The sequence below is a fragment of the Kryptolebias marmoratus genome, linkage group LG15 (genome assembly GCF_001649575.2).
Source record: "Kryptolebias marmoratus isolate JLee-2015 linkage group LG15, ASM164957v2, whole genome shotgun sequence".
Taxonomy (NCBI): domain Eukaryota; kingdom Metazoa; phylum Chordata; class Actinopteri; order Cyprinodontiformes; family Rivulidae; genus Kryptolebias; species Kryptolebias marmoratus.
In genome coordinates this window covers 22,639,220-22,706,125 of record NC_051444.1, presented here as the reverse complement: position 1 = coordinate 22,706,125, position 66,906 = coordinate 22,639,220, and the positions used below count along the sequence as shown (strand labels likewise).

At 38.6% G+C, this 66,906-nt stretch overlaps 5 protein-coding genes across 9 annotated transcripts; 3 read left to right on the top strand and 2 right to left on the bottom strand.

The window, feature by feature from the left end:
- Nucleotides 1-6,428: 6,428 nt before the first annotated feature.
- Nucleotides 6,429-11,310, bottom strand: tmem208 (transmembrane protein 208). The gene is made up of 6 exons (XM_017419552.3): nucleotides 11,113-11,310; nucleotides 9,648-9,743; nucleotides 8,541-8,600; nucleotides 8,312-8,448; nucleotides 7,159-7,243; nucleotides 6,429-7,050 (listed from the first exon to the last, which is right to left on the bottom strand). The coding sequence occupies exons 1-6, from the start codon at nucleotides 11,116-11,118 to the stop codon at nucleotides 6,913-6,915; spliced, it is 522 nt and encodes a 173-aa protein (XP_017275041.1). The 5' UTR covers nucleotides 11,119-11,310; the 3' UTR covers nucleotides 6,429-6,912.
- Nucleotides 11,311-12,483: 1,173 nt separating this feature from the next.
- On the top strand, nucleotides 12,484-19,265 carry slc39a1 (solute carrier family 39 member 1). Its single transcript, XM_017419545.3, has 4 exons — nucleotides 12,484-12,741; nucleotides 14,134-14,264; nucleotides 14,612-14,929; nucleotides 17,582-19,265. Exons 1-4 carry the CDS (start codon nucleotides 12,630-12,632, stop codon nucleotides 17,936-17,938), a joined length of 918 nt encoding a protein of 305 aa, XP_017275034.1. The 5' UTR covers nucleotides 12,484-12,629; the 3' UTR covers nucleotides 17,939-19,265.
- Nucleotides 19,266-21,077: 1,812 nt separating this feature from the next.
- On the top strand, nucleotides 21,078-27,021 carry rlbp1a (retinaldehyde binding protein 1a). 2 transcript variants are annotated; one of them, XM_017419544.2, is made up of 9 exons: nucleotides 21,078-21,245; nucleotides 21,568-21,707; nucleotides 23,032-23,070; nucleotides 23,429-23,557; nucleotides 23,672-23,876; nucleotides 24,801-24,979; nucleotides 25,682-25,840; nucleotides 25,918-26,028; nucleotides 26,117-27,021. In XM_017419544.2, exons 3-9 carry the CDS (start codon nucleotides 23,062-23,064, stop codon nucleotides 26,261-26,263), a joined length of 939 nt encoding a protein of 312 aa, XP_017275033.1. In that variant the 5' UTR covers nucleotides 21,078-21,245; nucleotides 21,568-21,707; nucleotides 23,032-23,061; the 3' UTR covers nucleotides 26,264-27,021. The 2 variants fall into 2 exon arrangements, with proteins under 2 accessions (XP_017275033.1, XP_037835948.1); XM_037980020.1 differs by having other exon boundaries at nucleotides 21,078-21,707.
- Nucleotides 27,022-30,267: 3,246 nt separating this feature from the next.
- Nucleotides 30,268-31,461, top strand: gjd6 (gap junction protein delta 6). The gene is made up of 2 exons (XM_025006684.1): nucleotides 30,268-30,593; nucleotides 30,654-31,461. Exons 1-2 carry the CDS (start codon nucleotides 30,268-30,270, stop codon nucleotides 31,459-31,461), a joined length of 1,134 nt encoding a protein of 377 aa, XP_024862452.1.
- Nucleotides 31,462-39,439: 7,978 nt separating this feature from the next.
- Nucleotides 39,440-58,586, bottom strand: LOC108237905 (zinc finger protein basonuclin-1). 4 transcript variants are annotated; one of them, XM_017419632.3, is made up of 5 exons: nucleotides 58,192-58,586; nucleotides 50,419-50,521; nucleotides 47,401-47,636; nucleotides 42,989-45,063; nucleotides 39,440-41,688 (listed from the first exon to the last, which is right to left on the bottom strand). In XM_017419632.3, exons 1-5 carry the CDS (start codon nucleotides 58,204-58,206, stop codon nucleotides 40,887-40,889), a joined length of 3,231 nt encoding a protein of 1,076 aa, XP_017275121.1. In that variant the 5' UTR covers nucleotides 58,207-58,586; the 3' UTR covers nucleotides 39,440-40,886. The 4 variants fall into 4 exon arrangements, with proteins under 4 accessions (XP_017275121.1, XP_017275122.1, XP_037835749.1 ...); XM_017419633.3 differs by having other exon boundaries at nucleotides 47,401-47,472; XM_037979821.1 differs by lacking the exon at nucleotides 58,192-58,586 and adding an exon at nucleotides 55,862-57,627.
- Between the last annotated feature and the right edge of the window lie 8,320 nt (nucleotides 58,587-66,906).

Below are 66,906 nucleotides of genomic sequence, written 5' to 3'. Positions count from 1 at the left end.
GGGGGGGGGGGGGGGGCGGCAGAAGCCATTCTAACTTTGGGTCAGTTTTTTTTTTTTTTTAACAGAAATTAAAGTTTCAGTACATCTTATTCGTAGAATTAGGTTATTAATTAACAACTTCTTCTGAAGATTTGAGTTACAGCTCCTTAATTTTGTCACGAAGTTGTGCTGTTGCAGTGAAGGATTACATGAAGGCTCCACATTATTGTCAGCATCATTAACAGCTCTACAGACTGAACCTGAATCACTGTCTGGATGCTTAAACTCAGCGTTTCAGATAGAAAACTGAATCTTATTGGCTGTTTGTTGTGTTGTTGCCTCATGTTGATTGTTTTGATTTTTTTTGTTGTTGTTGTTGTTATTAATAGGAAACATGAAATGCCATGCAACACAGACACCCACACACACATTCCTACTTGTTCATGTACTACAGTCCATCCAAAAAATGGGGTTTTACATTTCCCTGTTTAATCCAGCTGCTGGAGATTAATCAGAATAAATATCTCTTGATTTTTCTTGTATCCTGATGTACTTAGAATAGAAACAGCCTTTCTTGTCCCGCAAGAGGAAATTCATGCCTTACAAGGCACGCTGTTGACTGGTATCTTTTCTTGTCAACAAGTTTATATAAACCTGTTTTTGGAAAAACACAAAACATGTTTGTTTACATATACTTTAAGGGGGTTTCCTCATCAGCTGCATCACGCCGTATTCTTCTGCCTTGTTTGTCTTCTTCTACTTTTAATAATGACGGCGTTGTGGTGCAAAACGCAAACAATAAGGCCAAAAGCACGGCAGCCTTTCAGAAAACTCCTAAATATTTCAGGAAAAACAGAAACAACCAAACATTAACAATTCAGAAATGATGACAGTTACTTTAAAAAGAAAGTAGTTGTGTATTTGCATTCTCAAAGATGTTGTATATTCACAAAAAAACAAACAAATACATTAAGTTTCTGGTTTAGTTAGTAAGGTTTTTCAAAATGTAGTAAGGTTTGTTTTATTCTGTTGCTGTTTTTTGGTTTAGTGTCATTTTTATTCTGTTTTATGTTGTGTTTTAAATGCTCATGTTGTACTTTTAAAGAAAGTACTTATTTTCTTTTGCACTGCATTGTATTTAATTCAGTTTCCAAGTTTTCTGAAATGTTGCGTTTTGTGAAAAGTTGTTTCATCGTTTAGATTCATTCTTATAATCTTTTGCTGTCTTGCAGTATTTTCTGTCTTGGGAACTCTGTAATAAAACTGTCAAAACCACAATAATACATTTTAAATGTTTGAAAAATAGGTCTGAAACTGGTTCGACAAACATTTAAGTTTTATAGTCTGATGTGAGATCTGTTGATCTGACAGCAAACATAAAAACTGTATCTGCACCATTAACATTAACACAAATAATTATAACACCTTGTTGCTTTCTGACTCTCAGATTTTTGTAATTTTTTAGTTTTTTAAATATATGCAAAATGCATAAAGACATTGTTGCATCACTGTGCATGTAAAGAAACCATGCATCTAATCCTTATCCTCATAAAAGTGGGTCTAAACTGGGTGAGAGCCAGCGCTGTGTGACATGATATTTGTGCATTTGTTTACTTTCACAGCATTGTAGTTTGTTTAGACTTCAATGGGGGGAACAGAATCTAAGAAAACGTGGAAGGAAACGGGTTGAAAACAAAGGAAAAGGAAGGGAACCCACTGTGATGGAGACCGTCCGTCACTGATCCTGGATCAGCCCGAGTCGAGCAGACAGTGGCGCCACTGCCTCAAATTTAATGCCTGCGGTCGCTCACGGAGCGCCTTTTCTTTTTTTTATTTAGTGGGACGAAATTAAAAAAAGAAAGAAAAATGAATGGAAAGACAACTGGAATGAAATCAGTTAGCTGGCGTCTCCATGGAAACACGACTGACGAGTGGATGAGACTGAAAGCAGGAGAGCTGGTGATGATTTCCTGCATTTATTGGAAAGACGTAGAGATAAGAGGCAGCGTGAAACGAAGAGAAGATAAACAAATGAGTTAAATAATAGAGAGTTTGATTTACAAAAAAAAGCTTTGGCCTGTTGGCATCTAAATCAAGGCAACCAGAGTGTTTTTTCAGATTGTTCTCATCAGAAAAAAAGAATGGGCCACACTTATATAACACCTTTTTTACCTTACAATGTTTCTCACTCATCTGTTCACTCACACCCATTGCTTTCTGATATATACTTTACATTACAGCACTTTTATGCTTTCACTAAATGGAGCTGTGAGTTTATCAGAGCAGTGGGACATTCAATGTCTTGCCCAAGGGCACGTCGGCACGCAGGGCCTGGGGAATCAAACCCCCGACCCTATAATTAGAGGAAGACCACCCTAACTCCCCTCCACCAGGTTTAGTCAGAGAGAAGACTCCTACTTGTTAGCTGCATTACACATCAGTAAACAAACTACTTACCACTAAAATAAATATATTTTCTGGAAATAGATAATATCATCATGTTAATGAACAAAGGTAACGTTTAGGAAATATGTGACTTTTAAAAACAGGTTTTTTTAATCATTTTTGTGAACTGTTTAAACAATGGGAGAGAATACATTTTCCCTCTTCTGGTTTTTCTTAAGCGTCAGTTGTTCTGTAATGCCAAATGAACAAGATGTTACTTCTTTAAAGTTTATTTTATTTTTAATTCCTTTTTCACAACTACATGTTTCTGCTTCTTTCACTTAGGGCTGATCATCGTGGTTTTAATAAGAGTTTAAACTCTTGCAAAGCCCCTTTTACGGTTGTTTTTTTTTATTTCAGTCACCTTGTTTACTGCCCAAATTCTCCACGAAGCAACAACTTGACGTTCAGCTGTGGACACTCAGAGGTTTGAAGCTCCGCACTCGGTGACTCTAAGGCCCGCTGGCTTTCTGCCATAGTTTGGAATCACCTTACATTAAAATGTGCTTCCTGGTCGCTCCACACGTCAATGATCTGCTGATCAAAGGATCCGAGGACTGAACTGTGAGGCGAAGAGCCGTTTAAACTTTTATTGATCTTATTTTTGCTGTTTGAGCTTCTGTTCTCACATACATTAGTCTCAGTTTGATTTATATTCCGGTTGAACACTCCTACAGTGTTTATATTTTTACTATCAGCTCGCAAATCACCTTCAAGGCACTTTAAATTGTATCGATTTACACAAAAGGTGTACTTCACAGGGGGAAAAAAAAGAGCTGGAACATGCTTTTTACAACTTGCACACATAATGACATTAATTTAGGAAATTTTATTATGTGTGCAAGTTATTACACAACGTAGGTGTGTGAATGTGTGTTTGATGAACACTGAATTATTCATGGGCAGTTAAGCTTCAAACAAGACAATCAGAAGGTGTGCATCTCATTTCACCAGACTGAGTAAAGAATATAGGCATAAAAAAACAAATGACTTCACTTTTTAAATGAAAGATAATTTCTTTTTGTCCTAAAATTACTTTTGTTTTAACCAATAATGAACTACAAACACAAAAAGGGTAAAAATTTGACAAGTCAGAGCACTTTTTTTGCGTCTTTTTTACTCTTTATAAATCTACATAAAAGAGAAATAAGCCAGTCTTGTTGAACAGCACGGATCATTGTTGAACCTTATGACCTTTGGAGATCAGATAATCTTTAAATGCCAGAAGTTTCTACCTGAGGCAGTAAAACACAAGGGATCGTTTTCAACGAGGTGTTTTACGCACCAACACTGAATCGATCACTAAGTAGGCTGCAGTTCAGTTCTTCAACATCTCGTCCTGATGAACTACTGTAAAAAGTCACTAAAATGTTGGGCAATGCTTTGATATGATACAGGGGTTTGTCTAAAACTCCAGACATGCGGTGTGGTTTTGTTGAGCTTGGTCTTCGGTGGTCGGGGTGGTGACAAACAGGAGCAGGTGACAGCCTGGCAGGGGACGAGACGAGACGTTTAACAGAGGTGACAATCCTGGAGAAGGGTGGAGCGTTTCCCACCGAGACGACCGCTCGAGATGTTTCCATCACCTCAGAGGCTGTTCCCTTGATTTCCCGCAGAATTTAACCTCAGCAGCTACCTGCCCGACCTTATCCAGAGCCTCCACCTTTAAATTTAGGGGACATGTTGTCATTTTATTAAAATCTCAAATGGAGGCAGGCTGCCACAAACAGAGACGGGTTTCGTCACAACAAGAGCTGTACAACAACAACAACACACACAGTCACACACGGGAGCCAAACGCAGCAGGAATTCTTGACAGCTTCCTTTTAAGACCACTGCCGGAGCAGTCGATGCTGCCAAGCCGGTGTCATCTTTGAACGAGATGATGATTCTGGAAATAGTGATACTTCACATGTTATTGGAGAAGGAAAGGAAGCAGAACATCAGCTGCTTGGATTTTGGCTCTAGGCTTGCCCTTTGAAAGAGCAATTCAAATAAAGAATTTGCATCGAGCACCGATGCTCCTTCACTGCAACCCAAAACGAGCGTTTGGGTGTGGCTTAGCTTAGTCAAAACAAGCCTGAAACAGAGTCCAGACGATAGACGTTAAGACCAGTACACCCACAGCTCTACCTCGGATTCTGTTTACACAGCGTTCAAGGGAAAACGCTCCGCTTTGCATGTAATTGCTTACGATTCTTTCTCGTGACTTCAAAGGCAGGGAGTGCTGCAGGTCAAAGGTTAAAGCCTCGACTGGTGCCCAAAATGCCCTCCAATTTCCTGTTTTGTCTGACTTTGCGCGTCCAAGGAGATCTGAAAAGCGAAGACTGAGCTCTGCTGGAGCTTCATCTCAGTCATCCTGACTTTTTGCTTTAAAAGTCAGATCACGTGACAGCAGCTAATATGTTAGCATTTATTTCACTCTCTCGTTATGTGTAAAAACATCTTCCCTAAACCAACAAAAAACAATTGTTTTTATTGGTTTTAACCGATGGCAGAACATTACTAAGACAGTTTTGTTTTTATGTCTTTAATCATTCATTAAATTCTGTTTGTATTTGTATGTAAAACTTGTCTTTCACTTTTTTGTTTTCTTGAATTGAAACTTTTTTATGATTGTTCTTAAATTTGTATTTATGCCGCCATCTTGACCAGGACTCCCAGGAAGAAGAGATGATTTAACCCAATAAGAACTTCCTATTAAAGGATAAATAATATGAATAAATAAAAGGATTTTCTTTGAAGATATACAATGTTGCACACTAAATATGTAAAACAGACTGCAGCTCCACCCCCTTATTTATGCATCTGGATGAACCCTGTTTTAGCACCTTTTTAACCAAGGACCTCGCCCTCTCACTCGCTTCCCTTCTCTTCATCTTAAACTGCAGTCAAGAGAGATTCTTGCAAGTTTAACATTATTTAAGGTGATCCTTCTCAACACTGTGGAAATGAATGCTCAGAGCACTTACATCCCAAACACCTACACATCCTTCAAGAGAGAAAACAACAAATATCTGTGACATTTGAGCAGAAACAGGGGCTACAGTTGATGTTGAGTTTCCATGAGTGCATTTCACATTTTCAGCACGATTTATATAGAAGGTCCTCGTCTATACATATTTAGGTGAACAAAGTGAAGTCGGCGTTCATTACTGCTGAGTGGCCATTTCATAAAATCCACGCAGATATCAAACAGAGGCAGATAAGTCTGTGAAATGCAGATTTTTTTTTTTTTTTACACTTAAGAATCTTGTGAATCTAAGTACAAAATAAAGAATTAACGGTGCTCGTATCGAACCTGTTGACACCTACTATCAATCTATAGTCAGCTCAGAAAATAATTTAAAACCATCTGAAAGCAGCAAAGGTGAACAAAGTAAAATCAGCTCGTTTAGAGAATCTCATTTCAGACTCATTAACCTGTTGTAAAAACATTTTTTAAGTCAACATTTGAGCTGTAAGTTTTTTTTTAAGAGGAATGCAGCCTGATTATTGTCTATAATGACCTGACTTCATATAAATGTAAAAACAAGTCTAATTAATAAAAAACCTGCCTACATGAAATAAAACTGTGGGACTGACTGAAGTTCCTGACTGAGTACACTTCTCCTCCAGTTGCTCTGCATACTTAAGTATGTACTTTCAGCCAAGTGTACCAAGCCACAAGCAAGTACTAGGTATCAGTACATTTATTTACTGGTAAGTACAAGTACTAGGTATCATGAAACACTATGTTTTCTGTGGAAACTGCAACCCCTCTAGGAGGAGCTTCAATCAATAACTAAACAGCAGCTGAACATTAGGTTGTTATTTCCTGCATAGATCAGCAGCTGATCTTTTGCTTATTAGTAATTATTGTTGTTTATTAGTTCCTATTTTTATGACCCATTATTTATGCAGAACAATGCCCAATCTCATGCATCAAACCACTTCACTGCTTAGGCTTAGAAAATGTGTTTTAAAACCTCCCTGAATGCTTTTCTATCATGAAAAACAGCCTCTTAAAGAATGATTTTTATTGCAAAATTGCTCCCATTGTCCTTATTAAAACTTTATCCAGGTAACTGATACAGAAACAGAGTTTTAGGGTTTAAAAAATAAAAGGGAAACAAGCAGCTAATGAGACTTCTTTTTAGAAAGTAAAATAAAACCTTGACAAAAAGTGGAAGTATCAGAGGAAGTACAGTTTGTAGTCGGTTTCAGGTTTGGGTGTTGGTGGGTAACTTAAAGGAAATGTGCTGTGGGCCAAAGGCAAAGCTGTTCAATCTCTTCCTGAAGACAGACGGTGTTTGGACGGTGTCGTTAAACAGGGAACAATTCAATTCATCATTTAGGGAAGAATCAGAAAAACAAACTTCCACAGAATCACATTTCAGCTGAGTTTAAATTAACAAAATGTCTTCCTGAACAACTTCAGAGTTCCTTGCTTTCTGTGCATTAATTAGATCCTGTGTATAAAAATACTGCTGGGTCTGCACCGCCGCATCAGAACCTCTTCATCTGTCTGCGCTCTTGTCTCCTCTGCTTCTTCTCGTTCACCTCTTCTGGCGCCGACGGGTTTTCTGCCATGAACCAGGGGCCCAGAAAGTTCACCCAGAGCAGGTGGAGGGCCCGGGCCGGAGCCTGGCACACACACAAACAAACAAACAAACAAATTATCAGGCATGAGGACAACATCAGAGATTAACAGACGGGTCATACGAAATAGACAACTTGTACAAAAGTTCTTACCAGCAGCCAGAGATACCAGAAATACGAGGAGACAGTGCTCAGCACTTGAACTATGGCAGTGAGCAGGATGACATCCTTCAAATGTCTACAAACAGAATGACAAGAAAGTTCATTTGACTGAAAAAAAACATGAGAGTAAAGGGTATGTGTTTAGATTCAGAAATTAGTACAATTTTTGCTTAAATTAGCAGCTGAGTTTTAGTGTCAGTGGGCTTTTATTTTTCTGTCTTTACATGCACTTCCTGTTCTTTTCCTGTCTTGTCTATTAAAGGCAAATGGCACAAATTTAAAATAAACCTGGTGCTTTGCAACTGAGTATTTATATTTTACATTATTTTCTTTTCTTTACAATATATTCCATATAAAATCTTAACATACTTAAAAAATAAGATAAAAGTCAGTTAAAGAATTATTTGTAGAAAGAAAAAACATGAAAATATTCAGAAGGTGTGAAAAAAATCATGAGCATCAAATTTAGACAATTTAAGAAACATTTAAGCTTCTATGCATCACCTATCATCAGAAGGTGGGCAACAATGTTTTAGCCCGTGTCTGTGTTGGTTTGCCTTTTGTGTTAGCAAAATATCTCTTGGAAAACTGGACAGATTTTACTGATCAACTTTTGGAGTCAGTCCAATTCAAGATGGCCACTGTAGTTTATCAACCTTAGCAAACACGAAAATCAAACAAAAACTGACTCTTTTCCCAGTCAGTTTGATGTGGTAGTAGCTGAGCACCATCACCAACACATACTCTGAGTGCTAACACACAGCGAGGGATCACACATTGTTATTTTCTGACCAAAACAGCTCCAACTCTCATTTCTCAACACAAGATGATCTCAGTTTAAACCTCTGGCATGAATGGCAGTGAGCGATATGCATTCCTTCAAGGACTTTTTTCTTTTTCAAATAAGGAAATGATTTTAGTAAATCTCTCAGAAACTGACTCATCTGTTTCTTGCCTTCTGTCATGCATTAGTTTGATAGACTAATAATCTGTTTTCTTCTGACTGTAACCTCACAGGAAGATCATTTCTGGTTCAGAACATTTCAAGCTGCTTCCCATCATCATGTGTTTCTACATTATTTGCTGGCCAAAGACAGGGCCTCTTCTCTCAACACATTTCTGTTGTACTTCGGTTGTTGCTTACTCTGCCATCCCCTGCTCCATGTTTAGATCTATCCCCCCGTCCAGGAGGCTTCCGTCCTCAGCAAACGCTGGCTTGGCCATAGCTGACATGGAGCGGTAACTCCCGACGTACACGGCGATGGCGAACAACAGCAGCAGCTGCAGACAACAGACAAAACGGGCGTAAAGCAAGAAAAGGCAGAACGCTGCAGAAATCTTCCACCAGATGTGAGGATGGCAAATACACTCACCCATGTCCAAAATGTAGAAGAACTGTAGAAGACCAAGAAATTCACAGCAGCGTATATTGCCTGTAAGAAAAACAGTTTTTCCTGCATGAAGATTAACAAAGAGCTGCAACAAGGAGTTAATTTATCATTCAGACAATTCAAAGTAAAAAATCTGCATGTTACAAACTTTCAAAAATCTCTACATTTTCAGTCATTTATTAAAGGAAAACATGTAAACTGTTATTTTGTGTTTATCTTTGCCTCAACAACAAAAACAAGACATTTAAATAATGTAGAAGGAGATTAAAATTATGTCTGCATTTGCTTTTTTCTTTGTCTTATTTGATTAAAGTAAAGTCCTTTCTAGATGTGTGTCTTTTTTTTTTTTTTAAAGTCAAATGTAAATTTGTTTCAAATCTCTGTCAGTGGTGGGGCATTTTAAAAAACCCATGAGCAAATCTGCATTGGTGTAATTAAGGATTCATGCAGTTTTTTTACAACAGTGCTATTCACATGGAGTTTTCTACTATAAATCACGCTTACCTAAAACTTTAAAATGCGTTATGCTGGGTGCTAAAACAAACGTGTTGGCTTTAAGGTTACTTTTCCCTCATCTGGAACAAAAGCTTCAGTTAATGTGTGTGTGTGTGTGTGTGGGGGGGGGACTACAAATATGAGGCAGTTCTGCCACAAAGTCATCTGTTAGGAGGCTAAAAATAAGGAAAGCGAGGAGGTACTTCATTAGACGGTCGGTGTGGCCCGGTCATAAGAAAAGCTCAAGTGTGATCTAAAAGAGTCACACAGTCTGCTCTCAGTTTGACCGATCCAGAGTATTGTTTGCAAGAAAAAAGCAAGAAATTATTCCCAAATCAAGATGTGCCAAACTAAAAAATACCTTCACTCAAATCAGAAAGCGCTGTAGGAAAACTCTGAAAACAGACGTTTGTAACGTGCAGATTTTTTTTTACTTTGTTCCCTAAAACATTATAATTTATTTCTGATATGATACACTGTCAGAACATAAATTGTTTCTGTTATCACAGAGTGAATTTGATCCACCGATCATTCATGGATCCATTTGTTCCTGAGCCAAAGTAAAATGAAAACACCCATGTGTGTCTTTCTTACGTTCGCTCCGAGGATGACTCTCGTGTAGAACTTGAGCGTCGCCTCGTTCTCCTCGTAGATCTGCTTCTTTCCCTTCGTGCCGACTTTACCTTTGGGCTTTCAAACGAAAAAACAGGAAGGAGAGTGAGAGACAGATCGGTTAATAACTTATCAAATCATTTAGGAGCCATTTGTAGGAAAAAACAATCACAAGATTTCAAACTGTGACTTTCTTTCTTTTTCTTTTTTTAGGAAAGCAACACTTCTTAAAAATTCAACAAGAACAGAAAATTCTTCTTCCTGTGAATCCATTTTGCTGCATCGGATGTGCTGATGAGTTTTCTATTATGGGATTAGATTGCTTTCCTTTAAAACACAATTTTTACTACTATAATTAATTAAAGGGAAAATTATAGTACCAGCAATGAAAAAAACATGGTTCTTATTTCTATGATGCGAACTGTGACAGCCAGAACTTGTATTAACATTTGAATCATTTCTAGTCTCTAAAAAAAAACCAAAGCTGTAATTTCACATTTTTTAAATGAGATTACTTCCTTTAGCTGTATGCAGTAATTATGTCATGAAGTTTCCTGAATGAATAACGGATGAGTATCTGTGTGGTACACCTGCTGCTCTGCAGCAGACGGGAGGAGGCTGCAGAGAGTAGCAGCGCTGCACAGAAAATCACCAACCACCCTCTCCCCACCCCAGATGACATCTCGGTCCTCACTGGAGCGAGGAATGATGACAACGATGGTTCCCACCTGATGTACCATTTGTTTGACCGGTTGCCCCCCTGAAGGCACAACAGGTGCTTTAATAGCTTAACTTACTAGAGAACAGTTTCTTCCCTGGACCATAATTACGCTGAACGCAAACATGCACCAACTCCGGGTCTCACTGTAATTTTTTATTATTATTATCATTTATTTACTGGTAGGCATCAAGACTGCATTGTTGAACTGCAGTAGCTCAATCTAGAGGTGATAAATGCATGGACAAGTGTTTCAAGGTCTTCTAGAGGAATAAACGAATAAAAGTTAACTTTTCTGGCATGTGTCGACACAACTCTGGTTCTTTCCATGATCTGTGTACTTTGCATCGTTGGTGTTAAGTGATTTACAAATAATGTCATTGAAATAGGTCAGCTACAAAGAGTGAACTAAAAATACATATAAAAGTGTAAATGCTTTAGAAACTTTAGAAAAGCATTCCTGGAAATAATTTAAAAAGTTTGGACATTGTGGCACCTTGGAGGCAAAACAGAAATAAAGGGGTGACTGAAAACTTTTGCACAGTCAGTTTTATCTGTACTTGATCCTATGTTTAAATTAATTACAAATAAAACTATGCTTGATGGTACATCTGCTTAAAGTACTTGCTGTTGTACAGGCGAAAAGAGCTGCAAAAACTTCATGCTGTGAGTAAATGAAGCAGGTTGATGAAATAAATGAGTGTTTCTGCTGCTGTCACTCTTCCTCACCGCCATTCGCTCCGTGTCCCGCTGCTGATTCTCTCCTCCACTCTGTCTGCTTCGTCCTCGGATCCACCGCCGCTTCTCGTTCTTATTCTTTTATTTATTATTAATACTCAAACCCAGATACCCCCTGTCGTGTCATTCTCTCTTTAAACACATCAGCATTCCGGGCGATTCAGGGGAGGGAACATTTCCGGCGCATAAATGTGTCGTCACAAGTGGCGACAACGGAGGCTATGAAAACTTGGAGAAATGGTGCCGCCTGCCGGTCAAGTGTTGTATTTCAAGTCAGGCCTACAAAATAAAAATCAGAGGTGAGCTTTGAACGTTTTTGCAGCATGAACGGTTTTACAACTGTGTGAGAAGTAGTAACGTAAATATTCAGGTGTTTGTAAGACAAAAATAAAACAATAAAGGGAGAGATGAACAAACAAACAAACAGTTTGTATCAGTTTATAGGAACAAACTGAAGCTCTAAAGGTACATAGATATTATCCACATGTTACAGAGGGATATATTTGGGGCCTTCTGATTGATATTATAGAAGATGATATCTATAAATTATTTCTATGTTATAGTGAAGCAATGGGTTAAAGAAGTTACTGGAGTTGAAGCTATGAAAAATGTGAACAAATTAATGCATTTTGAGCAGATGGTTTAAGGATCGTGAATAAAATGTTTTGTCTGAGACAACAAGACTACTAAGAAGGAGGGACTGTAGACTCAGTGAATATTTTGACAAAGACCAGTAATTATAAAACATTTAAATAAGAGATTAGCTATAATAACAACAGCAACAATAATAATAGTAATAATACTATTTTTAAAATTTACTTTTATTTAGACATGTAGTCTCATTTATAAGAGAAACCTCTAAATAATATTTTTATTTCACATCTGAAATAAATTTTAGTTGTAGTATGTCATGTATCTAATGAGCATTTGTTTTTTGGACTTAGGTATGAGGCCAAATACTACTATGCCTATATGCAGAAATTATATTATCACTAGATAGACAAACCAAATCTACTTTATTTATAGAGCACATTTAAAACAACTGTTTACTGTTTATATTTCTGTGTTTCTTTTTATTTCATTGTTTTAATCTTGTTTTATGTTTGATGGTTTGCGTAAATTGTGAAGCACTTTGGTCAACGACTGCTATACAAATAAATTTGACACTGACAGCTAGAGTTGAAGTGCTGTACAATAAAAACACAAAACAATTAAAACAATTATTTTTGACTCATAACAGTGAATACTTAACTCAGTATTAACATTTTGGTTGTAAGATCCTGATGCCCTCCTTTTCTGAAACGCTTTTCTTTTGTTGTTATTGTTTGACCCTTTTCGGCCGCCGTAGCGGGAGCAGCGAATAAAAACATTACTTCGATGAGTTTTGGTTTCAGTGCTGCTCATTACCGCCTGCTTCTCTCCGTGTACCAACAGTCTCCATAGTTGGTCCAGTGTTTGTGTAGTTAGTCTACAGACCGGCACTCTTTACCTGACAGGTTATATCTAAAATGGATCACCTGCTTCAGGTGAAAATCGGCGTTTTGATCGGTTTGCTGCTCCTAACTCTCCTGTTTGGGTTTATCCCAGCTCGGTTAAAATGGTTCAGAGACATTGGGACAGGTTGGTACTGACTATTCACCTATGTAACAGGCAAATAAGTACTTTTATTACCTGTTTTGTTTGTGTGTAATATGATTATACGAGTTAAGTGTTTAGTCTTAAAGTGGAGGCATTTTAAACTCAGTCAAAGAAACAAAGTACTATTTTATCGTAATTAGATTAGTTGTTGCTTTACAACAATAATGCCGATGAACAGCAGGTAGGATCATTAATAATTTTGTGCTGTTCTATTTTCTTCATACAGTATTTCTGTACGCAAATAGGCAAGCAAGACTTAAATTGCTAGAAGTTTGACTCAAGTTTGGTGTAGGAGGGCTCCGCCTGAATTAAGCGAATTTACAGCATTTTGATGACATTTTATCCTACAGAGTATTCACGTGAATCACATGTTGTGTGTCCGATAATGTTTTTTAAAGCAATTAACTACTCCTGATCTTATCCCACTGTTCCTGATAAACCATCATGATATGTTCCTGGAGACTGAAGGGGAGATAAAAACGTGGTCAATAATACAATGGCATTGTTTTAAACTTTAATTAGTTGTCAAACAGTATCTTGATCGAAGCTTATTTTTGAAGTTTAGTGTTAACATCTTCATGTGTCTAACCAAAGTTCGGCATTATGTAAAAAGACTCCCACTTCATTAATAATAATAATAATAGTTGTAACAAATATAAGGGTTTAGTTATTAATGATGGTGGTCCGCCCTCCTGTCAGACTGGCAGGAGTCACCTGATGGGGTTGAAGCCTGAAGCTCAGACGCCGTCACATGATTACATTTAATTTGAGCTTTAAAAACAATGAGTGGTCAATTCTGACCTTCTTACATAGAAGTGAAAGTACAGTCTTCATTGCATCCGCGTTTGTTACTCTAACCTTTGTGCAGTAAAGTAGTAATCACACAATGCACCAAAAAGACCTTCTATTTAGGAAAATGTCTTGTCAGAGATGAACCACTAGCTCTTTGATTTCATACTAGTTTGATCAAGTTTAAGCTACTGTATATTTAAAATACTCTGAATCTTGATTGTGTTTGTCTTTCCAAGTCCATGCAAAATGAAAAAAACAACAATAGAACAACACTGTAAAAAGCGGGTACTAAAACCGTTAAGTGCAAGCTGTGTGTGAGCTAAATAGATCTAATACTAACAGACATCAAAATAATTTGTTATAGATTTGAATTATTCTGGGTCATGTTGGCATAAAAAAAGCATCCAATCCCTCAGCTACAAATACAAAAAAATGACACACATCAAACAGTTTTCACCACATTTTTTTTGTCAACACTTTTTTCTTCTCTTCACGAATCGATCAACTCAAAGCAAATAATTCAGGTTTGCGTGTGTTCGAGCTCATCCTGAAAATGAAGCGATGTTTTCTTTCCGTCCGCAGAATTCCATCACCAAGTGTTGAGTTTCATCAGCTGCTTTGCCGGCGGGGTTTTCCTGGCAGCGTGTTTGCTCGACATCATTCCAGATTATCTGTCGGACATCAGCGCCGAGCTCAGTTCTCAGACGGTGCAGGTACGACAAAAAACTCATCAGCGCTCATTTTTTTATAATCGCTGTTAATTTAGTCTTGAAATATTCACTAAATATGATTATTTCATCCAGCCTACACTCCAGATCTCTAAGATGTTAGGTCAGAATATGAAGAAAACTCAGTTCAGTTTTATAAAATGAAAGAAGCAGTGAATATTCATGTCACATAATTTATTTTTTGTAGTGGCAGACTCTTATAGAAACTGTAATCTTCAAAATGAAAACAAATATTGTTGTAGTTGTCTTTTGCTTTATTTTTTGGTTATCTGTCTCAGTAATGTCTGACTACATCAAACTGGATCTGAAATCTCGGTATTTGTCCCAAACAGTCCAGCTTTCCACTGCCTGAGTTCATCATGGCCGCTGGCTTCTTCATGGTCCTCATTCTGGAGAAGATCGTCCTGAACTGCCGGGAAATCCGAGGGTCCCACGACGAGAGGGCGCCGCTTCTGACAGAAAGCCGAAATGGTCACGTGCAGCACGGCCACGGGGCGGTGAGGGGCCCCGATCTGGAGAGCAGTGGGCACCACGTCCACGTTGACTTCCAGGCCCACTCGCCCTTTCGCTCCTTCATTCTCTTCCTCTCGCTCTCGCTCCACTCGGTGTTTGAGGGCCTCGCCATCGGCCTGCAGAGCACCGACTCCAAGGTGAGAAGGCGCTTCGGCTGACGTTGGCGCTGCTTTGAGCTTTCGTTGTTTTCCCTCCGTTTGCCACGCCTGCGTTTTAAAACTTTCTCTCTCACTTTATATAACCTTTGCTCCAACGTAGCGTTGTGAATACATTTAGAGGAAGCTTTCAGTTCAGAGCTTCAGAACAGATTGAGAGGAAATGAGTCACGCTGTCACATGATCCAGATCTGCTGATCAGATGGCAGCCTCAACGGTGCCAGGCAAATATAAGTTTGGCCTCAGGCACGTCCACCTTAATGTCTCTGTGTGTGAGCTGCTTTGCATAATAGGTCCGCTTTAAACATGTTGGAAACATTCAAATTACTGTCACAAAAAACCTGCAGACATTTAAATGATCATTTAGGAACTAATATTTATTCTCTCATCCCTTTAGCATCTTGGGTTACATTTTCAAGCCAGCACTAAGTGCATATTTGTTGGATAATTAATAAAAAACTCTAAAGGCAAGATATCAAGAAAAAAAATCATTAAACTGAAGGAAAAATGATCCGTAATGCAGAATAATGAAACAAGTAATCTGTTGAGTGTACCGTGCCATGGAAGGGTTTTATAAAGTTGATGAAAAAGGAGCTGTTACCTCTACAACATGTTGTTAACGGTTTGCTTGATGTGAAAAAACAGCAACAAGTTGTCTCATTTCTGAAAGCCTTGAGAAGTGTTGATCAAGACCATTTCAAAGGGGTACAAGAAAGTCTGGGTCAATGGAAGCAAAGTTTAAAAAATTTAGGTGCGGAATTAAACTTTAAATAGTACTTTAAATACAAAAACAAAATCCATATTTACTTTTTTTTTTTACACTCTGACCTCATTTAGGATAAAAACGTTCTGAGTTTAGAGTAAAAAGACAAATGTACATGATGTGGATAAGTACAAATAGCAGCACAAGTACAAGTTGCACATCTGTGAACGCTCCAGTAATCTATTTAAGTTCAGCCTAACACACGCTGTCTAACAGATAACTTCTTGTTTCTCAGCAAGATGATGAAAAATCATATTCTGCATGTATAACTCAGTAATTGTCAAGGACAGTACACACACACACACACAAACACACACACACACAAACAGTAAGTGAAATTGTAGCACTTCTACCGTTTCTTAAATGGGACCTATTATGCTTCCTTGAAAAAGTCAGGATAGGTCTGTGGGCTGTACAAACCCTGTTCATTACATTAAATACACTAAATCATTCTCAGATGTTGAGATTTCACCTGATCAGTTCTTTTTGAGCTGATTTCAGAAAGAGCAGTTTTAGGGCTACGGCACTATTATGCAAATAAGCTGCTGTTGGCCACGCCCCCCAACTCAGTGTCCTGTCAATAAACATAAAAACTCTCTGAAGGATTAAATGCTGCGGATCTGACGTACATTTATATCGTTATTAATTCAAACTCTGAGGATTCTTTCTTTGGGACAGGGGCACTTAGCGGTTCTGAACCAATATTTGTCGAGTCGGACAGCAGCAGTCAGCGGTCCAAAACCCGACTGGTAGCGGGTCAGGACACCGGCAATCAGCAGGTCCAAATTCGAAAAGTGTCCAGACAACTGCCTGGTAAAGATCAGCTTTATTTTTTTTTTTACAACTTTTCTTCTCTTTTATTAACATAGTTCTAATGTTAGCTTAGACAAACCTGCCGTGACTTTAACAGAGACGTGTTTCTGGGACAGCTAAGCTGTTCAAATTACAACTTTCTTTGGCGATATCATGGAGACATTGGCATCAAAAATAAAATGAAGCCACGCAGCTCTGTTCTCCGTGACTGGGAGAACATGCACATGTTTTATATTGCAGCCGACAACAGAACATTTTCCTTTTCCAGCAGACATTGTTCAGCAGTAAAACCAGCAGAACTAACGCGATGGTCTTCTTGTAATGAAGTGGGTGGAGCTCCACTTGGGTTGCTAGGTGAGGAGCTGGGCTCGGCTTGGGGTTGCTAACGGGGATTATGACGCAACAATCCCGAGCTTTTTGAAACAGGTCGTTTTGCAGACACCAGAAAAAATTGTCAAAAAACAGCTGGGTGTTTTTTTTTTTTTTGCACTTGGATTGTTTCTAGAAGCAGTTGATGCCCAAATGAAAGTACAAAAACATGCAAAAAGCCTCCTTTAAACATGTTGGAAACATTTAATTCAGAATGGGCATACAACACACAGAAAGGTCTCAGTTCCAGATGTTAAAATGTTCCCTTTTTTGTTCTGGTCTACTAAACATACGGTTTAAGTAGTTAAGTCCACGTTTAGTTTTCCGTATTTATAGACTTTCAGCCTTTCTGTAAACCGTGTAAGGAGACCCAGTTTGTGACATAATAGCAGCTGAAAATGGGAGTTTTCTCCTCCTGCGTTGACCAAATATCTCATCTTGCTACAAAGTAGAATGTAATCGGTAAAACGTCAGCAGTGTTGAGCGTGGTTAAATGCGTGAAAAAGCAGCTGCTGTTGACTTTGAATATCATCAGTATGATGTTGATTAAATGTTCAGTGTCTCCCTGAGGCTTCATGCTGCCTCACAGACTGTACAACCCTGTTAATGTGGGCGACTCGTGTCGAACAGCCAGGTTTTTATGGCATTGTTGAATCCTCTCAGCATGTTTCTTAAACTGTCTCTGGCAGGTGTTGGAGATCTGCGCTGCCATTCTCATCCACAAGAGCATCATAGTGTTCAGCCTGTCACTGAAGCTGGTCCAGAGTGCCGTCCCCTCAGCGTGGATCACTGCGTACCTTTTCATATTCGCCCTGATGTCGCCGATAGGCATCGCCATCGGCATCAGCGTGATGGAGGCCCAGCTGTCAGCCGGAGCTCTGATTCAGGCCGTCCTGGAGGGGCTCGCCGCCGGAACGTTCATTTACATCACCTTCATGGAGATCCTCCCGCACGAGCTCAACTCTGCCGGGAACCAGCTCCTCAAGGTGATCTTCATCCTGGTGGGCTTCAGCATCATGGCGGGACTCATGTTCTTTTTGGGCTGAGGCGTCGTGTGCCGCAGGAAAGAGTGGGCTACGTTGCTCTTTCCGGACAAAATCAAATTCTTAAATCAAAGAAGTGGGGTCACCGCTGCACTGTTGCATCTACACTCTGGACGTTCTTGATGTCAAAGGGAGTTTGACGTCAGCTTTGTGTTGCACATACTCTATAAAAATGTTCTGACTACAGATGGCTTTCACACACGTATTCTTTGCATGTGAGTCACGAAGGTTTGTCAAAGAGAAACACAGGGGTAAGTTTATCACTGACCTTACTTTTTGAAACATGATTTGGTTCCGAAAACCAAATCGCTTTATTATCTTTAACAAGCAAAAGACTGGAAGCAAAAGACGATATTAGCGGTCCTAAATCTCATACGTTTATGTGTTTCTGTGAGGCAAAGGAGACATTTTCAGCTCTTTGGTCCTTAAAAAATAAACTTGCACTCCTTGCTTATGTCGAATGCAACATTAGTGTTTGCACATGTTTGTTAATAGTTAGTCTGCTGCTTTGGGATTATTCAGTAAGATTGATATTTTGCTACTTTTGGCTCATTTTAAACTTGGTTTCTAAAGCTAAGCTGTTTTTTTTTCTTACTTGGAAAGTGGTAGTTATGTTTGTCCAGTTAAAAACCTCCAATGTAAAGTGTTTCTTTACATCTTTCCCTGTTTCAGTGAACAAACAAACAAGTTTTACGTTTCAACAAGGTGAGAGGTAACACAAGGAGCATTCCTGCAAAGTTAAACCTTTTATTCTACCTGCATCAGCCGAGCTATAGTTTAAGATATGATCTACCACCTACTTTGTTTCCATGATCAACGTTTGTAAAGACACTGAAAACGTTAAACATATTTGTGAGTCACAGACTTCCTGAGGCTGTAAACGCAGCTACAGCAGTAGAACTGTTCCACTTTCTGTTTTAGTTTGTCATGTGACGATCAGATCACTCCATCATCGCAGCCTGAAGGAAGGAAAAACAGAAATGTATGATGAATCAGCAAAAAGGTTAGCTGTAATTCAAAACTTCAGTCATGAAAGACTTTATTCAGATTTTTTTTATTTATTTATTACACAGTACTGATGGTAACGTCCACAGCTTTTGCTTCTGTCTTGTTTTTTGTTTTTTTTGTCTCACATGTCTTATTTTCTAAAGCCTAAAAAAATCTGAGAACAAAAGCTGTCTTTCTGCTTGTACAACTGACTTTTTGCCTTATGATCATCTCATTTGGGAGGTAAATTATTTTATATTCGACCCATTATCAATGTAAAAAGATTAACTCACCAAAAATTGTGTAAAGTGTTTTTTTTTAAACAAAAAACATACAACACTAAGTTTTTGGTCTGCTTGTTTGTGACCGTCTTTACGGATTTTTTTTTTCTTTTCCCTCATTTCTTATTGATAACATTTTTTTCCTGTGTTTATGGGATATTTGATGCGATTGATGAATGTGGTTGGTTGATGACTTCAGCCACCAGATGGCAGTGTTTATCCTCTGACTAACAGAAACCCAAATGAGGCAGAATTTGAAGAAATAGTTTAAGAAATAAACTTAAAAGGAGCAGTTTCAGGGATGCTTAAATTGTTTATTTTATAGAGCCTTCTATAAATGAAAGAGTATCACTTCTGATTTAGCTTTTTTAAAGGAAATGTCAGATATTTCATGACAAAAAGATAAAAATCAGCTCACTGGAGATGACAAAAGGAGCGAAGCTGTGTTCAGTTTATCAGCAACATTAGTCCATTTTAATCTAAAACGTCACCTGTTTTATGGCCATCTCACAGGATAAAACAATCCACTTCCTCTCAGATCCTCCAAAATAAAATGCACATAAGTATGTTTTACATCCTAGACTTTGATTCACAATATGAAAAAACCTGTAAACATTTGCATCCATTTAATTTTTTGCACAATGATGTTATAAATGAGCTCACATTAAGGATGAGAGCTGCAAGCTGGAGACAGAAACAGGGCTTTGTTAACCCATTTGCTGCTGGATCCTGCTTGTTATCCCTGAGCATCCACTAATGAGCGTGTGGAGAAACAATGGTGCAGTAAGTCTGCCAGTGTCCTCAGTATGTGGAGCAGGGAGACCCAGCGTTGAGCCGGACGCTCGGTCTGTTCACACACACTGACCCCGTCTTAGTCAATGCACTCATTTGTATTCCCACATGTCCTTCTGCAAAGTAAAACAGATGATTTTCTAATCTGTTTTATTCTCAGGTGGCACCATGTCGTCAGGAAAGAAAACCAAAGAAGGGAGATACTGACACCATTCAGGTCTGTGAAAAAAAACTCTAGGAAATGTTCATTTTGGCCTGAAAGCTGGTGAACAAGTCCACCTTTTCCAGCTAAAAAACACCAAGTTTTATGTCCAGGGAAATTTAATGTGGCCTGTTTCCATCACGATAGCATCTTGTCCTTTAGCTAAAATAGTCTCAGTAAAGTATATAAAAAAAATCAACATATTTTTTACAAAGATTTTATTTAGCAGTTAGAAGAAACGACAACACATCCTGTTACCTTTGACCCCATACATCTTGATCCTTGAAAAATGCCTAAACAAACAAAAGAGGAGAAAATAAAAGGAAAATGCAGCTGAATTTATAGAACTTGTCTAGTTTGCTAAAATGACTATAATACAACAACATAAGGAAATCATTCAGGTAAAAATCTGAATAAAAGGGGTCGAAACAAACAGCGAGCTGATCAGGAGATGGAAAAGAAAGTCAGGTGACAGTGGGAGACGGAGAAGAGAGTTCGAGGACATCTGGTGGGCAGATACAGACTGGCAGGAGGAAATAAAATGTTTGAACAGAAATCATGACTGAAGACAGATCATCACAATCTGATCTTTGGTTCTAAAAATGGCTCCAGGTGAACGCAGCAGCAGCTCACCTGTCAACAGCACCATCCAACATTTTAAGTAAAGTGACACAAAATTAGGTTCAGCAATCAGCAAACTTGATGTAAGATGGAGGAAAAACTCGTGTTCGGTTTCATAAAAACTGTAAATACATTAACTGAGTCTTCATTACTGCCAGTAATGAGGGCAGCTACATGAGAGGCCAGTCTGTCTGATCCTGTGCAATCATGGATGAATAATCTGTAATCTGGGACACAAAACAAGTGGTCGCCTCTGAGGGCGATTTCAAAGAATGTGAAAGAGGAAAGTTTAATGTGAAAATGGACGTGTGAGCGTTCCTGTACAGGTGGTCGTCTCGCTCACATGGCGGTCCCACAGCCTGAAGGAGTTTCGAACCAAAATCCCACCTTTAATGTCACATGTGATGAGCCTGAGCTGTTACCGCAGGTGAGGAGAGAAAAAGATGAGTTTTTACGCAAAATTACACAACATTTAGGAAGAAAACACAAGCAGTTCAGAACGAACTGACCTGAGTCACATATTATTCTGCTGTATGAATGAACTCATGGCTGTTTTTTGTGTGTTCATGCAGCATTTTCTGATATACATTTGCATATAACTTTGGTAATTCGTTAGGTTTTGCTAAACATGTTTTCTTAGAATAGAGAACTAAATATTTAGATGTAAAATAATAACAAAAAATAGACAGTTTGGAAAGCAATAATAAAAATAGCTCGTCATGCATCTCCTTGTCTGTGCAACTTTCCAGTTTGCTATATGGATTATCCTCTTGTGTGAAGATTAATCCTGTTTTGAGTGACGTACTCAGTAATTCCCTCCTCCTGGTCCTCTTTGCCTCGTTTGTCTCCTTCGTCAGTCTCTGCAGGTCTCTCATCCAGTCTGCTGAAGGTAAGGCTGCTCAGATCTTTAATTCAAAACAGTAAATACACAAGTTAGATGTTGGAGTCTCTATGTTTTTAGTTATCAGTGAATCAAAAAGTCAATGGATGTTGACGACATTTAAACAGTAGCTACAAATGAACAGGTGATTTACGTTCAGATTCTGATGTATTAAATGCTTATGTTGATCTAAAGATTGTTGGAAATTTGAGGTTGTAATGAAACTTATTGAACCATATTTGTTGAAGTGAAGCAGCAGAGCCTGAGTCATGATGCTGGGCTGAGGTACGTTCAATAATTTTATTAATTTTATTAAGTTAGTTTAACGTACCTCAGTCCAGTAGGATGACTCAGGCTCTGATATATATATATACATATTATTCATATTCATTTTCCTTGTCTTTAATGAACAGTTTGCTGATTACATGTACAAAGGTATGCAAAATAATCAAAGAGTGTTCAGTCACAGTTTATTCATTATCCTGTTTCTATTAGTTTCAAGTTACAAAGACACTGAGGTCGCTTTCACACTTTCTTTAATTATCTAGATCTATAAAGATCCAATTATTTCACAATATAACATTTTAACTCCTGTTTGTTCCAAATCTAAATAGAAACTGCCCTGTGAAACCTCCTTTGTTTCCATAAATGCAATAGAAATGTTAAGAAATGCAAACTTCACAACGTTTATACTTTATTGAACAAAAACAAGACTATGTCCAGTTTGGAATAAAAAAATAGCCACAGACTTTTAAACAGTACAACCTTACAATCATGGTATCTTTGTAAAGGATTTATTAATGGCTTTATAATCAGGTTTTTCACGAGTTTGTAAACACTTCTTAAAGCATTAATAAACATTTATAAAACAATTATAGAACACTGTTCAGACATTGAAGCAGGCTCGGTTTGGCAAAATCAAATGATGCACTTTTTATCCATTCAGGTCACTGTAATTTTTTTACTCACTAAGATCACTTTTTTAATCTAAATAATCTTATTTGCAGAAACAAACATATCTACAAATACTCAAAGCACTTGCATACAAGTAACTTATTGAAAATGTTTAATATTTAATATTTCAGTGATGAAGAATACAAAAAATAAATGAGCGCAAATAAATGTTGGCTCACTATTTAGCAAGAATTTACTCATTCTCTGTTTTATTTGATACATTGTCTGCTTATGAATGATGTTTTATGTGTTTATAGTCTGCATTATTTACTATTGTTCATAATTTATTTGAGTACCTTAATTGTAAAGTGGTACTGACTCAATTAAAGCTCTGATATGTTGATGTTTTGATATTCTTTTCTCCTTTTCCTTTGCACAGTTGGTGTAGCTGCTCTGAGAAGCTGCAACCATGGCTGCAGTAAGTTTTATTTCTTTCTGAATGCTATTGGAGGTCCCTTAGTGTCACTTTATTTTTGCTTGGCTGGGTCAGTGTGTGTCATTGCCGTTCACTGGTTAAATAACAGGTCAGGGTGAAAATCCTTTGATTCTGGAGACTGGACTGTGAACACATGATGGTGCTTCATGCAGTTATTTTGCCAGAGTTCATGATTTGAAACCTATTAAAATGGCTTCACTGGTCCTTTTTCCAATCACGTGAAGTAGATTATTCAGATGTTGTGCTTCAACAGACTAAACAGGTGTTTTAACCTAAAACAACAGGGAAAGCCTGACTACCTAAACCTGTATAAAATGATTTCTTCTTCGTGTTTCTGTAGACTGGAACTTTCCGGATGGTTTCAGAGGAAGAACAGGCGATGAGGTCGAAGTTGGAGCACCTGACAGTGAAGGATCACGGGCCGGTGTTCGGGCCGTGCCACAAACTGCCCGGCCACACTGTGCAGAAGGTAAAACAGCAGACGAAGCTTAGTGCTGAACAGAGTATTTAGGCAGAAGTATTTATTTTGCTCCTGCAAAAACATGGGGTCAGTGTTTAAAGTGTTTTCATTTGAGTTCTGCAGGCAAAGGAAGAGCTGAATGAGTCGAATGAGAGACGGGCGTCATCACTGAAGGACCTCCGGGCCTTGATGAAGGACAAGGCAGCAGAGGGAGACGATCTGGTCAAACTGGTGCAGCAGCGCTTTGGGGACAAACCAGACTCCCTGCTCCTGCGTTTCCTCAGAGCGCGCAAATTTGACGTTGTCAGAGCTCATGAGCTTATGAAAGGTGAGGAGCAGAAGCCTGTTAGTCCATACAACTTCTTTGAAGAGGTTTTTAATTCAGTTATCATGTTTAGATGACTTAGTTTTTACCTCTGTCATTTCAGCATCCTTATGCTTTGTTTGAGTTTTTGTAGACATTTCCTAATGGCTTCCATAATTAAGGATGAGATCCCCTTTGTTTCCCGGTTCGGATGCTTCTTGTCCGTCTCTGAAACAGAGAGCCATGTGTTCATTAATTGGGAGCTTTGAAATGCCTCTGAGTTTCCCCTGATAAAGCTCTCCTTTGTGTCCAGACTGGACGACAAGTTTATTTTACGTGTTGTGATGGGAACTTCACCAAGCCTGAGCTGACGGTGTTGGTCTGGGGGATGAGGGGTGATTAAAAAGCCGAACAGTTTCATTTGACACCGTGTGACTCGCTCACTGTTAAAACAGCCGCTTCGCACTCGCAAAACACACGTTTAGTTTAACATGTTAGCGTTTTCTATTGGTCACTTTTATGAGAATAAAGTGCAAAATGATTTTTGTCACCACAGCAGTCAAATTAACTCTAGTTTTAATTACCAGCAGCATAATTTAAATCAATGTAAACTGTAATTTCAAAATAAGGCTGCATTTGGACTTATTTTACTCCATTAAATCTTTGCCATAGAAACAGTCCAGAGTAATCCAAACTTGACTCAGTCCTAACCAGACTTTTCAACATATATTATTCTTGAACTATTTGGTGCATAGATAGACAGAAACCCATAAATACTTACATGTATGTATATACAGTAAAAGGATGACTTATTTGTGTAAAAAAGGAATGTGTAATGAACTTGTGTTGCTGCGACCCGTCATGCTCTGAAGAACAAGCGGTGCCCAGTACGAGGTAATATTTAGTTTTGACGCACTGATAAGTGTTTATGTTCTGCTGGTTCTTCAGGTTATATGCGCTTCAGGAAGGAGTATCCCGAGCTGTTTGAGAACCTGACCCCCGAGGCCGTCCGCAGCACCATCGAGGCGGGGTATCCGGTGGTTCTGCCCACCAGAGACAGGTTTGGTCATGTGATCCTGCTCTTCAACATCAACAACTGGGACCTGGAGGAGATCACTTTTGATGAGGTAGCTGTGCAGACACCTTTGAGACATGAATGCACCTGAACTTTGAAGAAATTTTAAGCAAACTCTTTCAGCGTTTTTTTGAAAAACACAACAGTGCAGTTCAAGTTTTGAGCCATCCTTCATTTCTCTAGATTTTCCTTCAGTGAATCAGACTGTCTTGACTGTAACGATTTTGACCAATAGTCCTTCAGTATATGACTATTCAGAAAAATGTTTTATGTTTTGTTTTTAACCTATGAATCATCAGCATAAAACAAAGGTCCTTAACTCAAGGGATGAACGAGTGTCGTGTTGACACATAACAAACAAGTTATCAAAGTTTTAAATGAGATTTTAGCTGAAAATTTGTCATACAGTCGATGATGAACTGAAGGACAATGCATCTCTCAGGTCTTGCATCAGGGCGTTTTTGGATTGTCTCCTCTCCCCCTACTTATTTTAAAGACACAACGTTGATTTACTGTTCATTTGTTCCATATTTATAAGACCATGCTTCACAGCATGCTGTCATGGTCAGATACAAGGACTGACTGAAAATGTGGGTAAAAGCTGCCAAAGACCAAGGAAAAACTTTTAAAGACCTTCAGAAAGTGTGAACAACTATTGATCAATATCTCTTTTACAGATTACAACAAAATCTGAAGAAATCAGAGGTGGTTTCAAACTTTTGCACAGTATTATATGTCTTTGCATTTCAAACAGGTCCTAAGAGCATACTGTGTGATTCTGGAGAAGCTGCTTGAAAGCGAGGAGACTCAGATCAATGGATTTGTCCTGATTGAGAATTTTAAAGGCTTCACCATGCAGCACGCCTCAGGAATAAAGACAGCTGAGCTCAAAAAGATGGTGGACATGCTGCAGGTCAGAGCAGACTAAGAAGAAAAGCATTTACGTTTCATCTAAAGCGTAAACTCACAATGGTGTTTCCTATCTTTCAGGACTCTTTTCCTGCTCGTTTCAAAGCAGTTCATGTTATTCACCAGCCCTGGTACTTCACCACCACGTACAACGTGGTCAAACCCTTCATGAAGGCCAAGCTGCTGGAGAGAGTATGCAGACAAAACCTTATTTTCTTCATTTGGGATTCAGTTATATATAATTTTTTATCAATCATCCTTTTCTTGTAACTTTTTCCAGGTTTTTGTTCATGGTGATGAGCTGGAAAACTACTACAAGGAATTTGACGCAGATATTCTGCCTTCAGATTTTGATGGCAAAGCTCCAGTAGCTGACTACCAAGCCATCGCCAACCAGCTTTTTGGCTCTGAAGACACTGCTCTCTGAAAAAAACATTATGTTTTCAACCTTGAAGGAGCGGCCTCATCCCAAAATGCTTTGTGATCAGATAAATTTTGTGGACTACACTGAAGGCTAGGCTTTTTTGCATTTTTTTTCCCCTTCTTTTCATTCAGGCATTTTAGAGCATAGAAGTACAGTAAATGATAGAAATAGGGAATGGTTTGCAGATGAATAATAAGATACAAATGAAAAAAAGGTGTTTAGTTGTCACACACAGAATAACTGAGAGTTAACAGTTGTTACTTTACGTACTAATCTTTTCTGTCACTGTGTGAGTGGAGAAAGAATGAGAAAGTTGCTGATATGAGGCTCTAAACCACAACCGCAATAACTTCAGACTGTTTTTCACCTTCAACATTTATAGGAACAGTCATGAAAGTTATAATGCGAAACTAGATTTTGCAGAAGTTGCTGTGCTACAGTGTTTTTTTCTCTCTTTTTTTTTGTCTCAAGGTTAAATCTCTGAACAGCGCGGGGTATAAACCTGCCTTAGACTCCTGTGTTTGTAGCAGGGGCCTCTTGATGTGATGCCTGTGAAACCTTTCCATGCCTCAGCTGCCTTCTTTCAAACGTATCAAGGGAGATGTGATACAAAAGATGCCTCGTGTTCTGCCTGTTGCACTGGTTTGAAAAATGTTTGTTTTGTGTGCCTGTAGTTCTACATGAATTGCCATTGCTCTTTGTTGCACACATTGTATCTCTTTTAACCTCAAATTAGGGAATAAACCAGACTTTATATCATGTTCAGCTTCTTTTGCTTCATAAAGCTTGTTTAAATTAGTCTGATCTGTGTTATCATGGAAACTTTTGGCATAGCTTTTCCTCAAACTGAACTGCTTCCATTAATTTGTAAGTCCCGCCGTTACATGTTGGCTTGAGCTGCATCTATGCATCAAATTTGAGCATTTTGAAAGGTTTGGCTCACTGTTGTAGTTAGTGGAGCAGAAGTGGAGTAGTTTTAGATTCCTTGTAATCAGAATCATTGAAAACTTGTCAGGTATATTTTGCAGCTCCAGACACAACTGCAATTCTTCAAGGAACTGAAGGCTGAAACGTTTTCTACAGCGGAGTTGAATCGTTCTCACAGGAAGCAACACAAACTGACACTGAATGTGCAAAAACAGGAAGGCTGTACAGCGGGTGATAAAAAACACTTCCCAGAACAGACATCAAACAGCCTTACAGACCCTGGTTGAACGATCCTGATAATATTTATTGTTTCTAAAGGCACTACATTTGAAATAAAGTTAGGGAATGTATTAGACGAGAGGTTGTAGTCACGCAAGCAACATTTTCACTATTTGTTTTCTTTAAATGACACCTATCAAACTGAATAAAATAAACATCTAAAATAGGGAAAGTCGTTTTTTTTCGAATTTCAGATAAATAGACAGGACGTGATAAATAAAATATAAAATAAAAAATAAAATAAAATATATAAACCAGTTGAGTCTGCGCAAGATATTTCAGTCCATTTGGTATGAGCTGTGCTCTCGTGATCCTGAAATATCAAACAGGAAGTTTCTTTAATGGTGTTCTGAATGTCTGAAATAAAGTATAAACATAAAGCAAAGATGGTACTGGAGATAAAAAAAATAACAGACACACAGTTATGGCAGCTTAGGACTGCTTTAAATACTTTTACCACTGTAAGAGGAATTAAACTAAGGACTGACATTGACAGCTGGGAAACTTATTGAACACTGGAACAATAATTAACTTTTACATCTTTGGGCAGTCTTGCAAACCAAATCTCTTGAGTAGAACTAATAATACTTGTCAAACAGATATAGTTACCACAATATACATGCATGAATAGACACTGTCTTTATAGAAAAAAACAAACAAACATGTTTCTAATTATTCTGGCTCCAGACGAGTTACACTTGGCTTCACACTGGAGCACAGTCACATTGACTTTTACTCCGGTGTTTCAATCAGTGTCAACGGGCACTCTTTCTCCAGGAAAATCGCTATAACTCAGTCAGTCAGTCGCTCTGATAATGAACTCAAATTTGGTGTGATCGGAGATGAAAATCGTCCCCAACATATTTTAAGTGTTGGTTATTTCATTGTTATGTTGATGATACTTAGTTATATTTATACACGAAGCCCAACAAATCCAATCAGATTCTTAGATTACAAGCATGTCTTAAAGATATAAAAACCTGGATGACTCTTAATTTTCTGCTTTTAAACTCAGACAAGACAGAGGTAGTGGTTTTTTGACCTGAGCGTCTTAGGAACAAACTTTGCAGCCTTTCACTTCCCCTGAATGTCGTTAATTTGGCCTTCAGTTTCGATGTAAAGAACTTTGGTATTATTTTTGATCAGCATATGTGATTTAACCCCCATGTTAAAAATGTTACCAGGACTGCTTTCTTCCATCTGCAGAATTTCACTAAAAATATGAAACATCTTGTCCCAAACTAATACAGAAAGACATTTATCACACCTAGGCTGGACTATTGTAATTCTTTATTATCCGGGTGTCCAAATCACTCTCTAAAATGTTTTCAGTTGATCCAACATGTTGCTGCCAGAGTTCTGATGGGAATTAGGAGGAGAGATCATATTTCTCCAGTTTTATCTTCTCTCCATTAGCTCCCTGTCCACTTCAGAAGAGATTTTAAAATCTTACATCTAACATACAAAGCTCTCAAAAACCAAGCTCCATTTAATATTAAAGATCTTATTGTTCCATATTTTCCAGACATAGCCATTTGTTCTTAGACTGTAGGTTTACTTGTGGTTCCTAGAGTTTTTAAAAGTAGAACAGGAGGCAGAGCTTTCAATTATCAGGCTCCTCTCTGGTGGAACCAACGTCCAGTTCTGTCTGTTTCTGTCTGCTTTAAGACTGGCTTGGGTTTCCTGAGCTATCCCTTAGTTATGCTGCTATAGACGTAGACTTCTGGAGGACAATTATTGTATTTGTAATTATTTCTATCACTAACATGTGTTTTTCTTTGTCTTTCTTTCTACAGAAACTGCACCTAGACCAGCCAGTCTTTGTTTGCTCGTGTCTCTGTCCTGTCCTCTCAAACCCCAGCTCATACATTTTGTTATACATTTAGCCTCATAATGCAGTTGCTCCACTGATCAGGCACCTATGCCTGTGAGAAGTATTTGAAGTAAGTAAAGCGGCCACTGAGTATTTTATCTAGGGGACTCAATGATTTGAGCCTAGCAGGCCTTTCAGTGAGCTTTTTTTAAAACACAGATAACAACACTGGCAAGTGGCTTGAGACAAGTGGTCAAAACAGTCCACGAAACAGAAATCCTTGCCAGGCTCTAGAGCAACTCGAGACAATGTTGTTTTCTTTGTTGGTCTTTTTCTCTTCTGTCCTCGTTAGAAAGATTTTACTAACTCGCATTTCATGACACAAATGTTTACTGTGTGACAAGAGTTGCCCATAATCTGCCAATTGGTATGCACTTCTGTTCTGGTTTTTATAATAATGTGTCTAACCATTAGAGAATGAGTCCTTAACTTTCAGAGGACTAATCTGTGAAGAATGCTTTATCTCCATGCACTATCAGCGGCTCCATTTATAAAGGAAGGGGGATGTCTCTTGGTTTTAAAAGGCATCCTCAGTACAAGAGTGGCTTGAGTGTGCCAAGTGACTCATGTAAAGTGGACACCCTTCTCTATGAAAGACCGATGGCTCTCTTGCACCAATTCACCACTCTCAAGGCAGCTGGAGGGGCTGGCAAATGTTCCAGAAAGGAAGAAGCTTACTACAGATTTTTGAAGAGGATCACTGCTTTGAAAAATGAACTTTTGAAAGAACAACAAATGTGACAAGGAAAAAAACAAAAAGGGGAAAGGTTTTATGGATCAGGCTGACTTGTAGGGCACAGATCATTCTACAAGGTGTTGCAACTCTAAAGCGTCGGAGTTCGGAAGGAGTCGTGAAGTGTTTCAAAGCGAGCTGTTCCTTTTCAGGCAGCTCTTCCCTCTTCAAGGCAGCCGGCAGCCACAGGTCACCATGACGGAGTGGACTCTGCTCAAACGTCTCCTCGACGCCGTCCACCATCACTCCACCATGATCGGACGCCTGTGGCTCACCGTCATGGTCATATTTCGGCTGCTTATTGTTGCTGTGGCGACTGAGGATGTGTACACCGATGAGCAAGAGATGTTTGTGTGCAACACACTGCAGCCAGGATGCTCCACAGTTTGCTATGACGCATTCGCGCCGATCTCACAGCCTCGCTTTTGGGTTTTCCACATCATAAGTGTCTCCACGCCGTCGCTTTGTTTCATCATTTACACATGGCACAACCTGTCCAAGCAGCCTCACACCACCCAGAAGTTGGGGAAAGGAGCAGAGAATATCCACAAGCAGGAAGGTCCTGACGCAAGGCAAAACAGCAAACACGAACCATACGATCTGAGCTGTGACTCAGACAGCTGCTCTATCCGCTCTCATAAACATCTAGGTCACAGCTTAGCAGATGTGATGGAGGGTATCACTGCCCAGAGCTTCCAGAGAGGAGAACCCCAAAACACAGTGTCCTTGAATCAAGCTCAGGTTTGCACCTTCAGGGAGGAGAGTGCTGTGGTGTCTGGTGGAGTTCTGTCCAAATGTTACGTTTTCCATGTGTGTTTGCGTGCTGTCTTGGAGGTTGGCTTTGTTCTGGCCCAGTGGAAGCTGTTCGGCTTCAAGGTGCCTGTCCATTTTCTTTGTACCTCGTCCCCTTGCAGCCAGCCAGTGGACTGCTATGTGTCCCGGCCCACAGAGAAGACTATCTTCCTGCTCTTCATGTTCTGTGTAGGGGTTTTCTGTATCTTGCTGAACCTGCTTGAACTAAACCATCTGGGCTGGAAGAAGATTCGTCAAGCAGTGAAGCTAAGGCAGAAGGCAGCTTGGAGAAGTCATCCAGGTATGCAAAGAAGGTATAAACCTTTCCCATCCGACAGCCCCTCCCTTATGTCTTCTTTTGGCTTTAGGGAAGTGACCAGCACCACCTCCTTGCCAAGTCTGGACCTGATGGTGGGTCAGCAGCCCCGTTGGACCTGTGCACCAAACTCTGATGGTGTGAAGGAGTTTGTGGATGTTGGAAAGACTAGACTAGGAAAACCGAAGAAACATAACTCACATAAAAGAGAGAGGCAGCTTTTAAAAAGTGAGAAGGAGATCGGAGGATCCAAACAGAGGAGTGCTGAGGTCTGGATCTAAACTGAAGAGGAAAAAAAACGTGTCACTATCGTTGTTGTGTGCAAAGTTAACCAAAAAAAAATCTGCTACTATGGTACAGTGACTCGCTTTCCAGATATGTTCAATAAAATGTATTTATTAACTGTGACATCTCTTCTTATGTGCATTCTTTACTGTTACAAAACAATAAAACATGAACAGCATAATTTTAAATGCTTGCGTAATTTTTCCTTCAGTAATTATCATGACAAAAAATGTAACCTTTCAGGCTTTTGTTCATTTGTAGCTCTCATTTGGGATATGTTCACTAACTTCAAGGAAGCCTTGGACGTATGTGAGCTACTCTGGGCTGTCTATACTGCTCCTTTTAGGTCTATCAGCAAACCTTTGATAATGTGTGCATCAAGGAGCTGTGAGGATCACGAAAATCCTCTTTATCCTTCTTTAGGGAGTCAGTTAATTGTTTTAAGATGTGTTTGGGATCATTTTATCTTCATCTTATACTGTGATATGTCTAATAAGATTTGCAGGTGTTTTCTGCCTGCAAAGAAAATGTTTCCTGTGTCATTGTCTGCAACACAAGCCCAAAGCATGTTCTAAGCCCTCTAATGATTTATTTTAAAGTTTGACCTGATTTTTGCACTACAAATTGCATTTGTTTTCATCCATGTGACAAAAAAGTTATGTTCACTTCATTAATTAGCAAATTTGTTTTTATTGATGCAGAACATTTTTTTATAGTTTAATTAGCTTTTCTATAAGCAATTTATGGTCTTTCAAACAACAATATGATTGTAAGGGTTTTAACTTCTTTTTTTCAATGACTGAAACATAGTTAATTCTTTCTTCCTAAAACCTCCTGCTTCAAGAGCATCCATTGCTTTTATTTCCAGAATCCAGGACAATTGCTTAGAGGTCACGGCTGAGATTACTGGGACAAGTGCTGGTGAAAACATGGTTAATCCAAAAAAAGGGTAAACCCCCCCCCAAAACAACTGGACTTCTATTCTGTAGCTGATGAAAAGTGAAACGTCTTCAGCTACAGAATAGAAGTCCAGTTGTTTTTGTTTTACTGGGACAAGGAATACACGTAGTTGCCTAATCATTTCAAACACTGATTATGAACAGACCACATCTCTGAGAAGCTCAACTCATGCCTGAGTCAAAGTCCGTTTTTGAGCGCTCAAATCTCTTAGGGTTTCTAAAATTTTACTTGCGTTTTTGATGTCCAGTCTAAAAAGTTTAAAGACATAGATATACCCATGGTGCTTCAACTGCTGAAATGAATGCTTCTTCAAACTATTGTTTGAAGAAGCATTCATTTCCTGTAAAGGAACACCTGTAAAAGAAAACTTGAAAAGAAAAAGAAAAAAGGTTGCCTTTCTGCACCATCAGAGGGCAGTGCAGGCCTGCAGAGGGGAGGAGACCTGAACCAGTGTATGTGTTGTTTCTGGCAGCAGGTGGCAGACTAACAGCTGTTGTTGAGGATGTTGTGGTGTTTCCATTGTGGTAAATTTGAGGAATCAGTGCAAGTAGGTTTTCGCTGATGTGCAAAGATTCAAAAGAGTATTACAATGTTAGGATAATGGTTGTAAGATCATTTAAGATTGTAATCTTTAAAATGTAGCTCCCGTATTAAATGTCACAGAATAGAAAATGAAAAAAAGTACACAGAAACACCCGTCATCATTTAAAAAGAAATGGAAATTGGGAAACTGTAGCCAAAATGGTTCATGACAGGACATGTTAGGGCACAAGAAAATTACATTATAAACATGCTTTAAACAAGCAAACAAAACAGTTCACTGTAAAATTAAAACTTTCACTTCAGTCAACCTCCTGCTTGTCTCCTTTATTCTTTTAGTCCTGCTCTTCCGCACACATTTTATGTAGTATTTAGGAGAACAAGTCATCTGCTGTCCATCTGGCTACTGTGCTGGGCAGTGATACCCCCACTCATTCCTCGGCTCCCCTAAACACCTGTGGACAATTCATTCTTTCTCCCTTCTCGCTGCCTTACATCCCCATTCCAGGGCCGAGATGTAGGATCCGGTGTCAGTGCCCCAGAAAGACCCCACTCTCTGAAACATGAAAGGAGGGCGGCGTGGGGGTGGGTTGGGTGTTAGAAATTCTCACAGATGCATGCAAGTACGCGCTGCTTCCCAGGTGCTGCACACTGTCGCAAAAATAAAAATAAAAATGTGACACCCTTAAGATTGCAATGACTAAAACTCCACATGCTCATCACTTTGCTAATAAAAAGAGATAATTTAAGGTTTTGTATACCAAAGTAATGCTGGAAAAACTGAAATTTTTACCTTTCTTTTTACATATTTGGACAAAAAAACCCATTTGAAACACATTTGGAAGTATTTGTTATGAAGAACATCACAACAACTGTCTATTTCACATATGAAAGCCTGATCAACACATCGCAATTCAACGCACCAGGTGACCCTTTATCTTTAAACATGTGTTCATGGTTCTGCATCCGCTCTAGCTTTTGTGACTTAAATTTTGTCATTTCCAGAGTCCGCCATGCTTCAAGTGTACACAGTGCAGGTTTTTCTGACCGCTCTGCCTTTGTGTACTTCCACTTAAAAAGGAGGTGCCAAGAACAACAGACAAAGAAGCTTCGCTGCTGTACATACTTAGATAATTTACCATAAAGGAATTTGAGACAAGAGTGGTAAGAAATGGATCAAAGTTCTTTTCTTTCTTTTTGTCTTTTAAATACACAGTTGGTAAACCAGTACATTATCACCATCTATATACTTTATTCCTGCTACCTATGCTTTATGCATTTTTCAGAGAGTTTATGGCTGAAAACGTGAGGGAACGTTACCATTTACTTCCCAAATGCGATAGTTTAATCATACCTCTTCCTTCAAATATCAAGGACTGGAAACACGACATGATGAAATGCTAAATACTAGCAAATGTATCCACTTCATGCACTTCATTATTTCAAAAGGTGAGGCAGTGAAATAAAACGAAGTCAAATGAAATCACTCTGAGCTGACTCACTCAAAGCAGGGAACTTTGAGTTTTCAGTTTCAGAACGGATGGTTTCAGTGTGTCCAATCAACTCTGAGTATCTTCACCCTGAGTTAAGCTCATTCACAAGTGCAAAAAATAAAGACATCAATGGAGCTGTGATACCCCGATCACCATGGCAACCACAGGGAAAACAAAAGGTTTAATACCTAGTATGCTAAGTATGCAATAAGCAGTGCAGTTGGAATGGAAGTGTACTTGATAATATCATAGTTCAGCTAAACTCTTTAGTATGGAGCTTTAATTCATGTAGACTGTTTTTCTCTCTCCAATAAATAGATGTTTTCCACATTTATATGTCAAGTCAAATAATTATAGAAGTTAAATCATCCACATTCCAATGAAAAAGGTTATTAGCCGCTGCTCCTCTGCACCAAAAGGAGTCTGATCAGGATGCCTCCTGGAGCCTCCCTCTGGTGGCTTTCTGGGCTTGTCTCACTGGGAGGATCCCCTGAGCAGACCCAGATCTCACTAGAGGAAATATATAGTATATCCTGTTGGTCTTCAGAACACCTTGGGATCCTCTAGGAGGAGAATAATATGAAAAGCAGTACATTTTCTTCTGCATCTCTGAAGTTCTCAGTAGAGGTACATTGCACTTTGAACCTCTTTATAAAAATATATATAATTTGTCATTTATAGTTTTTGCAAATATGCTGCTCATTTGAGGATTCCACCATTTACTTTAGGACTCTCATGAGAAAAAAGAACAAAACAGAAGATTTCCATGTAGAATGCCAGATGCAAAGTAATTGGTTTGCAGAATATAAGTTGATATTACAAAAATTTATTTTTTCTGCCATATAAGTCTGGCAGAATTGGACAAATTTATGGTAACTTTTTAAAATGGTATAGGCATCTTATACATATCAACCTCAGTTTAATGAATGTGGGATGGTTAAAAGGAAGATCAAGATCGTTTTTATGATAGTTAAGTTAGGATTTTATGGTATTTTCCCTCCACTACCTTCTGTGTCATACACACACCATGTTTATTTCAACACTAATTCATCAACTGGTTCCAGAAAATGTCATTTTATGTTGCTTTTTCACATTTTTCTCAACAGCTGCTTTTCTTTGCCGTGCCATAAAAATAGGCCTGAAATATTAGCGGTAATCCAAATACAGATGCATCTCTGTGGAGGAAGTGAGTGGTCGATCTGTAAAGATGGACCACGGTTCCGCAGTTTCTCTGCTGAACTTTGTCGCCTACATACAGCACACAGGAGTGACTGAACTCGCACATTACGCTCTCTCTGAGTGGTACTAGATTTCTACATGGTGCCAAATAAAAATGATGGGGGCCACTTGTCAGCGCATTTTTTTTAAGGTCCCTAAGTGATAAAGAGCAACTTTGCAGTCTCACTAATGTACAGTAAATGTGATGGTAGGTTGAATTGTTGAGTTATGCAAGGCTTTCAGCCCTTTATAATAGTGTGATGCCCAGGACTGTTGCGTAACAGACTTATCCTCCTCGCTTTTTTAATGTAGGCCCAGAGATACTTTCACTGTCCCTGATCCATTTATATCCATGTCCTTTAACCTCACCTAGAAGTAGTACAATGATTAATTCACCTCTTCAGTAACTGTGAGAGGGTTTTTTCTTTTCTTTTTTTAGGGGTAGTGTAGAATATTCCATTATTCACCAATGAAAACTTTAACCCTTCCTGACAACACTATTTTTGTAATTCCATGTTTTTGTGCAACAAATGAAATTCTATTTATCCCATTTTTTATTTAATTCAAGTTTGCACAGTGATGCAGCTGGTAACTACTACAGCCTCACAGCAAGAGGGTAGCAGGCTTTAATCTTAGTAGCGGCCTTTCTTTGTGAAGTTTGCACATTCTCCTTGTACATGCATGGGGTTTCTCTGGTTTCCTTCCACAGTCCAAAAACATGTTAGGTTAATGGGTGGTTCTAAATTGCCCTTGGGGGGTGAATGTTTGCCTGTTTTGTCTTGTGTGTCTCTGTGTGGCCTGGTGATCTGTTCAGGGTGTACACCACCTCTCACCCACTGACGTTTTTTTTTTCCTTCATAAATAAAATAAGGGTGTGCTCTGTTGCTCCATGATGTCTGTGTGTGGTTTATGAGCTGATTTTGTGTCTTTTTCTGTGTATTTTGCTTGTTTTGCCTGGTGGCGTGGCGTGGAAAGGGTTAATTCAAGGTTGACTTAATTTAAGTAATTCTTCACGTCACTGTTTTGTTCTGTCATTAAGGTTTCATGTTAAGAAAAAAAGTGAATCACTTTATATTTTACTCTTTAGGACATAATTTTTTTTTTCATATGTAATTAGGAAAAGCAAAGATTATCATGGTTTTGGGGTTTCTGTGATGTATTGTAATGTTGCCTCTGGGTCTTGATTTTCATTGTTTTTTCTGTTAACAATTTAGTCAGGTGTTTGTATTTTCATGTCCCCAGTCATTGTTACCTAGTTTCCTCTGTATACTGTCCCATACAACACTTATTGTTCAGCTGCTCATTAACCCACCTGTTCTCACTCCCCAATGATCCAACCCAGTCTAAATAAGCTCCATGTTTTTTTTTCTTTATCACTGTCAGATCCTCATGTCTTTTTGTAAGATCTGCATTTTATTTTTTGCCCAGTGTTTGTTAGTCTTTTGTTTTTTGTTTTTTTGTCCACCTGCCTGCTTTTTTTATTTTTAAATTAAAACCTTTGCCTAATACCTGCCTGCTGACTGCTTTCCTTCTTACCTGCACATTCAGGACCACCTCATCACAACCTTCACACCTGTAGCCTATTAAATCATGTCTGAACAGTTTTAGAACCTAAAAGTTAGACCTGACCTTGTGTGTTGTTCTGCTAATTTTGCTCCTTCTGGTTTTTGCAGATTAGGAAGAGCATTTTAGGTTTTGTGTTTGCGTCTTTGACAGACACACAAAGTTGTGAAGAAAAATAAACCAAATTTCTAAAAAATCAGGCTGCAACAATCAGTTGGTATTAGGATCCTACACCTATCAGTCATAAGTTAGTGGGAGGATTACTCATGAAAACCACCTTAGCATTTATTATTACACTGTGGCCTCATCATGTCAAAGCCTTAATAATGAAAAACAGCTTAAAAACATAAATATCTGGTTGTGACGATTTCATTTCTTGTCACTAATCAGTACTGTTCTGTAAGCAGACACGTCTGCAAACCCGTCAGAGAATTTTAAGACCAGAAACCCTCCAAAAACGCTCTGTCTTCTTCCACAGCAGGGGGTGTTTCCAATGATAAACAGCTTTACTCATCATATTTTATATTTAATGCTTTTTTTATGCAGTGAAACAGCAGAAAACTAGAAACACATAATTACATCCACGGTGGTAAGACTTTATTAATCAAGAAGATTAAAGCAGGATGGTATTTTTGGTGTTGTGTTTTTAAAGCGTGCAAGAGACAGAACTAAATGCTAAATGCTCCACAGCGTCGGCCGTCCTGATCAGCTGCTTTAATGGTGAGTTTGAAACTTACTGATCTGTAATGTATAGTTGTAATGATCTGAGTTATTACTCTTTTTATGCAGCAAATATTTCAAACTAAATAAAGTGCCCCAGCTGCTAGTGTCTTAGATATGAATGAACCAGAAGAAACAACTCACCTCTCCTGTGGCGTAAACTCGCAGCACAGAAATCTTTCAGAAGTCTGTGGGTCTGTTAATTTTCCATCAATAAAATGTACTAACAATAAAACAGCTCACCAATGTGGCAGATTGTTGAAGTGTAAAGTTTTTAGTGAAACAAACGGGGCTCCATAGCTGTTAGACATCATCCGATCGTGACCTTTAAAATACTTCAAACTTTTTTCTCATCTACTAAATACTGCTGCATCCTTTCTCTGAATATGTTGTACAATTCATGGTTAATGCTTTTGGAAGGATGTCTGATCTGTATTTTATTTTATTTTTGGCAAATTTACAGATGACAAAGCTAATGGCTTCATAGAAATTAATGGCCTTGATGCTAACACCAGAAACATATTTTACATCCTCTGCAATATGGAAGAGTCCTGGTTTAAGTGAAGAATAAGGTCAATAGAGACCACGTGTAATCTTTTTGCAAACAGAATTTTTTTAATGAAACCATGATTTTTTTATTCATAACACTTATACTAAAGGTGTCACTCTCAATATTTTTCTTTTAGGCTCTGAATTTCAGCCAAGAACATTCAAATTCAAAATGATAAAAAGTTATTTCTTCATATTTTATCTATGTGGCAGCTAATACCAAAGCAAAAAAACTTGGTAAATGTCAGGAACGCAATTTAAGATCAGATAATTAAATTTGTTTTGTAGTAACCTGTCCAGCAAAAATCCTGTCCTGACAGTAGAGCATTGGGATGGGAGTGTGCAAGCCTTGGGTTTGCACAAGTGCTAAACATCTTAAAGAGATTATAAAAATAGACATCATCATGAAAACCATAATGATGTCTGACAAAGACGCATATGCTTCCCACAGGACAGATCATTTGACGTAACAGTGATCCTGCACTCTCTGTTATAACCCCACAAACGTTTCCGAGCAGAAAAGAAGAGGAAACTAGCACCTGAAAATACGTTACCTGACTCCAGTTCAGCAGAATAGGAAAAAACGCAATGCTTCCAGCAGGACATCTTTGCAGTAAAATATAGAACTATGGACTCTTCTCTGATCAGAAATGTCTATTATTAGGAAAAAACTATAAAAAACCACTTGACACATAGGAAAAAGCTCAATTTTGTCATTTGGCATATCATTTTCTGGAAGAGTATGCTGACTATTATCTCTTATTTACGTGTGTGTGTGGGAGGGTGAGGGGTGGGGGGTGTTCGCGAGTGTGTGTGTCCATATGTGCGTTGTTTAATGAGCTATACAAACACTGGGCTAGCCAATAGGTGAATAATTACATTCATTTAACATCTAATTTGATTCAATAAAAATGATTTTTTTTAAAAAGACTCTTGCAAACATATGGCTTTTTATTTAATTGGAATGAATATTGTATCATTAATTCAAAAGAAACAAACACTTATCAACAAGTATTAGCTTTTGCTCTTTCTTTCTTTTTTTTTTTTAACAAATCTAAACAATAAACAAATGGCATTTTAATGTGACACCTTGGATTTAAATACAGAATGAAAAAAAAAAAAAAACACAGAGCAAAACCAGAACATTAAACCACAGTGAAATAATCAGGAATGTACAACACAATGTTCTTTTTTGAATTAATAAAAATAAAACAAAATAAAAGAACAAAAGTGATGTTAGCGATGAAAATATCCTATTTATTACAGTATATTTTTGGCTTATTTTAGACAACAAGTTTATTAACAGAATATACAGTTTAATACCCAGTTAGTTTAGCAGTTCTGTGTTTTCGGGGCGCTCATGTGTGGGGCTGCTATGATAAAAAGCTCCTTTTCCCCCCCTATGAATTTTATCAGTGTTTGACTTGTTCACAGTACATGCTTCTAGCATCCAGACGCGACATCTTTCTGCTGATTGTCCAGTCAGTCGGCTTGCTTCAAGACAGAGTCAGTACAAAAGCAAAGCCTCATTTAAAACGTAATCCAATTATAAACATGCAACCAAAATCCAGTTATTTTTTTACACCACTTCAGCAGAGTTTATCAGATTTCGTTCCTGACTTTAACACCTACACTGCTGTTAATTAAAAAGGAAATGAGTAAAGACACAGTGAGCCCCTTAATACTGCATATCCCTCAAAATGTATAAAGGGGTTGCTATACATACTAAACTGAGAAAAATCTTTGGTCAACATCGGTAGTTATTAACAGAGGAGTAAAAGACCAATCATTTAACACTTTACAATAACTTATTGGTCAAGCTCACAACACTATAGCCTTTTAACGAGGAGTCTTACTGAAATTCATTGATTGAATCAATAGACTGACATTTGTAGAAGTTACTTCACAACTGCTTTGGATTGTTCTATTAAAAAATGTACTTGCATAATAAAGTTTCATAATTTAACTCTCACTGGGACAACAACAACAACAAAAATAGATTTGAACTGGGAGAATTGGGAAAACAATTACAAAAGAGAGAAACCACTTTACAACAAGACTCAGTTACTCAATGTAGAAATTATTTTACAGACATATGTATTGATGGCATTATGTACTTATATGTATCGACTGATTTATTTTTGTTGTGTAAAACCTGACAAATGATTGTAACATTTGCAGAAAAGAACAACTCAGTCAGCATTTGATGCAACTAATAAGTTCCCAACTGTATAATCTTTTTCTCTTGTTCCTAAAAATATCAAAAGTGGGTGTACTGTGGTATTAATTCTTAAAAGTGCTAAATGGTGAGCTTTCACTTTGTGACTCCAAAAGAAAAGCAAAGGATGAAAAATGCATTGATGTTTGAGATCAAATCTTTACTCTTGGTCCATTGTGGTACCTGAGTTAACAGAAAGGTTCCGGTGTAAGTTTGGGTTCTGGCTGTGCCGGTTTCTGCTTCTTACAGAGGAGAAGGATGTGTCGCAGCCGGGGACCTTACACTTATGAAGCAGACGCAGATGAACAGTCTTGTAATGAGCCCTGAAAGTTCCCTTGTTGCTGTACACCTTTTGGCAGACGTGACATGTAATTGGAGATCCACCTCCACCTCCCTGAATCCCACTTTGTCCACCCCCACTACAGCCCAGGTTCCTGTCTTCCAAATCCTCACCCCCTGGCACCATCCCCGCACCAACTCCATCGCAGCTTTCATCACTGTCCTCTATGGGAAGCACCTCCTCACCTTCGTCAGCCGCCTCCCTGTCCTCACTGCCAGCTCCATCAGAGTCCCAGGATGACTGAGCACGGCTGCTGTCACGAGGTGGGGCAGACGTGGAGGTGCTCAGGTCCAGGACGGTCCCGTCATTCCTAGTTCCACCACCTACTACTCCTTCCAGATCCTCAGTTTCTGCTATGGGAGACACCTCAACACTGCTTGGTACAGCAGGCATTTTGCTCATGGGAAAGACCAGTCCCATTCGGTTGTGTCCACGGAAAATGACAGAAGTATGATTAGTCTGGTCTCGATGGGGAGAATCTTTGTCCCGTTGGTCTTGACAGTTGTCTGAGACAACAGAGTCTCTGTCTCTGCAATGTGAGGAGGGTGAGCAGAGGGCGGTGGCTGGAGTAAGTGAGTCTTTGGTCAGCAGCTTGTGGTGCAGGTTTAGATTTGCACTGTGTCTATAAATAAAAACAATGAAAAAAAAAATCACATGGTGTTTTTTATATTACCAAAAAGCAACACAAGAAGCTGTATTTTATTATTACGTCCTATTTGTACAAACCCAATATAGATGTGGGGAGATAAACATGGCAGAATCTATTGTACATACAGTAATGTTGTTTCACCTCACAAAGTGCTGAAACTTTACAATAAATGCATCAGGTTTACTGTGATTCCAATTTATGAGCACATTTCTGCTAAATAACTTCAACCTTAAAAGCCTCACAATAGCTCAAGTAAATGTTTTAATTGTAATTTTCTATGCAACCATTTGCACCAGCCAGTTATTTACATAGATGTTTACTGTTGTTTACACAGAAGACCATCTTGGAAAATGGTCAGCAGTCTGTTGCAACACATTCTGTGTGAAACATAAATTGCTAAACAGACCATGTTAAGAGTACCAAGTTCCATTCTGATGCCAAAGTAATCTCATTCAAGCTGTGTGTGTGGATGTGAGCCCAGCTACTATATCTAGTCAGAATTGCTCAACCTCGCACCCAAGATCTGGCTGCTTTTCTGCTAGTAAGGGCCAGTTTGTGAGGTCGGGATCAACACACATAGGGACCCATCCTCGCCTACCACCCAACTTGTACTGTTCTGATCGTAACTCCTTTTTCTTGCAGGTGGTAAACTTAGGGTGAAGTGGCTTTCTGTAGTTCTTTTAGGCTTGAAACAAACACCTAGAGCCAAGGCTTGACCACCAGACACTCACTGGAAAGCATACCATATACTGAAATGGCTATAAAAATGTTGACGTTTGGGTTGTTTGAGATGGTGAAAATTAGCTCTAAGTGTGACCTCTTCCAAGTAGCTGTTAGCTTAACTCCACGTTCTCCAAACTGAAATTTCTCTGACTGCTGTCTACTGCTGATAAGGCACCAATTACTGCAACATACTGCACCAGCCCTACTTCAGTGAATCTGAACTATCCGTTTAAGAGTGAGGTAAAAATGGTAGAAGAAGAAAATTATACATTGAAGTGGGTTACACATTCATGGGTCACAGTTCACATCACATAATGTCAACTATGCTCTTTAAAAACAGTGCCTTAGTGAAAAAGATACTATCACACAAACTTCTTTAAAAGCTTTTGTTGATTGGTACTAATGGCCTTTGGAAGTTGCACTACATACACTACCAGCTGTGGCTATCATCATAAAGGTGTTAAATAAAATTTAACTTCTCATTAAACTCTTACTTACACACATCTGATAATTTAAAGTAGAACATGAAGAAAACAAGACTGCTTCTCACCTGTCTCTGCTTCTGCGGGAGGGAAATGTGGCATTGCATCCGTCCACCGTGCACATGTGCATCTCCTTCAAGTGGACATTCTGGTAGTGCATCTTGACGCTGTAGGGGGTTTTAAAGGTCTTACTGCAGATCTCACAGTGGTGTGGAAGGTCCAGGTCAGAGTCGATGTGAGACAACTCTGTGTCCCCATAGTCATCTGCACATCCGTCATGTCCTACCCTCTCTATGAGTTGAGAGCCACTCCCATTAGTCAACTTGTGATCACCTTCATTCCATTTAAGCTCTGAGATCTTGTCAGATATGTGCAGTGAGGTAACATGCTCCCTGTCTGCCATCTCTTCACCACCATTGGCTTCCTGACAAAGTGAATTGTTATCACAGTGGTTTTCTAATGACCTGGTGTCTAAAGGGGAGGATGTACAGGTGATGACGCGCATATCTGTTTGTTTTGGTGCTCCCTGTTTGACTTCCCTCTCTACTGAGTGTCCGTCTAAAGTTTGGTCATTCAGATGTTTGGTGCCCCCCCTTTCCTTTTCTTTTCCAGTGTAAGCTTCTCTTGTCTCCTTCTCTCCAGGTTGTCTTGAAAACATGTGCTCTTCTCCATGGCTACCATTATAGATGTCTTTGTCCTCATCCCGTAAAATAACCTCATCCTCAGAACTACTCTCCATATCTATCGGCTCATCTTGCTCGACCATCTCTTTCTCAATTTTTATTGGCATACTTGACTTACGAGACTTTTTCTTTGGTATAGGGTCTGTCATACAGGGTTTGGGTGCTGTGATGGGTTTAACAGGTACAGAAGATGACAAAATAGGTAGAGAAGGTAACGTTCCTGGGGTGTTGGCGAGTTCTGCTGGGGTTACCAGGCTTCGATAGAAAGGCAGGACTGGCTGCACGGTTTTCAAGTTAGGAAAGAGGATGCCACTCTGACCAATATTGGGGAATGAGCTGCTGTGGAGCTTAGGGCTACTGTCTACATGGCTTACCATGTAGCTTGGTACTGACTTATGACTTTCTGTAGAGCAAATTGAAATCTGATTGCTGTATTCAGCTCTCTTCTCTCCTTGAGAACTTTCATCAGCAGACAAACTGCCTCGCAGATCTTTGTCTCGATTGTTTCGGTTCATAGGCATGTGCAGTCTAGGATTGGGGTTAGCACTATGACGATTGCGACTGCGGAGTGAGCTGAACACCATGTTGCAGCCCTCGATTGTACACTTGTGCTTAATCTTCAAATGCACTGCGTTGTAATGAATTTTAAGTGTGCCTTTGTCATAAAATGTCTTCTCACAGGCATTGCAAAATACACGACCTTTCTTCAGAGAGCCTCCACCCCCTGGGACCCCTCCACTGCTACTTCCATTTCTGTCTAGACACCGCAGCTTTCCTTCGGGTGACATCTGTGGAACATCAGAGCTCATGGATGGTGTACACGGTGTGGATGGTCCATCTGAATAGTTGTCACTGGCAGAGAAGTCTTCAGCCTCAATTTTTGCACTTGTGGAAAGGTTATCCATTGCTTTTTCTCTACTTTGGTCTAAATCAGTGAATGAAATGGACCTGGAACCTAGAAGGCTATTCTCTGAGGAATGTGAAAGAAGGAAGGGGTCGTCTGTTCCAAGATGGTTCCTCCCTTGATCAGTTGTCCTTTGACTCTGCTGCTCCATTGAGGCACCACGTGGCTGCTGATGCTGTTGGCGTTGCTGGTGCTGCTGCTGCAGTGGTGATTCTAAGAATGGTGCTGGCACAGAGCCTAACAGCTGGAATGGAAGCATAAAGGCCATGCTGTTGATAAAGTTCTCAAAGTGGTGCATGCTATTGCCGCTCATCTTTTCAACTTTGGATGGAGAGAGGTTCGCAGCAGTGCGTGGTGTGTTGCGCTCAATGAAAGTGCGGATATCTGAGTTGGTGCGGGTGCTGGGAACCAACACTGCCTGGCCCTCTTTGTCCTGTAGAGCCATGAGTTCCACGATGGATTTGGTTTCACCAAAACGCAGGAATTGCTGCAGTGTGACAATCTCTTCCTCAAAGGTCATGATGGCCCACCGGTCCAAAACCTTCCCAGCAACATCCTGTGAAAGAGTGCAGAGAAAGAAAGAACACAGTACAGGAAAGAGGAGAGAACAAGATTATGAGACAAATTTAAGAAGAAGAAGAAAAAAAGCATAACAAGTGAGTTGCTGATAACCTTAAGAGCCCTCATTCTTGTTGGCTTTCACTACTAGGCCAACAACGTAGTCTTAGAAAAAAAAAAACAATATGTTATTTCCACCAATCCAGTCCTCAGGCAGCCTTTTCAATTTCTTATAAGTTTCTTTCACAGAAAATGTAAGGCAGTTTGTGTGGTTAGCTACTGTTTAAGCAGCAGGGCTGGGCGTTCACACACAAGATTCAGTTGTGAGGTCATGAAAATACAGTCATGTTCCAAATGTTTAATTTGATTGAGAAGTGGAAATATATAAAACATGTGACATACCATATTTTGACAGTGAACTGCAAAATAGCGACTTACTAGAAGCAAATCATTTAAGCTAGCAGCAGAAAATGGTCAAAGGTAATCAGTGGAGGTTCGAGGAATCAAGCCCAGCTCTCTCACATGACAAGCAGGAGCTCTAACCATTGTACTAATGCAGCACCTTTGGAAGTTGAGATAACTGGAAGATATTTATCCATGCTGTCTCCACCACTCCTATTTGCGAATCATGATGGATCATTGTTAGAATGATGAAGTGGGAGATCATTTTTGAAAGACATAAATGTAACATTTTGCCTAAATAAATGGTGGATTTGCTTTCTGTTTGTTATACTGCTTAAAAGTATAGTTTCCTCAAATGATTAATTACAATCTCTGTTTTTCCAAAATTCAGGGTGTCCGGACCCCCTGACCCTGCCCCCACCCGCCCACCCCAGGATTTATGCCCATGCTCACAACTCGTTTTTCTTTATTTAAATCATATAGATTTGCTTGCTACACTTTGGCAGAACAAATCACAATCACAATTTGAAACACAGCTACACAGCTTTAATGTCTTCACATATATTCATGCTTGGAAAAAAAAAAAGCGTTCAACATAACGCTCACACACAGAGTAAGGCAGGGGTGATCAGAAAGTGCCTTTCATTGATCAAGCAGGTTCTCTCTCTCTCTCTCTTAGTCCAGCACTAATCACATGTGAGTTTGAGGCTCTTTGAAAGTGAGGAGCAGCTCTTTGCCATAACCGCGATTAATATTTTATCACAGAGCATTCATTGGGTGTCTGTCAAGGACTCTGAGATAGCATGAATTAAACGCAGGCCAGCTTGAATACTTGATGATGATCGAAGAGAGATCTTGTGCTGGCATAGTGCCTGCAGCCTGGGCCTCAAACAGCTTGGCAGCAGTTCCAATGGAAATCTGGAGCAAAAGACATAATATTTACAAATCTACCCAGCACAGTCTAGAGACTTCCCGGAGCTGATGGTACCACAGCAGCAAGCTGGCTGCATCTACAGGCTACCAAAAAGGTTATTGACTTTGGTTGCTGCATCACATCACTATCCTCGTTCTTAGCCATGTTTCTCTGACTTCCTGTCTGCCTTTTACTTCTTTATCTTCCTCGGAAATTCTTTCACTTTCAGCCGTTATATACATCAAACTATACAGCTGTGTGTTTAAGGTGTCAGACACATCATAGAGACAAATGCAGTCCTTTTTTCATTCAGTCCAGCTCTTGGTAGGTGGTTAATTTACACTACACATGCATAGAAAAAAACTTTCAGTTTTAACGTCTTATTTTCCTGGGCTTTGTACACTTTACTTTAGTAATTGTGAAATGGGCTCTGAGTGCTTTGAAGAAGTAGATGACCTTCAGCTCAATACTGTACCTAAGCTCATTCTGTATAAACACAGGCAGAGAAAAATTGGAGGTAATATTCATATTCATACAAGTTTTAGAGCCTTATTTTCACATATTTTTTATACTTTTCAAAGCGTTTTAACCTTGAAAAGTTAAATTAAAAAATATGCTGATATTTAAAGTGACACACATCAACGTTTAATATATTTTTTAGATTTAGAGGAAAGGGTATAATATGTTTAATGTTATAAAGAGAGTTGGAATGCAGAAAGCACTTCTTAACATAAAATCATTGCAAACTTGTGTTAGTGATGGAGCTACAGTATGTTAGTGTGCTTTAAACAGTCGTTACATTAAGGTGATTTTTTTTTCAAATACAATCTAGAGTGGCATTTAAAGTAACAATTGTTTTTATCCAAAGTCCCAAGAGACTTGCTTAGAAAATGCTGAACTCTTTCTCTTTTGAAGAACTTTTTTGAACCGATGTCCAGACTGATTGAGGCATAATTATAACAACAAAAGTCATGAAAACAAATGGAAGATTATGCAAGAGTCTTTCTCCTTACTACTCACCTGGAGCACGTATCCTCGTATGTAGTCCTGCAGTGTCCAGTCAAGTGCGTTAAGAATCTGGATGACCTCCTCCTGCTTGAGGACAGAGAAAAGACGGTCTAGGAGGATTTTCAGGCGGATCGGGATGGCTTGGGTGCCGTACAGCATCAGGCTGCAGATGTCGAACACTACATTGGAGTGCACAATCTCCACCTGGCTGCTCTGGAACATGTGGTGCACCTTCAGCTTGCTCAGGGCTAGAATAAATGTGTCAAATTTTACTGGATTAAATTAAATAAATAATTTTGCTTAAAGCACAAGAAATGACAGAACAAGAAGAAAAAAAAAGTTTGTTTTGAAGATGAAAGGCATAAGAGGGTGCTAGACAAAATACAATTTACACTGTAGGCAATATAAAAAAAAAGTCATGTGAATGAAAAGGACAAAACAAACAGTTAAAATAAAAACACATTACTCGTGTAAAAGTCAAAAAGATTCATTCGTATTCAGCCAGTGAAAGCAGGTGAGGTTATGATTTATTTACAAAGAATGCTGACATAAATTTTGTGCAAAATACTGCTTGATATACTGACAGGAAAACTAGTTTGGAATTTTAATTAAATATCAAAGTTTATTAGAAAGAAAGAATAATAGAGCTAAAAAGGAATACATATTAAGCTTTGCTGTATTCAAACTGGTGGGATCTACAATCACAGGAAAAAGACGGTACACCCTCTTTCAATTCTTGGGTTTTACATATCAAGACACAATAAAAACAATTTGATCTTTACCTGGTTTTAAATTATTCAAATCTAACCTCAGGTGTACAAAAACACACACAACAGATTTAACCATGTCATTATTTATTAAACAATAACTAAGTCAAAATGGAAAAGGTGTGAGAAAAAACTGCATCGCCCCTGTTGCTTCTACAGGATTTAGGACGGAAAGACGCATCCTGGTGCTGCTGATCAAATGCATCTGATCAGCTGATCTGGTAGCACAACTTAGGTTTACAAAGTTGTCCTTTTAACAAATGAGACCAGTGTAGAAACATTTACCCATTTGGCGCTGTGCAATTTTAGGAGAAAACCAGACACAGCACATCAGCATTAACGGCCCATACCAACTGTCAAGCACAGTGGTGGAGGACTGGTGGTTTGAGTTTGTTTTGCAGCCACAGGACCCGGACACCTTGCAGCCATTGAGTTGACCATGAACTCCTCTGTAGAACAAAGGATTCTAGAGCCAAACGTGAAGTCATCTGTCTGACAGCTGAAGCGTGGCTGAGACTGAGTCACGGAATAGGACAGTGATCCCAAACACAGCAGCAAATCTACAGCAGAATGGCTAAAAAAAGCTGTTGCAATGGTCCAGTCAAATTCCAGTTCTCAACCTGATTAAAGTGCTGTGATGGGACCTTAAGAAAGCTGTGCAGGAACAAATGACTTCAAACCTCAATGAACTGAAGCAATAAATGATGGGACAGACTTGAAAGTCATACAGAAACTGACTGCCTCAACTTATTGCTGCTAAAGGTGGTTGTACAAGCTGTTGACTCGTGGGGTGGGCTTAGTTATTCACCCACAAGTTTTTGTTCATGACATGGTGGAGTCCATTTTGTGTTTTGAACAGGTTAGAGTCGAACACCTTTAGAACCTGGTAAAAACAGACCATTTTTCATGTCTTGATATATAAATACCGAGAACTGAAAGTGGGTGAACTTTCTTTTTTCTACGATTGTGTATTACATTTTTTTTTCAGTCATCTCAAAGAGAAGAAACAGAGTTTTTATAATTAATAAATTTTTTTATGACTGAAAACAACTATGTATTGCTTGCCTCCATTGAAGGCGCATGATCATGTGTCTTTGTGTGTGTTTGTTTGTCTTAATGAAACTCTCAGAAAACAATGACTTTATGTATGTACATCTACAACTGATTAACTTTTTGATGGGGACAAGAGCTAATCAATCTTAATGCACAAAAATGAGTATAACTTAGCCATTTTAACCGATATTGAGCTAAATTTGATGTGGTAGTAGCTGAGAATCATTCCTAACATGTACTTCAAGTACGTAAGAAACATGCATCATCATAGTTTAAAAATGTGGCATACAAGGCCGTGGGTGATATGAGCTTCTTCAAGGGATGTTACCTTCTTATTTAGACTGGTGTCAAGAAGAGCAATTTTAAAAAACTAAGATATGTTTTCCTTTAGTTCTTAGAGTATGTGTTGGGAATGAATCTCAGCTACTACCACACCAATCTTTACCTCAATATCTGCAAAACATTCCTGAGTTTTAGTCACGTCTGTGTTTGCTAAAGGTGACTGGCTTCGGTAGCCTTTTTATTCAGGTTTACTCCTATGGTTAATCAGGCATAGACGTACATCCAATGGATACTTTCTGAGAGTTTTAATAAAATCCTTCAACTGGTTCATGTGATATTTTGCTAACAAGCAGATAAACAAACACACACACAGGCAGTTAGATGATTGCTTTCTTGGTGACGGATGATAAATATGTATTGGAGACTTTAGTTGTTGTTACTGTTCAGTCAAAATAGTAAACCTGTCAAGGATATATGTAACATTGTTTGTCTGAAAACAAAAATGGTTTCTATGGGGATACCCTGTCTTCAAAACCAGTTGTTTACTCAAAGCTACATATTTATATCAGTATTACCTTTTACCATCTTCTCAGTACTTTTCCTGCAGGCAAATGCTTTTTTTTTAAAACTATTTTATAACTGTGAGTATCTGGTGCATAATTTTGATGCACTGCTACATTCCACTGCGAGTAGGCTGTTTTACATTTCTCAGCAGCAGAGTCCATTTTACCAGAGTCAGACATTCAGAAAACTCACTACACAGAAAAAGACCGACTGAACAGGTGAACAAGTGAACAATCTAAACAGTCCTATTCATTTTGCTTGTACTGCAAAGCAGACAAAAATCTCAACAATGCCTTAACAGCATTTGTTTTTATAACTTTACTGTTTTTCTTTTCCAGGTGAAAACTTTTAATCAAGCTCTTACCGTGTGCTACCCAGCCATGCTTGCAGTTTTCACACTGCCTCCTCTTCAGCTTCCCAGGTTTGAAGCAGTCACAGTTACAGTTCACCAAAGTGCAGCAGATAGCCTGTAAAATTAAAAACATTGATTTCAAAAAAAGAAAGGAACACACAACAGGTTATATTAGTATTTATTATTTAAAATAAAAATATCTTCTTGGGTATATAGCTATCTGTTTATGTTCATCACTATGTTTCTGCTTGATCTAGAGAAATGTGTTGAGAATTCATACAACATAAAAACATATGACTGTTATGTTGCCCAAAGTAAAAAAAAAAAAATGAGTAGAATAATATAGCTTTTTCTATGATTCTCTTAAAATCATTTACTCTTCACAAACATGCACTCACATATACACACATATAGTAAATCAGTTTAAAAGAAAATATATACACTTGTCAAATGAAGATAGACTAGCATTGCAATTTAAAAACTCAGCAAAATAAAATAATTATCTGTTGTGGACAAGGTGGGAGAGAGGCTCAGAGATCGGTTCTCATATGGCCACAAGGTAAAAACTGTTTGTCAGTTTTGTAGTGTGACATTTCAGGGCCGTAGCATATTCCAGAGGGCATCAGTGTAAACAAACAGTGGTATGGATGGCATAACTCTGCTGTGACAGAGGGACCTGTAGATGGCCTTCAGGGGAGGTGGGGAAGTCCAGCTGCAGAGCAGTTTCCATACCACGCTATAATGCAGTATTTCAGAATACTTACTGCACAATGATAAAAGGACTCCAGCACTCTAGCAGAAATGTTTTAGTCTTCAGTGTCCCGAGGAAGTACAGTCAGTGCTGGGCCTTTTTCACTATGCCATTACTGTTTCATTTGATGTTGCTGCTGATGTGGATTCTCTGGAATTTGAAAAAGGACATCCGCTCCACCTCCTCATCTCCTAAGTGGAAAGTGATCATTCTGTCTTTGTCTGAGGTCCACAATTAGCTCCTTTGTCTTCTTGATGCTTATTGACAGACTATTTACTTCAAACCATTTGGTCTAATTGAAGACCTTATACCTGTAAGCTTTGTCATCATGGTTTGAGAAAAATGTGACTATTGCTGCTCCGTCTGAAAATGTAATTTTTGTGTTAGAAGGGTGTTTGGGTGTGCAGTTGGAACAGGGCTGAGCACACATCCATGTGGTGCTCCTGTGCTGACAGTTTTAGACTCGGGGAGGTGTGGAAACCAAGTCTCACAGTTTATGGGCAGTTGGTCAGGAAGTCTTTTATCCACAAACACAAGTGAGTGCTGAGACCCAGGCTGATCACTTTGCTCGGACTATGGTGTTTAAGGCTCAGTTGGACACTATAAACAGAATCCTCACACATGATCCCCTTTGTTCCAAATGGGACATTGCAGCATCGAGGGCTGTATTTAAAGTGTCCTCGGTGGATCTGTTTAATCTACACTACATGACTGGTTCCTTAAAGTGTAGTGACCATCAATCTTCTTATTATACACTGCCTTTACTGTTTTTATTCATCTTTTGAGGCTGTGTCTAACAACACAATACCACACAAGGGCTTTCAGTGATTTGGTCACCTGGCGTGTGTCCATTATTGAATGGTTTTCTCTGTGAGAACAAAATTAAGCATGCACTTGTTTTAGAAATACAGTTGAATGTGTCCTGCCTACCCCAACAAGTGGCTATGCAACGAATTTCTTTACCTGCCTCCCCCCCAAAAAAGGAACATGAGGAACAGATGGAAAAGCATCATCAGATTTATGATCAAAGCTGCTGTAGTTGGTGGTACATGCTGGAAACTCTGGGGTGGCAATGCTCTAGCACCTATCTCCCTCTGCATCTATAATGTATGATCAGTTGGGTTTTAGTGAGCTGAATGTCTTCGCTCCCTCTCCACAGTGAAAGAAAGAGGAAAGTGTGGGTAGATGGGTTCGGAGCCTCCTCCTCCTCCACTGGTTCTGTGCTTGAGGCTGAGCTTGTTCTCGCAATCAGGAATCACGTTATTTCACCTTGCAATAACTTCTTGTTATTAGCATGAGCAAACTGACCAGGAATGAAGTTGGCAGCAGCTGCCTGGCCTTGAACCACAGCGGCGTAACCTCCAGTCCCGTGATATCTTGCTTTTCTGCTCTCTTTTTTTTGCCCTCCCCGCCTCTGTCCAGGTTGGACAAGAGAGCTGCCACGAGACAACTGGTGAGGTGTAAAAACCCTTTTGCTCATCTCTCAGAGACATAATCCCATCATTACAGAGTACCGAGACCCAACACGGCCCAATTAGTTTAATCCCATCCCACTGTGGGTGCACACACCCCTGCTGCTGTTATCCCTAATATACATCTCAATCAGGTGCCCTGTGCACACACGCACGCACACACTGTGTTTCAGAGTGCGCTTGCAGTCGTTTATCTTAATTAGCGATTCATTTCATGAGTTCCTGAGAGGAAGACAAAGAAGAAAAAAGGAAAAAGAAAGGAGGAGAAGATATATGGCAGCACATGCCCCGCCCTGTCTCTTTCTCTTTGCTGTTGTCACAACAAAGCCGTGGCTGTTCACATGCATCAATGGAGCCAATGACAAGAAGACTAATTGCACAAAATGATGTGGGTCCTTCAGCGCTCTAGAAAGCCACAGCTGACAGTGTGTCTTTCTTTCTAACTCTAAGGTACGCTCGCAAAATCACATATCATCAACAACGCTCTCCCATGCATCTTGATCACATTGCCTACATTCTAATTAACATTTAGAAAGTACAGGTAGGTTGATACATGTCAAACGATATATGACAAAGATCCTTCAACTAAAGTACAACAAAATCACGCTCTCTGTTTAAAAAAAAGAAAAAGAAGAAGTAATAGCATTAAAAAAATAAGGAAAGTCTGAAAAGTATCCAACAATAAGTGAAAGTATTTGAAGAGCATCTGTTAAAATATATTATAAATGTTAAGAAGTTTTGTTATCTGCAACCCTTCATTCTTGACCCTGTGAATCTGACTAAATATGTTTCCATCCCATCTCAAGGTTTCAGCAGCAGCATTTTAGACGTAATGACACTTCAGCTCCAACTGTTAATGAAAAGCTGCGAAATTTAGTTTAAAAATGTAAAACTGTTTCTGTGTGTGTGCGGGTGTGTGCGAGTATGTGTGAGTGTGTGTACTTGAGAGTAAAACAGGATTATGAACAGTGGTGAAAATTAAATCTTGTTGGAAACATGAGTGAATGTCATGTTTTGAAGTTTTTTTTCCCATTTTTCTTCTTCTGACACAATAAACTCAAACAGCCTCGGTTTGGCAGATTTTCTTTATCCTCGTAGTTTCAATATGTGTAGAACGTGTCATGCAGAACTACTTCTGCAGCGTTTCTTTATTTAATGTAAAAACAGATTTAGCCTCTATGGCTAGAATTTAATTCTGCCTCCAAATGTCAAATTAATGAATTATCAGCTGCACCACTATGAGCAGAAGAAGAGGAAGACTGTCACACACCTGACAGCTGACAGAAATCTTTGGATTTCATGACACATTTTGCTATTATTAAAGTTTATCGTAAATTTGATCTTTTTCATTTTACAGACAACTTTTTTTGTCAACGCACAGTTAAATTTGATCAGATTTTTTTTGCTCCTCTTCTGGAAAAAAACCCACAATTTATATGACAAGATTACTGCAATTGGTTTTTTATTTTTGTGAATCATTATCACCGTACAAACTAGAGCCAAACTCCAGAACGTAAAATCTGCTTTTTGAATCTCAGTTTTGCATAGAAACACAGACACTGAACTGACATGGAAACAGTGCATAAAGTCAAAGCTTTTACTGTTTTATTTGTCAAAGATTTAAACCTTAAAACTTATTAATAAGTTGTTGTGACTCATAGTTTAAAATCATTTTGTAGTTGACTGTGAATGATGTAAATCTTGAAGCCTCTAAGGGATGTTTTGTTGGAGGACAAATGCATATCTAGCAAAGATTAGTTATTTTTGGTAAAATCAACAAAAATTCTTATAAATAAGTCAAAATCTTGCAGTTGTCTGAGAATTTAAAAATTTGCATGCTGAAGGTTTTGAATTTTTTCCGTCTTTCTTTCTTTCCTTATTTATTTTTCTTGTCACACTCAAAAAGCAATTTAATACCGTACTTTAGTTTTGTATCTTATAATGATTTTCTTTTGTCTTTTTATGGCTGTAAAATAAATTCTTAATTATATAAACATATTAGCACTGATATATATATATATATATATATATATATAAACTAGAAAAAGGTTCACCAAAACACATCGAGTTATGACTAGAAAATGTTTAGCCAACTTTAAAAATATAAAAAGAAAATCACCCAAAAACACTAGCCACTGATTTTTAGATGAGCATCATGCCCAGAAACGTCAGGAATTCAGTGGGAGGACAGGGCTCCAGGAACTATTCAGATATCCTGTGAACAGCATTGCCTTCCACTAATAAAGCTTAAAACAGCTACCACTCTGTCCGTCAGGAGTGCAACGTGCATGTATCTGTTCATCTGCATGATACAAGGAAATAACTCAGATTTCTATAAAAAAGACATACATGCCTGGAACAAACTGTCGATGCCTTCTTCTTCTTCTTCTTTTGGCTGCTCCCTTTAGGGATCACCACAGCAGACCATCTGCCTCCATCTCACCCTATCCCTAATGTCCTCCAACCTGGCAGCTCCATATTCAACATCGTTTGTCCAACATATCTGTCCTCTGCGTATGTCCAAACCATCTCAGCCTCCCAACTTTGTCTCAGAACCGCTCAACCTTACCTGTCTCTCTGATGTACTCATTTCTATTTCTGCCCAATTTGAAAATCTTAGCATCTTCACCTCAGCCTCCTGTCTCCGTACATCACAGCAGGTCTTACTACCATCTTGTAAAGAAGTTGACAGCAAGATAGTAAAATTCAAACTGATTAAAAATGTTAGCTAAAGTTACAATACACGAGGTGGTCAACAGATATCGCTATCCAACACCAGTTTGTGATTTATTCGCTTTCTTTTACAAAAGCAGGATTTTAAAAAGAGCACCATGGACTACAGCAGCAAAGCTAAAATAAAAGCCTGAAAGTCTATTTGTTAAAATGATTTACATAAACATCCAGCCTGTCTTTTTTTTTTTAATTTGTGTTATTTACTCATTTTATGTACCCGCTTTATCCCATTCAGGTGGGGGATCCTGTCAGTCCTGATTTAGAAAGTCTTCTTAAATTAAAGCGGAAAATAGCAACAAAGCATAAGAGTGTAGCTTTAAGACAAAAAAAGAAAGGAAAGAAAAGGACAACATAAGTAAAACCTCTGGCAGGAGCAAGAGCCTCCATACAGCCTAAATACAGCATGAAAAACTCTTTATTTAAAGTCACCTAGCAAGCACACAAATAAAGCTGGTACATGTTTCAACACTGAAACAGACACAAGACAGCACAAATTTACCTGATGATCCATGAAGGAAAAATAAAAGGTGGCCTCTTTACAAAACAAGGAGATCAGACAAGGAGATGAGCTTGTGGTAGGGAGAAGAGGAGGAAGAGCAGCCAAAGTTTGGATGGCTTTCTGGTGTAGGTTGCTTTCCGTTAGGAGCTCAGAGGGAGTGTTTGGCTCGGAGAGGCAGTAAATGAGAGGAACAAGTTAGTACACTGAGTCTGAGAGAGTTTGGCTTCCAGCTATGCTCTGATTAATATCACATCTCCCTCTCTTCTCGCCTGCCTCTTGACAATCTTGTCACATCTGGCTGACAAATCCTTACAAGCCTTTTGGTGGCAGCGCAGGATAAATGCAACGGATGGCTGCAATGGTGTGTGTGTGTGTGTGTGTATGTTACGAGGTCAGGGAGGAGCAGATCACAGCTTCAGGAGACACTCAAGGGGGTGAAAGGCTGGAGAAGATTCACTCATATCCCCTCCTCTCCCCGCCCTTCGTCCCCTCATGGATAGACATCATCAAGCTAATGAAGCTGATGGAGTTTAGCTACTGTCGCCACATAAAAAAAAAACAAAAAAAAACTGAAAGACACACAAAGTGCATCTCCAATAGATGACCCGTAACATCAGCTCTGAATTATTTTCACTTTGAGCCATACACACAGCATTGTGTGTGTGTCTGTGTGTGTGTGTGGTGTCAAGAGGCCCTGCAGTGCTAAAAAAAAAAAAAAAACAGCAGTTATTTACAAAAATAAGAGGCAATGAGTGGAAACAAAAGATGGAGTGAGATAGCAGCAGGAATGAAAAGCTCAGATGAGAGGATGTTAGAGGAAAGACAGAGAATGTTTTACTGTTCATCAATTCGCACAAACACACAGAGATGGAAGAATTGCCAAAATAATTGATGTCTAAGGAGGAAACAAACTGTTTGAGGAACATTTGGAAGACGGGGCTTGTGTTTACTGATTCCGTTTATTTTACAAATAGGATTTTATTCCATAGTCTTCATTTTTTGGAAAAATTTTATATTTTTAAATTCTTATTTGACATGAAATTAATTAAAGTCAAAGCAGAATAAAAATTGAAAATGTGTTCTTTATGTATGTTTTTAAACACTACATTAATTAGACTCTACCAAAAGCAAAGGTCAAAAAGGAAGAATGTTGATGCTTTTTAAAAATGTGGACTCAAAAAAAATAGAAAAAAGTAGCCATACTTACGGCGTACTCTTATTTCTGCCTGAGCTGTACCACACAGTTTTTCACTCATTGATGCTAACGTTCCCATATCTTTTAGTGAAAGTTTAACTTTAGTCAGGTTGTTTCTTTTTTCATGCAAGAAGAGAATTTAAAAGGGAAATAAACCTTTGTGTCCACATTTAGCACTGCTTATAGTTTGTCTGCTACACCTCACACACAACTCAGCTAATTCTTACTGAGTGCAAAACAACAACAACAAATATTAACATTTCCTTAAATCATATTCCAAAAGTGTAGCCAGCAGCTAAGTGGCTCGAGGATGCCAGGTTGTTTTGCGAACTACAGACAATCCACTGGTGGTGGAACAGGCCCAGGTAAGGAGTGGAGACCACCTTTAACTTCACACTTTTCTCTGCAACAGGTGAACATTGTTCTCCCAATAACGGTGGAGCAGGTGATCACAATAAAATACAACCGTATTTAACAAATCTGTTAGTAGTATTACTTATACAAAACATAAAATAGATTTTAAAAATTGGTGAGGTGAGAATATGAGAAAGTTAAAAACTGCATGTCAGGGACGGAAAAAAAAAACTTTTTTTTTTTTTTTTAATAATTTTTTTCTATTAAGTCTTGGAAGGCATGCACCCATACTACATGGAGCAAAACTTAAATCTCATTTTATTGTCTTCATCTGTCTTGTATGAAATTAAGAGTGTTTACTTCTGCTTCTTTGAAAAGATATTTTCTAATTTAAATTTAAATTAGGCAACAATTATACTGCTAACTGATAGTTACAAAAAAACAACCCTGAGAGTTTTTTTTTCTAAAAAGAAAAGTAATTGTAAAAAAATAGATGTTTTTATAAGAAACTAAAGATGAGTTTTGACAACTGAATAACATAATTTCCCGCCCAGCTGATGTTTAACACACATACGGTCATCACTTTAAAAACAAATGTTTCTTTTAACTTGCATGTAAAACAAATGACTGCCTGCACGTCCCCACACCTGTCACCCCAAACTGCATTCAACTCCATCCAGTGTGTGTCTGAGGAGTGTGGTGTGATGATGTGTGCAGGCAGTGGGACCGAGAGGAGTCGGAGCCGACAGAGAACAGAAGTGAAAAGGCGCCTCTCTCTTACCTCAGCCATTGTCATTTAGTCGGATGTTTCCAAGGATACCGTGGAGTTTGCCATTCTCTGAGAGTCCTGCTAAACAACTGCCTCTAACTCTCCTGTCCGCACAAGTACTTACGCAAAAGAGCCATCACTCCCAGCAGCGTCTCCTTCAACAACAGACACACATGTACTCTTGTCTCTCTTTCACTCACACGCACAGCTACAAACACTCACTCAAAACGAAAAAAAGAAGAAGAAAAAAAGAAAAACGGAGAACAAGTCACTTTTATTCTAGCTGCACAGATGCACACGCACATATGCCTTCCCTGCTTTCTCTCTTCTAATGTTGCCGTGGACTGGCTCTAAAGTACTCAAGATGTTTAGTAAGTGTGTGTGTGAGAGAGTGAGTGAGTGTGTGTGTGTGTGTTGAGACTGGGCACAGGGGATTGGAATGAGATCCTCCCACTCGGCATTCTCACCTCAGGAGCTGCCTGCTCCCTTCCTAGACTCCACATGAAACACACACACACACACACAATGGTGTACGTACAGAGGTGTGCATGCCCTTTCACACACACAAGACCTGCACACGTCTACCCCCTCCGAGTCACAGGGCAGTCCCCTCACAGCTGGCTAGAAGAGGGCATGACACTCATCTTTCACAGAGATTTGATCAAAAGGAATCACAAAGGCTGGAGGCTCTCCTAATGCAACCAAGGAAGACTCCCCCACCACCTACCTCCCCATCCACTCCACCCCCCTCTGTCTGAGTAATGCTCTAAATCAACGCTGCCCCTATTGGTGCACACAGCCCAGTGTGTGTGTGTGTGTGTGTCTGGATTCACCTTAACACAGCTCTGTGAACAGGCTCCATAACAAGTTACGCCTTGTGCCGCCAGGAATGTGTTAAGTGTCTTTTTTTTTGGAGTATTTCTCAAGAAGAGGGGGGCTTCACTCAGGACAAAAACTTAAATCTGAGTTATCTTTCGGAACATGTGTGCTGTACCTCAAAGTGACAAAGCTCAGTGTGGTTTCGAAACAGCGCAAAATCTATTCACTATGCTGTGGAACTATTGAGAACTTCAAATACCTTTGCCTGACATTTGTGTATGTATAATATCTTGTATATATTGGCTGATATTTGTATATATGTTTATGTAAATATTAAAGGTCTAGTATTTCTTTAAGGAATACATGTCAGTTGTCAACTTTCATGACAGAGTTTTAAACTAAGATCATCTGATGTTGAGAGATGATGGAGTTACAGTTGTTTATACAATGTAGTGCAATGTCTTAGCACTTTAATTATGTGAAGGGAATGACTCTCAGCTTCTACCGCATCAAATTTTAGCTCAATATCTGTAAATCTGTAAAGTTATAGCCCTTTTTGCGTTTGCTAAGGTCGATATGCTGTGGCCACCATCTTGAATTCAGTTGACTCCAAAAGTTAATTAATTTTAGAGGTACCTCCAAAAGTTACTTTCTGAGAGTTTCAATTAAAATCAGTCAAGTGGTTCATGAAATATTTTTAGGACACACACAGACATGAGCAAAAACATTAATCCCTGCTTTTTGCCTTTTGGCTACGGGCGATAAAACTATTTCCTAAACTTTTGTCTTAATACATGTGAACCAAAACTGTTACATTTTCCACAGTGAAAATAATATGTAATATATAAAGTAGGTTGTGCGCTCAGTGAAACGTTTGGTGTACAGTGAATAAACTCTATGTAGATAATTCAAAGGGCAGATTCTTAAGTTGTGACATTTTCTTCTCATTCCAAAAGAGATTATATGCCACAAACCAAACACTGCACAATACAGCTTTGAATCAAACATAAACCACGTAAGCCAATAACAGAGTGTAAAATGCAGAAAGCTGCAAGTTTGGGAGTAGTTGATTTATGTGAGTCATATAGGAATCAGCCACAGCACACAGCAACTTGCTTTGTATTACCACGACCCATTTCATGTCATTAAAACAGGCTGAGGGTTCCACTGTCCACTGGAACATTTTCCACTTTGACTTGGTCTTTGGAAAAAATCATTGGACCTGTGTGATGTCTGGGATCAGGATCATTTGGCTTCTGTGGGTGGCAGGACGGGCCTCAGCGGATCAGTCCTGTTCTGCTGCGCTCAGCGGATGACCAAGAGGATTGGAATCTGGAAGCATTCGGGGGGCCAGGCCTCTTTGCTTTATTTCTTGAGTTGTTCCTGAGCAGAATGCAGTGTAACATGCTAAATTTTCCCCCTGAGAAGGCCATCGCTGGCGGGGAATGCTGTTTTTAGAATAATGTCTAGTTGGGAACCATTTGCCACTTGGATACCTCTTTGTGATGTTTCCCAGCAAAGAGTTGTTCACTTCACCTTTTAGTGGGTGTAATGTTGTGTGTTCAATCCAAATTGTTTCAACTCTATAAACACAAACCAATTCATAATCAAATTCCAACAATTAAAGTCTTCTCTTCCAACATGTGACAGTGGAGGAAAAAAACTACGTATTAACACCTCCAACACAACCAGACTAGACTCACAAAGGGCTGACATCTGTCTCGGCTGGATGGAGAGTTACAGGACAGGACTGAAATGCAGACAGATCACAAAAGCACCAGGCCAGAAACAACTGTGAAGCTGTGGAGAAAAACGCAAAGTTTATATTAATGTCGCTAGTAACAGCATATATACAACATTCCAGAGTATGCAGCACATGGCAAGTAAATACAGAAAAGAGAAGAAAACAAGTTTTTAAAGTTTTGTTTAAAGAGTAAAAAGAAGGTGCCTCACAATTAAAAGGACAAATGACCCATGTCAACTTGATGTAGGTTCATCTCACAAAATTTTCTTTCCTTTTACTATTCTGCTAGTTTGTTTTATATACTGTACATTTTCCTCCTCTTTCCCTGCTTAGTAGAAGAGAAAGCTCTGATAACTTTAGACATTAGAGGCAACTGCTTATCCACAAATTGCACAGCAAGTTTGAACAAGTACATCTGGTCTGCTCTGTCTCTTGCAACAAAAAGACGGGAAGGCAGGGCGGGTGGGAGTTGGGGGATTCCACCAGGAGATGACACACCTAAAAAAGAAAGTTCAAAACAAACTTTCTTTTCAAAACAAAACAAAAAAAAAAGTCAAACTACCGTTTTTTCAGAAAGTCACTTCACCAGATTTACAACAGACTATTTTATTCGCATTATCTAGTTTTTTTTTCTGTCTCCCCACTGAAACTTGCTCAAAGGTAATGGCACTGAAGTCCTTCAAGGAAGAAAGAGAATTGCTTATCCACGTTCTCCACCCACCTTCTTCCAGCGATGAAGTGAAACTGACAATTCTCCAATCATAAACTTGCTTTTCTAACCTCCGGGCAAGCATAACCCCTTCACATTATTTGCCGAGCAGCCTTGCTAACAGATAAAAATGCAGCTAATGGCCCTTAAAGTCAGACATTAAAACTGTATTACTTTCTACAGGAGATCAAAGCTGTTCTTATTTGTAAAAAGCCCCAAATGTTAGGAGGTTACATATATGAATAAGACATATCCCATCAAGGCATGTATCATAAGTTTGGAAAGCCTTCCAATGCCCTGCGGTTGTTAAAGCAAGCAGATCTACTTACTGGTCTTGTATTTATTTCATACCTAAGGGATGAATACCAAACACAGCCCCAGACCTGGCCTGGATTAGGTCTGCGCTGCTTGTCAGATTGCTGCTCCCTGGCGAGGAGTACCACAGACGTATTTGTGCCCTGGGGGCTGAGTGTAGAAGCTACAGCTAAAACCACGGTAAATAAACTCCATGTGCAGCAGAACAGGTCACGCTGCCTACTTACATGTCTGTCATTAGCTTTCCTGAAGGGAAGAGGAAAAGGGGCTTGACTACTTTAGCAGATGGGAAAGCACTGCACTCACTTTTTTACGCTTTCCTTATGTGATGAGGCAAAGTCAGATACAGCTAGTGCATGAAACTGCATTCTGCCATCAGTTTAATGATACATTTGACTGAGTGGGCCTTTATTTTACATCACATGTGATACTTGCAAAATGTGTGCAAGTATCACATGTTTTGCCTTCCTGTGTATCTGAAAATGTTGACATAATTGTAGCGTCAATGAATGAAAAAAAGTTATTTTGCTTTTAATTTCACAATTAAACGTATTTTGTTAGTTGACAGAGAAAAGACTTGGCTATGAGAAGTCAAATGGCACAGCTTGTTCTGCTCAAAGCTGTTCTTTCCACACAGCTAACTAAAACTGCTGTGTAGAATGATGCAAAAGTGGCTCTTAAAGTGAGACATAAAGTCAGCCACACTTTCCTAAACAAGGGAAGTATTATTAATTGACCAAAGTCACTATTATTGAATTAACACATTTAAAACTTTGTAGTCACTAAAAATAGACCAAAAAAAAAAGAAAAAGAAATAGAGCTACAAGCAGCAAGGAACAGCTCTTGCCTCTTTGCAGCATTTTAGCTTGCTGCAAACAAGTGCCATATCTAGTGCCACATCCACATGTTAAAAGTCAGACCTGGCTGGAAAGTCTCCATAAGCACTAGTTCATCCTGTTAAGGTGGTATTGTACTGAGCTGCGACTGCTGGGAGACTAGTTGACAACTCAAGTTGCAGAAAAGTTGCTTTGAAAGACAGATTTTCAATGACAGTCTGGTTGAATTCTGAGTGTTTGAGTCTGACGACGTGTTTTGCACAACCAGCTTCTTAAAATCACAGTCAATTTTTATGTGCATGGGTTCCAAAACTGCATTCTTGGTCACGCACATTATTTTGTTATCCACCTACATCAATCCCTTCCCCCACCCACCCACACACACATCCGCTTGCAACCCTTTAAGAAACCATCTTTAGAAAACTTTTACTTTGACATGAAATTTTGTCCAAGCAAGATTATGATGACATATTTATGTTTTCATTTACAAACTCAATGCAATATTTAATCTTGTTTTCTGATACTGAAATTCTGTCCCTGCACTTCTTTTCAACTCGGATGTGTGTGCAGTTAGTAGGTGGCGCTGTTAAGGAGCATTTTTTTGACATGCAGAGGCAATCTGGATTCTTGACAATCATGAAAAATTTGGGTCAGATAGGACAGTGCCTCAGGGATTTGGTTACTTCCTGTTTGGGGGTGAAAGACAGGAAGGACAGTTCATTGTAGTAAACTTTATAATGTGTAATGAACCTATGTATAAATGTTTATAAATGTTCAAATATGATGCAAATTTAATGTAGTTGAAAAAAATGTCAAAATTTGATGTCAAGTCACACACGTGCCTACTGGTAACTTTTAATCACATGTTTAGAGTGTACTAAGTGATTTGCATCTTGATATGTTTAAATGTCTAGGAGGAGTTTAGTTAAATATAAAGTCTGTAAGTAATAAATAAAATAATAAAAAACAAGGTGGAATGTTAAGTTCAAATTGTCATAGTTTTTAATCCAAAGTACTTTAATCCTTGTTATGAGTTATCGGACACCGTGTGAAGTTTTATAATCAAGGAGGCAGAAAAGGACATCCACAAGTAAAATATATCACTTCCTGTTCTCAGTGGGCGGGGCCACAGTGATAACAGTAAGGTGACATATAGATGGGTTGAGGAAAAGACTGTTTTGGTGCAGGTCAGAAGGTTTACATTTGAGTTTTAACAACTTGGTGTTTTACGATGAGAAGTCAGATTTTGAGCCATGCCCATGTTTTGTTGTTAAAAATTCAAACTTTAGATAATTTTCCTCCCATGCCTTTACAGTATATTGACCAAGTTTGAAATCAATTTGTTCAATGTAGGAAATGTTTGTTCAAATGTTGGAAACAGAGATGGCAAACTCTGCATGTGTTTGGCAAATTCTATTATTGCCAACTCTCTGTTGGCGCTCGCATCTCCAGAGTAACTTACAGGTGGCCAGTGGTCACTGCGCCACATCACTTACACAAACACAATCACCAAAACAGGGTACGCCAGAGTCAGAGATACATTTTTGCTGCTTGTGAAGGATGTGTAAGGACATCCTTCACACACAGCGTTAGAAAGAACAGGTGTGTTTTTAGAACATAAGCCTGAATGAAAAAAATAGGCACTTAAGAGGCTCAAACGCCCACAGTGAATTGTACTCTATGACAATTGTGAGTGAAGAGCAGTCATGTTAGTAATTTCTGTGTTATCACATAGTTTTCTTTTAAGTAAATAAAAGATGATTAAGAAAAAATATATAATGGGTGTCATCTTCTACAAGGCCTACATTACTAAGTAAATGTAACTGTGTTCAATATTACCTTAAAATTGACATAGAAGCTTTTTTTAGGCTCCAGTTTGATCTGCTGCACAACACTGTTCTGTATCTCAACAAGACTTGATGACTGACTATAAATTTTGTTTTGAATTTAATGAACATCAGTCTTTAAAAAAAATTAATGTTTCAGTAGATCTGTCAGCAACTGGTGCATAATTTTAAAAAGAATGAACCCTAATCATATTTCCACTAATGATTGTTCTGTAAAGTTTTTACAGTCATCGCTGGACTGAGTTCAGTAAATTGTACCATTGAATACTTCTTCTACCAATTACTTTTCTTGCTTTTTTTAGAATCTTCTCAGATGTTCAATTTTTTGCCTGCATTTCTAAAATGCACAGTATTTCTTTTGCTGCCTGGACCTAAATTTTCTTGTGTTGCATTTCATTTACTTTGAGCAAATAGTCTTCACTTGCACAAGAGGCTGTTGTTTCCAGGACAAATGCAGTTTGCATACTAAGTGCTTTTTTACGTTAATGTGTTGAAGTTTCTAGGAATTTGTTTAAATCTAATTTAAGTAAAGTTTGCAAAATACTACATTTAGTCTTAATTGACAAATTTCCTGTAGGATTTAGACTAAGAGTCCAGAAGACTTTTTTGTAGGTCTTGAGAGGTTACATGTGCTTTCAAATTTTCACAAGTCTCAATCAAAGCAGGGGTTGAATTACTTTTTTTTTTCAGGGGATCCTGTTGATCCATTTAGCCATGCCCACATTTTTTGTGTATGTAAATAGGTTTAAGGCTAGACCATTGTAAAAGAAATCCAGATGTTCGATGGGAATCCACAACTTAAAGCTTTAACTGGACCAGCTTCCATGTTTGCTGGTTCCAGTACATCCTTAAAGTCCTGCCCCCTCCACATAAAGAAAAGGAACATTGCCCTTGGTCAAATTAAAAAAAAAAAGAAAAACAAACAAACAAACAAAAAACCCTGAAAATTCCCTTCATGTAGTTCTTACCATGCTGCTGTATAATCAAAAGCTGATTTTTCCATCATATTTATATGCATTTAGTTATTTTATGGTTTAAAAAAAGGTCATGGGACACTATTATTGTACAAGGGAGTAAGCAGGACTTAAAACTCCAAATTTCTAGTGCAAAACTTTGTCTTTCTGTCCACGTTTAGACCTCTAATAAGACATGTAATTTGGGAAAAGAAGGAATAAATCCTTGCATTACAATGGGCCCCCTTTACCACTTGTCAAAAACAGGAAACTTGTCTTAGAGCAGCAGAAACATTGCGTAATCATTAATAAGATGTATTGTACTGTTTGTATGTTACCTGAAAATTTAGAAATATAGAAAATATAACTATCTTTTATTTCCTAAAACAAATAAAAAAATTATAATGTTTTACTTATTTTAAGCACTCATACATTTTGAAGCAAAAGAGGTTTAATATTGAGCACGTAAGTAAAATTCCTATTTTTATACACTGCTGTGATTCTCTCTTCCATCACTTAACAAAACAATTCAAACTTTTAACAAACCTTCCTCTCTTTAGTTGACAGTGTCATGAAAAAACAAACAAAAGAACAGGCCGGGAGTCATTACCTCACTGTTTTCTGCAGCTATCTGTACCAGGCTCTAGCCACCACACTAAATGACCTGAAATTCTCATGTCATTTCATGCCATTATTCAATAAAAGCACTCTCCCTCTGTTACTATAAATCACATGGAGCGGAGACGCCCAGAACGCCTCTGAGAACTGAGAATAAATGGATCTGATCTAACAGAAGATGTCTGACAGCAAAAACATTGTAAGACTCTGTTTGTTACTGAAAATCTTGATGAGCATATGTCACGCAGCCTTAGAAAGAGTGTATGTGATTATGTGTAAAGGTGAGGAAAATATTGAAACAAGAATAAAAGTGAAGAGACCACTTTCACCGTGCTGCATGAGGGGAGGTCAGAACTGCTCATGTGTGGGAGGTGCAGGGCTTTCAGGGGAAAAAAAACAGCATTGGTGAAAGCAGTGCTAGCCACTGAGTGCACTTCAGATGTTAACAAGAGACTACATGATTTATACTAATAAAATATTTTTAATGAGACTATATATTTTTGCCTTCAAATTGTGAGTACATGTTCTGTCTGCTTATGCAAGTGAGACTTGGTTTCATGTTGTCAAACTCCCCATGTTGGAATCAACATTTCAAATGAAAATACTCTACACTGTTTCATTAATAAAGAAACCAGAATGAGCTAAACATAATTTATTTACTATGGCTATTAAAAAGGAAATGAAAGAGAAATAGATTTTTTTTAAAAGCTTCTTAAAAACAATACTAAAAGTCTGAGAATTATAGAGACAAATAAACTAAACTGACCATGTAGAATAAGGAGATATTTCATGTTTAAATCTTCATTTCATTTTGATTAAAATAAAGATTTTGCCATATTGTAGTGGGTATTATTGTAAAAGTTATGAATAAATAATATATTGCTTG

What these genes read in the sequence shown, in the direction of transcription:
- gjd6 (XM_025006684.1), top strand. Translation starts at nt 30,268, where the DNA reads ATGACGGAGTGGACTCTGCTCAAACGTCTCCTCGACGCCGTCCACCAT. An exon ending in CAGCCTCACACCACCCAGAA is followed by an intron (nt 30,594 to 30,653) that starts GTTGGGGAAAGG and finishes AAGGCAAAACAG; the next exon opens with CAAACACGAACCATACGATC.
- rlbp1a (XM_017419544.2), top strand. An exon ending in AGATGGTGGACATGCTGCAG is followed by an intron (nt 25,841 to 25,917) that starts GTCAGAGCAGAC and finishes CCTATCTTTCAG; the next exon opens with GACTCTTTTCCTGCTCGTTT. An exon ending in AGGCCAAGCTGCTGGAGAGA is followed by an intron (nt 26,029 to 26,116) that starts GTATGCAGACAA and finishes AACTTTTTCCAG; the next exon opens with GTTTTTGTTCATGGTGATGA.
- LOC108237905 (XM_017419632.3), bottom strand. An exon ending in TACGAGGATACGTGCTCCAG is followed by an intron (nt 45,064 to 47,400) that starts GTGAGTAGTAAG and finishes ACTCTTTCACAG; the next exon opens with GATGTTGCTGGGAAGGTTTT. An exon ending in TCCCGCAGAAGCAGAGACAG is followed by an intron (nt 41,689 to 42,988) that starts GTGAGAAGCAGT and finishes TTTTATTTATAG; the next exon opens with ACACAGTGCAAATCTAAACC.
- tmem208 (XM_017419552.3), bottom strand. An exon ending in ATGGAGCAGGGGATGGCAGA is followed by an intron (nt 7,244 to 8,311) that starts GTAAGCAACAAC and finishes TTCTGTTTGTAG; the next exon opens with ACATTTGAAGGATGTCATCC. An exon ending in TCTGGTATCTCTGGCTGCTG is followed by an intron (nt 7,051 to 7,158) that starts GTAAGAACTTTT and finishes TGTGTGTGCCAG; the next exon opens with GCTCCGGCCCGGGCCCTCCA.
- slc39a1 (XM_017419545.3), top strand. Translation starts at nt 12,630, where the DNA reads ATGGATCACCTGCTTCAGGTGAAAATCGGCGTTTTGATCGGTTTGCTG. An exon ending in TCAGTTCTCAGACGGTGCAG is followed by an intron (nt 14,265 to 14,611) that starts GTACGACAAAAA and finishes TGTCCCAAACAG; the next exon opens with TCCAGCTTTCCACTGCCTGA. An exon ending in TGCAGAGCACCGACTCCAAG is followed by an intron (nt 14,930 to 17,581) that starts GTGAGAAGGCGC and finishes TGTCTCTGGCAG; the next exon opens with GTGTTGGAGATCTGCGCTGC.